Genomic DNA, 72,089 nt, shown 5'->3' with positions numbered 1-72,089 from the left:
CTTAATACAATATTATTATGGAGTTGTTATCTCACTGTTAATTTTGCCAATCCCTAAGCTGAACCATAGAACTTGGAGTTGAATGAACTACTAATAATTATACTCCTAGAATATAATATAAATTGATGTAAAGTGAAGCACATTTCACAAGTGATTGACCTATATTATAATAGGGCCAATTAAATCTGAAGGATTATAAAACATAGTAATAGAACCCTCCGGTTACTGGCATAACATATTAATACAGAGAAAATGACAAGCAAGACAGATTTAGGAGTTTGTACAACCTCTCATGATGGATACTTCTAACAAACTATAAGGCAGTCTCTTTACTTTTTCTGTCACGCAAAAATGTTTTAACAGATATTAGGGACTATGTTTCCATCATGCGAATAATACATATTTTGAATTGTGTGCACATGGAGTTATTGTGAGAAGCGTTTCAATGAGCATTTGCATGTTGCAGATCAAGGCGTCGCTTTGTAAAAAAAGATAAGTAATTCAACTTGATTCATAATTAGTGGCACAGTCTCATCTAGCATAATTATATAGCTGGGTGGCATTTTACTGAGCATCAGTCGCAACCGCCCTTTCCATCCTAAGCAAGAATGAGATTTTCAATAAAAAACTTGCAATTGACGAAACTTGTTTGATTTGCAGGCTTTCGCTGTTTTCATTTTGCGAATGACTCGCGCGTTGACGCAAGTTTGCGGATTAACCACATCAGAAAAACATAGTGACGAGGAGAATTATTCCCCTCGTCACTATGTTTTTTATTATAGTGTAAATCGGTTGTTAACATCTTGTTACAAGTATCTCGAAACTTCTCTGTAAGATGAACCCCTCATATATATATCTCTCAATTTTAAGTTCAAGTTTGAACTGCAATGCGGTTATCAACCATCCATGAAGGAGAGGAAAATAAAATTTAAAATCTTGATAGCTCGAGAAAACTAACGATTCTAAAATTACAATTCTCCAGAGCCATCAGCAATAATTTTACGAACTAATCTCACCAAGTCCAGACTCTTTATGAATGTTCATTGGAATTGCTGTTTACTGTGAAAGTTGACTCTTTTGATGGTACTTGTCAGATATTTTGGTAGTTTTTGTACATAGGCCTATATATTATCATTCATTCATATAATACAGCAAGTTCCCCTAATAATCTGACAGCTCTGTGCCTATTTCAGGTAAAGATATAACTCGCCATTGTTTGCATATGTTTGTTGATCTCCACTTCCCTTTTCTTTGTCTTTTTCGCGATTGTTGTAGAGGTCTTTTCAGGGTTTAGCTATAGTTGCTCTAGACGCTCTGTTGCTTTACCAGACTAAACTAGTACTGTGGATGGTAACTTGTCTGACTATGCTGGATGTTGTGGGTTCGAATCCCACATGAAGCAACCTTTTTTTGAACCTCCTACTTTGTCTTCAGACAGGGGCAAAGGCACGGTTCTTATTATAGTAAAGGTTTATTCAATCTGAGCAAACAGGACAAACAATAAAACATTAAGAAAACTCTACTAGATCTCGAATGAGCAAAGCAACACACCAGCTCTCATTCCCGTAGCACCACTTCCATCCAACATGTAGAACTCAGACAGCTTTATGTTACCCCACCCTTCTGACATGTAGAACTCAGACAGCTTTATGTTACCCCACCCCTCTGACATGTAGAACTCAAATAGTTTTATGTTATGTCACCCCTCTGCCCTGTAGGGCTCAGACAGTTTTAGGCTAGCCCACCCCTCTCCTGACTATTTGCTTTTTCACCTATTCTGGCGTTTTGGTATGACTTTTCTAGATGAATATTTCCTTCCTCATATTACCTGTCATGCTCTCAGTCCTTCTGACTCTAGCTACTCAAGCAAAGTTCATTGTTTTATTTTAGTTCTATTTACTCTGTACAAATGCTCAAGCACTGCCAACAATACCTTCCGAGCAATTTTGAAAACTGATTGGCTGATTGTGGTTTCTGTTACAGTGGCAGCCTTAATAAAATTATTTATGCCTGTAGCAGAGTTCTATAACTTACTTTCATTCTCTGCTGTATGACAATTTTGTAATCAATGGGCAATGTCAAAGACCTTTTGCACAGTACTGCTTCTGAGGCGCTATTATAACATGGCTTATAGAAGAAGTTTTTGTTCGCTTGAAATATTAAAATGCCAAACATTTTTGACATCAGTCAAAAATTATACGATGGACACACAGATTTTTTTAATATTCTTATCAGTATTATCATATTAGTGATATTACTATTAGTAGTACTCTGCCCCCCCCCCAATGAACCTTGATAATTCATCAAGTGTAATAGCTATCCGCCCAATCATTCTCCAATGTGGGAAGGTATAGTCAATCGATGCCGGTTTTAGAGTTTCAGTCTACCGAACTGAATGTCACATGCTTGAATCCAGTACATTGCTACTTTTTGTTCCAGCATTCAACCACGGGTTTGGGCGGACACGCGTTTTGCTATAGTAAAGTTTACAGAGTCGTTGCACATCTCTTGCTAAATGTTACACTGTTATTCATTGTTGTATGTCTTTTTGTTGTAACAAGTCTTCTCTCATCAACACACAGCGTCACCACTCAGTCACTGTGGTGATACATAGCCCTGAAAACATCCATCGCTAGTAATAGTAATTCATGTGTTCCACTTTCTATCTACTGAGGTCATGAACTTCCTGCTACATTTCTTTCGCCTGGAAGTTCCTGGTGCAGCCAGAGTTATACTTGTGGTCTCTATGCTTCTTGTCAAAAACAATTATTGAAGTTGTCTTACTTTTTATCACTCTAACACCATGAATATTGGAGTCTCACAGAATTATTTACATCAATTTTTCTTTACAAATTTGTGCCGATTTATGGCTGATTTATTTTCAGAACAGCTTGTTGTCGGCAGTTCTATAGCGTAGGTTGAATTTTAAATATATTATCATTTATGCCACAATTTAAATTTTTCTTCCGGAGGCTTTTATATATGCATCTCATCTTTTTATCAAAATCCCTTTTTTGTAATATTGAAACATTAAAAGGTGATTTTCTTTTAAACATTTTGAAGCACTACAAAAATATTCCATTAAAACATATGTTTATCGAGATAAGCAAACAAACAAACGAACGCTGTTACTGTGAGGCTTAGCAGATTCTAGCTCTGTCTGCATGCCTAACTATCATATGTGATTCAGCATGATTGTACTGTACTCAGGCTTGACATACCTACTCACTGCCCAACTAAATGTTAAATATTATAAAAATATTATAAATTTTAATCCCATTCGTCATAAACTCGGTCAAGCGTCAGTCACATAGGTCATAAGTCAGCACAAGCCGGTACTTGACTCAGCTATGCTGTTGTTATGCTTATCACAATTTACCGGTATTTCAAAATATTTTTTCACTATTGTTTTAATTTGGATTTGAGGAGTTGTGAATGCTCTAATGTTCGTAATGTCGCTAAAGGTGACTAGACTACGTCCATAATTTTGGACCTATGACATAAAATTCCTTACAGTTTTTCAACAAACAGACTGCGTTTATCAGCATCATGGGAATGTCCGTAGAAACACTTATCCAAATACACATCACGGCGCTCATGAAAACATAGTGTATGGCCGTAATCACAAAGCTTAAATAACCAACTCTACATAATTACTCATACATAGCAGATCTTTTGTGTCTCTGTTTATGATACTTTTGTGCCAGCTCCTCGCTCCAGTCTTAATGCAGCATTCATTACCAGCTGAAGGCCACCTCTTTGAAACCTTTTCATTGTTTGTAATGTTTGAATCATTTGTTTCCGCTATGATAACAAGAAGCTATGCTTTGTCTGTGTCTCACATACACACAAAGATCAACATGTTTCTTCGATAGATGAAAATTGGCTGCCAAATTGCAAAGCTATCTTCTCTCTTTTAGTAGATAGAAAATATACTTGGGACCAACTATAACCCAACTTAAAGAAGATAATAAAATGTTAACCTCTAAGCAAACTAGTAACTTGTTTTTGTTTTAGGGAATAGAAACGATGTCACTTTCCTTAGACGATTCATTGTCATGGTTCACGTAAGTCTATAAAAGTTAATCCTGGCTAATATTTATGTCTATCCATATGTACGTTAATAAAACGTGTCATGTGCGTATAGTATATATATATATAGTACTTTATTGGCAATAAAGTACTATTGCCAATAAGTACTATTGCCAATTGCCAATATTGGCAATTGTTTTTCAAATTAGGCCATACAACAATAGTAAAACAAAAAAAAAGGGAAAAAAGCAACAGTTAGCCATTAAAATTGAATAAATAGTCTGACAAATAGTGTTTAAAATGCCTTTCTCTGCTAAGAGAACGGCAGGTGGAGAATATTTGGTGGAAGATTGTTAAAGCAGCTGGCAATGACATTTTCAAAATGATTGTTAGTCATTGTATGCAATTTGTTCATATCACGTAAGTTGAAATGAGTTAAGAACCTGTAATTGTCATGTAAAAAACGAGGACACAAACCATGAAAAATCTTGAAACATTGAATTGAAGTAAAATAAATATTTAGCATTGGTGGAGTAAGAAGACGCAGAGATTTGGAAAGATCATTTGTTGGAATAATATATGTAGGCATATGATGTAAATTTGCAATGAGTCGAAATGCTCTTTTTTGCAACAAAAATAAATTCTTAGTGACATATCTTGGAGCTAGATTATAATAAATGTGGATACCATAAATAATATGGCAAAATATAAACTGATAATAAAATGCAATAGCAGATTTTGAGTTCATGTATGGCCTGCAAAACTGGAGTAGAGTCAATGACTTCGTAACATGTATATACTACATGTATGTTACTAGCAGCACACCTGGCATTGCCTGAGACCTCTTTCATTTACAGTCAGACAGTTGATGGGTGTCAAGACACAGGAACCAGTCTTAAAGCCAAATAGTTTTAGTAACATAGGAAAAGCACTGGGCATATGCATGTAAAACTTGGATCAAATCGACCTAAAATATTGAAATCGCATTGCGGTTATATGTAATAAAGTAGTATTTACTGATATAGATAGATAAGAAATGTTGTGTGATTCAGGACTGATTTCTCAAAAGATCGCATACAAAACTTTTGTTACTAAAATTGCAGAAAATTATAAAAAAACTTTACTCATTTAATTTTGGCATAAAAGCATTGCATGCTTCCCATCCATATAACCTTTGAAATATTGCATGCACAGACATCGACTCACACAGCACAGCAATGAACTCTTAATTTATCGCCGCTTACCTTGTCATAAACAGTCTATATGTTTGAAGTCAGGCAATGGTTTCAATTAAAATCTATTCCAGAAGGCTGTTGGAAAAGCTAATTTTTATATTTATACATCTATATATATATTTTTCAAAGTATGTCCGTGGACATGTTGGTATGAAGGTATGCATTCTGACTATAATAGATCTTAAAATCTTGGAATAAAAATTCCGTACCAAAAAAGATTCAATCACAGACTCTGCCATTAGCCAGTCGGACCCCCGACCCACTAGCCTACAGAAATTGAATTACTAGTGTTACAATAATTATAAGCCATTATTTGAGAGCAAATACCTAACGGCTTTGCGTACGATGCGGGTCATAGCATAACGTCACGAGAAGCTGTTCACTTACATTATTAAACTGGCTAATAGCGAGCAACTCTCACTACTTCTCATTGTTTATAAAACACTTTTCTCCTGATACATACAGTAGTTTGCAAGTTAGAATGGCAAATGTTGTTATAGGTTAAATACAAATCAATTTTCTCTCCAAAGATTCTTCTACTACGCGGGCAACGCCGGGTGGCACAGCGAGTATGTATATAAATGTATTTCTCAAAGTAAATGTGTTGGTACGCATTCCAGCTATAGATCTGAAAATCTTGGTATTAAAATCACAAGCCGTGACGGATTTGAACTTTCTATTATATTTCTCATAGTAGAACACTAGACAACTTTCTAGTATACTTATCATAGTATGTGTGTGTGTTAGTACGCATTTCGGCTATGGATCTTAAAATCTAGATATTTAAACCTGGAGTAAATCTTAAAATCACGCGCCGCGACGGACTTGAATACACGACAATTACAAGAAAACTCTATTGTCTGACGCTCTACCACTGAGCTAGAGCGTCTTAAAAATCGAAATCGTTTTAATATAACATATACACAATGCGCGTGCAATTTGTTAGCAATGCGTTAACAATTATGTGAGCCTTCAGTGTCGACGAGTTACGAGGCTTCTGGTCAGAATTATTTTGGGACCTAAGTGTATGCACCCGATGATTATTCGTTTTTATTCGTTAGAGCTCATTTATTCGGCCCCACGATAATTAATCTCGAACTTAAAATTTGGCGAATTATGAACTGATTATATACGATGATGTAAGATACACGTCGCTGAACTTGTCATGGCGAGTTATCTGTATCCGCTATACAGTTTATCCGGTATCCATTAAAATAAAAACATCTCGCAATGATACCTATAACAACTAATGTTACTAAAATACATACTAAAACTTCTTTTAAGTATGTGTTTAGTAAACTAACTTCATTCAAGTTAGATTCAGCATTTATGTTACACGTCTGTCTCGAAGGTAAAAACTCTCCACGCATTACATTGTAATGTTATCTTGTCTTGGGCACGCAGACCATAGCCACTAAATTCGCTAAATCATTGTAGGTACCTATAGTTACTAAGGTTAACATAGTATTTTGGCACTGTGTTAATGATGATGATTACTACCTATAGCCTACGATATTAGCCTACATGTAAGTTTTTGCATGCCAACACTGGAACGAACTGAAATCATATAATTCTTATATCAAATATTTTTGGATTGTAATCGTAGTAAAATAGACTACATATTTTGCCATTACTTGCTAATGATTTCACATTCACATTTAAACGTTTTTACATTTTTAACTTTCCTTATAATTTATTTCAACGAAACACTTCTTTCAGGTTATGAAATTTTAAATTTACAGTTGTTTGAAAACCTTTACAGTTGTTTTATTTATTTTTAATTTAGTTGTCCTGCTCAAAACTTTTCCTCATGATATGAAGTTTGAAAGTTACAGTTGTTGACAAAGTTTGAAAGCTTTTAGCTTCTTAATTTATTTCAACTACACAAAAGGCTTCTCCCATGATATGTAGTTTGAAAGTTAGAATGGTAAATGTTATATATATGTTAAATACAAATCAATTTTCTGTCCAAAGACTTTTTATTACCCGGGCAACGCCGGGTAGCACAGCTAGTATATATATATATATATATATATATATATATATATATATATATATATATATATATAAAGGATATTTATGAAGTATATGTATATATATAAAGTATATATATATAAAGTAGATGTATATATATATACTTTGTACATATACTTTATATTTATATATACTTTATATATATACTTTATAAACTATTTATATTTTATATACTATATATATACTTTATATACTATATATATACTTTATTGGCAATAATAAAGTACTAGCTTCATAACAATAATTATTTAGTTGAATAATGTATGCAAATACAATCTGTTTCAAACTCAAATGTGACTTTTTAAGCATTTTAATATCGGCTCATACAATAAACTATTAATTTATATGACAAATAATATATATTAATTTTTTTGAAAGTTTATTCTAAATAAACAACTAGGTCAAGAATAAATTGTGATATCTGTAGCAGCTCTCACCTTAGCCTCACTTCCTTAGACTTTTGCAGAAAATAAACAAGCTCAAAAGTAACTTGTGTGTTTTTTTCTAATAAATGGTAAAAATAAAATCATATACTAATACACTGCGTAATACAAAACGTTTAGTTAGTATTTTGTAAATAGTAAAAAACATCTCAGCGTACGACAATTAAATAGTTATGACAACGAGAAAGATTTTCAGTCAGCAATCTAGTCGAGCGATCGAACTTCTTCAGCTTATCTCAAAAGATTTGAAACTCCTAACCTTTGTTCAAATATTGAAGCACAGCTCATCAAATTTTTCACATTATTTGGAAGTTTTTGTAAAGTTCAGGATGATTGGACAATTCCTAGCATAGCATCACAGAACTAAATCATCAGCTGCGCACGCAACCCTAATGCTAGTAAGAGTAACTTAAGATAAGTTTAGAAGTTAAGGATTATTATTTAAGTTATTATGCAGTTTTGTTTCTTTTTTTAGATCGCTGGTGCGGCAGCTTATATCGAAGGTTGGTAGTAAAATATTATGGATAACAAAACATCTTTAAATTGAACTGGCATTTTATTATGCTATTGCACTTTATGAATTTGAAGCAGCATATGGAGATGGAATAATATTCCGCTGATAGGAGTTGTCTTTCTTGACTTTTCTAAAATGTTAATCATGAGATATAGATGGCACTTCACAGTAATATTTTATTACTTATGCAATTCTTTTTTCTGTTAATGCATAAGTCTGTGCCTCAAAGTTTGCTCTATATTAGCTCTCATATTGTTTGTGTATATTTTCCTATTTTGAACTAGATCCTGTTTGTGTTTGAATATACCCAAAAGCCAACGCTTATAATTGTAATTAATCCATACTCACATAGTACATCAGTGTATCAGCCACTTTTATGATTCCAACAAATTTTAATATGCAGTCAAATCTCTCCATCTTAAATTATATGCTTTATGACTTGCTTCATATGCTGTAACAGTTGTATGTTGGAACAGTTGTATGCTGTAACAGTTGTATATTGGAACAGTTGTATGTTGGAACAGCTGTATGCTTTAGCAGTTGTATGTTGGAGCAGTTGTATTTTGGAACAGCTGTATGCTGTAACAGTTGTATGTTGGAACAGTTGCATGCTGTAACAGTTGTATGCTGTAACAGTTGTATGCTGTAACAGTTGTATGTTGGAACAATTGTATGTTGGAACAGTTGTATGTCGGAGCGGTTGTATGTTGGAACAGTTGTATGTTGCAACTAGTGTTGTTACACAAGAATGCACCCTAATTTGTTTAGTTGGTTTCAAGGCTCAAAAAACAAGCTCTTTTTTAAATTACTAGTGGTAGGTACATTTAGCCTTAAAGCGAAGGAGCAGATGTGGCTCAATGGTTAGCATGCCGGCTTATGTCCAGAAGTACAGCAGTTTGAATCCTCAGAGGGCAGTTGTTTTTTACAACAAGTCACCCAACTATGATTGTCTCCGCACTCAAAGTGAAGATAAAGTCAGCACTAGCACCATATGCAGCTGGGTTCAATACGTGGAAGAAAAAAATGCAGATAAATGTGAAACATTAAATTATTGTTTCGCAAAACAGTTGAGTAGCTATTAGTAGTGCTTGTTTGTCTGAGCAGTCCTGGAACTAGGTTGCTTGACTTAGTATAAACACACATACAAATCTTTTGTGGCTTTTATATTCGTTGTTTTTATATTCACTGTTTATCAGTCTGTTTACATTCCTTTGAGGCTACAATGTAGACCTGTACGGTTTCGAGCAAAATGTTTGCTCAAACTTTTCAAGAAATTCTGAGGGAAACGTAATTAAAAGATTGACTGTAATATTACTTGGTTTTATTATTTTTAATATTTAAATATATCCTGTCTATTCATTGACAATGCTACAACAAGTATTATATATGTAGGATGGAACTGCGACATTCCAGGAGATGGTATGTTTCAATGTCGTACTGTTTCCTACTGCATACCTATAGACTGGGTATGCAATGGTATAGAAAATTGTCCAGATGCATCTGATGAAAGCATCTGCGGTGGTGGTTTTCGGTGTGAAATTGATGACAAAAGGATTCCAGAATCGTACAGATGCAATGGCTACTTCAACTGTGATGACTTCTCTGATGAACAAGGATGCGACTGTTCGGGGTTTGTCTGCTCCTCAGGATTATGTATCGCTGATGAGAAACGGTGCGATGGAATCAATGACTGCGGGGATTGGGGTGATGAATCGGTGAATGATTGCGAATGCCCTACAAATGAATTCACCTGCTTATCAGGATACACCACTCTGATAGATAAATGTAAACCACCCGAATGGGTTTGTGATGGAGTCTTGGACTGTCTTGATGGATCTGATGAGTACGATTCTCGTTGCGATGTGACTTGCGAATCCAATCAAGTTAGGTAGGACTGTATTATATCTCTCTTTAGAATATGGCTTTCTGATTGGGGTTAACCATAAAATATTATATTGAATGGATATAGACAGAGACAACTTACATCAAATGATAAAAATAAAACTTTTTTCTTCATTCGTTTGTATGATAAGTCGTTTTGGTAGATCACGACCTGGTTCGAAAAGTACAGACAAAGAATTTTTATGTTATTCCTAAAGTGTTACACACGTTGATAGTAAGCATCTAAAAATAACTAAGGCAGTAATCTCAATAACCAATCAGATTTAATCACTAGATAGCGATCTCTATTACTATATTATATTGGCTCTAACAACTGCCGGTCAGATAAACTTTAATGCCGACATGTCTTAGCCAGTGCTTCAGAATGCAACAACCAATCACACGCAATGTATGTGATTATCGTCGTATCTATCATATCATTATATCATATTATCATTATATTGGTTGAAAAGTGCTATAAAAGCAAAAACTTGCAATGTGTGCGCTTCTTAACAATTTGAAGTTTGGGCCTTAAATAATTCATTGAATCGTAAACTTGGCTGCGCAGTTGATTTTTTATTACCAATTTATGAAGGATATTGAAACTTTGGTCATTTTGCATGGTATACATTTTCGGTAGAGCTCTAAAGTTTGATTGTAATTAGACTCTTAGTATCTCAGCTATTGCCAAAATATTAAGAGCGTTTCTAAACGACCGAGAAATGAAAAATGTCTGTTGACAGAATAGTATTTTCTAAAGGCAGACTGATTTAAATTATTGGTAATGAGGGGGTACAAATACGCAAAACTAAAAGGTTTCATTTTGTCAGCAACAAGATCTTCACCCTAAAACTGCTTGATTTTCTATCCATAACGAATATAAGCACTATATCAGACTCTATCAGACTCTTTCAGACTCTATCAGACTCTATCAGACTCTATCAGACTCTATCAGACTCTATCAGACTCTATCAGACTCTATCAGACTCTATCAGACTCTATCAGACTCTATCAGACTCTATCAGACTCTATCAGACTCTATCAGCACCGCAGTCATCTCTTCAGTTAACTCTAAAACATCCCTTTGTAAAAACTATTTACTCTATTTGATTTCTGTTTAATCATTGAGCTCTACAAGTTTAGAGCTTCTAAATGATGCCTAGTTTAAAAGGAGTTGTGCTATCCTAAGTACTTTCACAGTCAATGGAAAGTTGCTAATACGGTTGAAGGTCAGGGACCTGTTTGTATAAACTTGGGCTTCAGAGTACTAAGAATGGTTGAATCATGTAAACTCTGTTCTTATCTTCCTCCTTTTTTCTAAAATGCGAAAGTCTTATATGAATTTTCAATTCTTGAACAACTATTTTTTCAGTTTTTGATCTATAATGGATCTAGTTTTGGATTTCCTACACCTGCTCTGCGTGTTATCCAGTGATCTATCAGTTATTACCAGTTAGACTTTACTGCTGGTATTTGAATTGTCAAATAGATTTGGTATTGTATCAGGACACGAGAACATGACTCATCAACACTAATTAAAAAATTTGTGTACAGCTACCATTTTCCAATTAGCATATTTATACATTTTGAACTATAACACTTGTGTATGTGCTTCTTTTTTGCTTCATTTGTGTAGTGTGATTATGATGCCAAAATGAAACAGAATTGAAGATTTAAATGTTTTGTATTTTAACATCAATTATTATGATAATTTTTTTTGATAATATGATAATAAATTTTGATAGTTTTCACCAGGAGATGTTTGCATTAGATAATAACTATGGCTTTCTAGATCACTCTATCCGACATTTTCGCTTTACGATACCAACACTGCAACGAATTAAAAGCATATATAGTTGCATACAAAATGATTTTTAATTGTATCAGTAGCAAAACAGACTTTACTTAGCCATCACATCAGCTAAGTATTTTATATTTAAAAACCTTTAGCTGTTTTGTTTTTTCTTCTAATTTATTTCAACTGCACAAAACATTTTTCTCATGATGAGAAGTTTAAAAATTTGAAAGTTAGAACATGGTAACTGTAGTTAGGCCTATACATGGATGTTAAGTAAAAATAAATTGTCTGTGAAAAAACCTGTTTATTACCGGGCAACACCTAGTAATTCATCTAGTATGTGTATATATATACATTATATATGTATATATAAATTTATATATATAAATATATACATACATGTATATATGATTGACATTTCTTGTTAATCATCAGGTTATTACTAGTAACCCTAGTAGCCTGATGATTGACAGGAAAGGTCATGACACTGCCAGTAGCTGCAAAGATAAGTAACTATTTTCCATAACTATTACTATTTGTTCCAACTTCTTGTAGAACTTTGTTATTTTAGTTTTACTGTACTGTATTAACTTATATTATAGTAAAACTTAGGTTGTGATTATATATATATATATATATATATATATATAAATATATACGACATACAGACATAAAACATACTTTGAGAAATATATACAGACGGTTCCCAATCTACGGACGAGTTACGTTTCGAACGATTGTTCGTAAGGTGAATTTGTTCTTAAGTTGCTTCAGTGCTATATTTTGTATTATAATTTATGTTTAAGGCATATATAAGTACATTGAAGGTTTATATAAGTATGTTTAAGGCTTGTATAAGTAACCTGTATTGGTTTGTACTAAAAAAAAATTTAATAAAATGGAGATAATACATTGGTGGAGGCCAGGCCATGACACTGCATTTCTTATTTATTGTAGGTCTTGTCCTTTTTATTATATTGTTGTTTTAATCGTTATGCTATCACTTATCGTTGTTGTCTTATTTTTTTGTATGTGTTGTTCGTTTATTATATCGTTGTTTCACTCGTTATGCTATTGTTATATCTGATATACCGTCATAACACTATCACTTATGGTCACTTATATTGTTGTCATACCAACGATCCTAACGGTCCTATTTATTCACCTTGTTAGCCGGTGTTCTTTCCATTTGCCGTTAGCCGAACAGTTGATATTGTTGATATATAAAGGAGTGCGCTCATTTAGTTGAGCAGAGCAGATAGCCGTACTCTCCTCGGCTAGTGAAATTTCCTTCGCTAATTAAAAGCTGAATGAAACTACACGCACTCTCTTCTCTTTATTTATTAGTCTAGATCGTGCCAAGTAAAGACCGGCAAATCCCTTCACAATACGTACAGCAAAAATAAAAAAGTTCTTTGCGCACTGGAGATACGTTCACGCACCTATGCACTGCAACGAACTGGGCAGAGAAAGGTGGATGCTGGGTGGTGCTTCTGAGTAGTGCCTACGCGCAGACCTGTTCGTATATACCGTTGTTCGTAACTCGAATGTTCGTAAGTAGGGAACCGTCTGTATACCGAAATAGATATATATATATATATATCTATTTATGTATATATATTTCTCAAAGTATGTTTTATGTCTGTATGTCGTATGTCTGTCTGCATTCCGGCTATAACTATTATTAGAATAACTGTAGCTGAACAACATTGCTGACGCACCGTCATGGAGTACAGTCATTAGAAGCCTATCAGTTTACTGGAATTTTTCATTGGCAATGTACCAGGCTAATAGCTTGAAAGTTACAGTTGTTTGACAAAGTTTTAAAACCTTTACAGCTGTTTTTATTTTTCTCTTATTTTATTTCAAATACACAAAAAACACTTTTCCCGTGATATGTAGTTTGAAAGTTAAAATGAGAATTGTTGTTAAATACAAATCAATTTTCTGTCCATAATTTTTATTACCCGGGCAACGCCGGATAGCACAGCTAGTATATATATACTAGTTATAGCACAGCTAGTATATATATACTAGTTATAGCACAGCTAGTATATATATACTAGTTATAGCACAGCTAGTATATATATACTAGTTATAGCACAGCTAGTATATTCTAAAGAAAACTTTTTGTTTTAGATGCGATAGAGGAGTGAGCAACTTTGACTTTTCTCCGTGTATAAACTTTGCTTATGTATGCGATGGGTACGCAGACTGTGTGGACCACAGTGATGAACAGAGCTGTCCTGGTGGGTATAAACTGGGTCATGGTGGTCCTGTCCTCATGGGTACAAACTGGGTCATGGTGGTTCTGTCCTCATGGGTATAAACGGGGTCATGGTGGTTCTGTCCTCGTGGGTATAAACTGGGTCATGGTGGTTCTGTCCTCGCGGGTATAAACGGGGCCATGGTGTTCTTAGCTATTGAGAGCTTTTGCTTGAGACAATCTTCCTTCTCATTGCTCTATGTTTTGAATAAAACAGCAGCATTTTAATTAAATTTTAAATATTAGCTATCAACACTGCATGGTAATAAATGTATGACCTTTATTTTCACTTGTCAAGGCCAATTAAAACAAATCAGCCCATAAGACAAAAATAAAGAATAATAAAGTAAAATTTTGAGTATTTAAAAAGAGCTCTTTTTGCATAACGCTGTTCTATAATAGGAATTGGCAAGATGTTGGTGTCTGGTATAAGAGGTGGTAGATTTTCTGGGGAGTAGGAATGCAATAGATGGTCAGGCAGATTGGAGATGCGATATGAATACTTTAGACAGCGAACATTTAATACACAATTAGCTTAACAGCGCTAAGAGCATTTAGACGGTGACCATAACTGTTCATATCAGGTAGCATAACCCTAAAACATGAATTTTGAAAGCCTACTAATATTTTTTTAATCTGTTTTGGATACAAAGGGACACCAGCTTGGAGCAGCGTATGACAGAGCGGACAATAGACAATTTTGGTAAATGAGTGATAGGTCTTTTGGTTACCATGATAATATCGATGTGAGACAAATAATAGAAATATCAAAGTTTGAAATGGTTTTTGTAACCGCCTAAAGTTATAATTTTTATACAGCCTTTCAGCAATTTATTACTTCTTTTTTAATTGAGGCAAAACCCTTCATATTATGTCTATAAATATACATTACATACAGCGATAGCATAGCCACATATCCCCGTTTGCCAAGCGATGCCATCATAAAAACAGCTGCGTTACTTTTCATTTGGTCATGATTCAGTGTCCAAAGCGAAAGACTCGTGCGATGTGTCATCTTAGTGCCATGGAAATGGCCTTCACGACCTTCATGGTGTCACACTTAATGCTTCATGCCGTAGTAACAGAGCTTTGATTAACTAGTGTTACTGCATAAAAATAATACTGTTGCAAGTAGCAGTTTTTTGTTCTGATCATCCGTGGTTTGTTTTGTCCTTGACCTATGAAAGCTATAACCTTGACATAAGGCCTCACACAAATTTCCATAGCGCCATATGGAAACATGATCTGCTTGTTGGTCCAAACTAGGTCTTCGACGCAACCAGGTGTTGCTACACTATCGCTATATCGAAACTTGGTAAATACTTCTAGTGTAATAGTTGTGTCATATCATTAAACTCGGTTGCATTTAGAGACCTTCTAGAGAAGGCATAATATAAAAACTTTTTGAAAAGTGCTAAATGTCTTTGTTGAGGTATTTTTACGCACCAAATATAGCTAACAGACTTTTTAACAGACTTTTGTATTATCTCTATTTATATTAGTATATTTTGCTCTTTTTAAATATTTAATGATTAGATAAGTAAATTGTGAACAGCTGAGATAGGTATTTATTAAAAAATAATGACGTTTTTGGTTGTTTTCTGGTCACTATCTCACTCAGTCAAAACCACCGTAACGCCATGGAAAACCCTGGGAAATCCTTTTCGTGAATGCTATATGATCTCTGAATGAGATGCGCAGTTTCGTATGAGTGAGATAGTGATCAGAAAACAACCAAAAATGTCATTATTTTTCAATAAATACCTATCCCAGCTATTTGCAATTGACTTATTTAACCATTAAATATTTAAAAGTAGCAAAATATACTAATATAAATAGAGATCATACAAAAGTCTGTTAAAAAGTCTGTAAGCCAATTTCGGTGTGAAAACATATCTGCTTTGTTGAGATTTATTTCAACCTACTGACATTGGCGAGCCCACTAAGAGCGTTTTGTGAGTCTGTTTTATTGCATTTGCACCTTCCGCTGTACTTGGCATCCTTCAACTATCATATAAAAATCTTTATCAGTGAGCCAAGCCATGGACTCAAAGTGCTCTGTGAAGTTTTATCTGTTAAACAGTACTCAATCCTTCCTTTCAAAACATTGGATAACTCCTGTTCAGAAACACAGCATCTCCACCTTCAAAGATATCATAAGCCTGACTGTCTATGATGTACTATGTGTTTAGTTTATTGCTGCCACTCAGGTGATGCGAAAACTTTCTTGCCTTTTAACCTTGGGGAGACAACTCTAAATTACATGAGAATGATTCAACTGCAGGATTTTAGAGCTGGGTAGAAGAATACATGTAGAAACCGATCAAGTGTAAAAATGGTTAAAATCTAACAACTTACTTGACTTTATAGTGCTCATCACTCGCAGCTGCCGTTGCCAACTTTCACAGGCATCAAACATTTGAGAAAAATGTGTGCAACAAAAATCAAATGACTTTTGCAGATGATGCAAACATGTAGATTAACCTCATCAGATAAATATAGTGATTGGCTCGTTCTAACAATGTTGCCAATAATCGTTCTTCCTGGATTGCATCTGAACTGATTTGCTGTTATCACAAGGTTCTATTTTCAGAGTGCATTGAACGATGCCTGAGCGCTACAGATACATGGAATGGTTACCTTTTACGGTACGTTTGTGTCGGTTCAAAATCGTGTGATTATATAGCCGACTGTTTGGATGGCAGCGATGAGTTGACAACACGATGCAGCTGCTCACAAGGCATACAATGTGGTTTAACTGAACGATGCATACCTTCTGCAGCCAGATGCAATGGGTTCAACGAATGTGGAGATTCGTACGATTGGACAGACGAGTGTTTCTGTGATTATGGAGAATATCAAGTACAGTATTGTAGTAACACCGGTAGATGTCTGGCACCCTGGCAGATCTGTGATGGAGTCAATGATTGTGGAGACATGAGTGATGAAACTTCCTGTCCATCTGTCGTGATGAACTGTGAATATTTTTCCGATCCAAAGTATCCATGTAACACCTTTAGTGGAAAAGAAGACAGATGCATTGACCTAGACATGGTGTGTGATGGCTATGCTGACTGTATTGACGGATCAGATGAAACTATTTGTGATGAGCCCTGTTCTGATGGAGAAATAAGGTAAGAAAAATGGTGGAATCATCACATTTACTGTCTTCAAAACTTTTCAATTTAAAGAATATCTTTTACCAGATTTTTGCTGATTACTTTCTAGGTGCGCAACTGGAACCAGTATGTTATCAGGCAATCCCATTTGCATTCCAGAGTATGCTTGGTGCGACGCCGTTGCTCAGTGCTTTGATCACAGTGATGAAACTTATCTCTTATGTGAAGGTTAGATCAGCCATTTCTACGTGGTGAAACTTTGAGGCCAGAGCACCTCTTATCTTATGCCATGAAACAGTTGCTACCTTGATCTTTGAGTCAAAGCCATGTGACTTTTTAAACTTTTACTTGAAATGTTAAAAGTAAAGGATGCTGACCATAGTTTAGGTTTCACCAAAAAACATATTGAAACTTTCTATCAAGACTTGACTAGATTTGAAGTCCTTATGTACATGTACATTGTTTTTTTTATTTTATGGCTTACAGGCAATTGTTTTAGCTTTTGAAAGGAACATTGCATATTCAAAATCTACCAAACCGTTTTACGAGTACATTTGTGGGCCTAGCAGAGCAATTCTCCTATTCATTTTCCTCAACCCGACTCCCTTACAACTAGCCTGTCTTGACAAACTGTTGTTTTTGCGGAGGTGTCCCCCGTCAAGCGGGCGAGCAACACAACAGCTTGTCACAAGACGTACTGCACCTGATGCATCAGCTGCACTTATAGGGAGTTGTTCTCTTCCGTCTATGCAGCTTGGTTGCGATGTTAAGTCGGTTGCTCCATTGGTAATCATAACGGATTTCGCGCAAAAATTTATGTAAAAAAACAAGATTACAACGTTTAACCAACGACCAGTCTTTGCGGTAAACTTTAGTAGAACTTGAGAACTTAGGCAACAACAGCGACTAAACATGTCGTTATTTGTGCGCTCTGTCAGTTTAATTTCTATTTTGGATTCCTTCTATTTTTGTATCAGTCAGTTTTATTTGTTCTTATGAATTTTATTTTCAATTTATTTTATTCTTAAGTTCTACTAAAGTTTACAACAGAATTGTAAGCAACCAACAGTTTTTGGTTAAACGTTGTAATCTTATTTTTTATACATACATTTTTGCGCGGAAGTCACTTATGATTACCAATGGAGCGACCGACATAACATCGCAACCAAGCCGCATAGACGGAAGAGAACAACTCCCTATTAGTGCAGCTGATGCATCAGGTGCAGTACGTCTTGTGACAAGTTGTTGTGTTGCTCGCCCGCTCGGCGGGGGACAGTTTTCGACTTTTTCCTCATATTATTTGATCTAAATGAGTTTCGTTGTCGGTAAGTGGTGCTATAATTGTTGTGGGTAAGTGGTGCTATAACTGTTGTGGGTAAGTGGTGCTATAACTGTTGTGGGTAAGTGGTGCTATAACTGTTGTGGGTAAGTGGTGCTATAACTGTTGTGGGTAAGTGGTGCTATAACTGTTGTGGGTAAGTGGTGCTATAACTGTTGTGGGTATGTGGTAATATAACTGTTGTGGGTAAGTGGTGCTATAACTGTTGTGGGTAAGTGGTAATATAACTGTTGTGGGTATGTGGTGCTATAACTGTTGTGGGTAAGTGGTGCTATAACTGTTGTGGGTAAGTGGTGCTATAAAGGTATAAACACACTAGGCGATATTTAGAGCGATATCGCGCTGCGTGGCGCTAATCTGCGCTAGAATTCACTCAGCCTGCTCATGCTGAGCGATAACGTTAGACTTTCTCTACACAACTTTATCGCTAGCGAGATGCATTTCGATTAGTTGGCTTTTACCAGAATGCAATTTTATGGCGGGTAATTATTTCTTATCGCTGTTCACCAATGTACAGCAGCAACAATTTGCTATTTTGTTACAATTGAAACATCTTCAGAACAAACACTGGATTATTCATAGATTTACTGATAGCACTCCCAGTCATGTACACCATAACAAACAAAATTACAAAAATCCGAGTTAAAAACCAACATTTGGAGTCAATCGTTGTGCAGGTTGACCATCTTGAGAACGGTAAATATTTAATATATTAAGTATAAAAAACCACTACAAAATAAAATATGTATAAAAATAGTAAAAAATATTACAGTTAAAAATACAATAATCGTTTTTTCTTATGTCTTCTTGTAGTGTAGGCAGTGTACAATCCGTGAAAGTGAGATAGGTTTAATAACTAATGTGTAAGTTGTTTACGTTGTCGCCTAGACGGCGCCTTGTTGACTAACCTAGATTTATTAACAACTCCGAAGAAACTAATGATACGGAATTTTATTGGCAGTTTGTGGGAGTGCCAATTATATCGTTTGCTAGTGAATCGCTCAAGTGTGTTTATGCACACGCCAGTGATATCTCTGCCCTCCTCATGACGCTTGCGATAAAACCGCCTAGTGTGTTTGGACCTTAATTGTTATTTTTGACGTATAAAAGAGATTAAAATTTGGATTCATTTAGGCCAGTTGTTTTGGCAAAAACTAAACTTTCTTTGTATTCAAAATTGACTCATACACTACTAAACAATCTCTCGCACCCCTTGAAATTCAAACACTTCAAATCAGGAAACCCTGATCTAGCGTAAACTAGCTAAAGTATGGTGGAGGCTAATAAAATGCCAGCAATTGCTCAAATAAATGTGCTTTGAATAACTTCCATTAAAATATTAACAGTTATTTTTACCCACCAGTTATTTTTAGTGGGCGTAAATCACTAAAGTAGAAATCAGCGATGTTAAATAACTGAACTAATTTATTTCAGGAACCTGCATTCAAGAAGCCGATATTGAGACTCGCCGATGTCAATCAGCAGTCTTCAGTGACAGATACATCTGCATTGATTCCTCTAACTATTGTGATAACTTTGTTGACTGCGCTGGTCGGGAGGATGAAGCATCGTGCTGCTCTTCTAATGAATATGCGTGTCAGTACGAATTGAAATGTATCTGGAGTAGCTGGATTTGTGATGACTATGATGATTGTTATGGTGGAGATGATGAATCGGACTGCGCTCCCTGTTATTCCTTTTATGACTTCGAATGCAACAATGGCCGCTGTATTTCTCAATCTCTCTATTGTGATGGCAATAATGACTGCATAGACAACAGCGATGAACCATGGCTATGTACACCATTTAGCAACTGTTCATCAAGTGAATACAGGTATGTGAAAATGTTTTCATGCTCTCGTTTATCTCCATATAAATTGACCTCGACTTGCAAATATCTCTCAAAAAAGGCTTTTTGGAAAAATACTAAAAGTTTTAGCAAGTAGTGGTTTTGAGTGCAGTATTTAGAGCAAAAAAGTTCTCTAAAGGTCACAGTTTTAAAAGTACAGTAGGCGCTCCTAAAACGTAAATAATCCGTTCCAGGAACATTTATGTTAAAGGAAATTTACGTTATAAGAACATTAAAATACATGTAAATTGCATAATTCATTCCAAGATCTCTCCAAACTCACCTAATTGATCATACACAAAGGAAAAACTTGACTGGACTCTTCTAATTTGTTGGCTGTAACGTAACTGCAGTATTATTGGCTTACATCAACCACTTTTATCCTTTTTCGGATCAATCTAACTGGGCATTTATGGACCATGATTAAAGTTACAGTTTTAAAAGTAGAAGCAAAAAAGCTGATTTAGCTTAATAATTGAAAAATGACAATAATATAGAATATAAAAATTGTGCCAATTTAAGCTATACTTAGTGTAAGTAACTGCAAAGATTGCAATTACTTACTTCACCACTGAACCTACACTTTCATTCAAGTGTCTATAAGATGAGATGATAATAAAAATCTCAGGTGTAACTTGAGATTAAACAACATAAAAAAGCTTTTAAGGCCAAGAAAAAACATGTTGTAACATATAGATGCTTATTTGTAGATGTTCCTCAGGAGATTGTATACCTCTCTCAAATGTGTGCGATGAACTCTGGGATTGTTCAGATGGATCTGACGAAAATGATTGTAGTAGCATTTCTACATGTAAGAGTAATCATTTTATCTAATGCATCGTTACTATGACAAATTGTAAAAAAACAAATGTAATGCTTTCGTTATCTTTGTTAGAAGAATTTGTTTTACTCCACATGTGCTGAAGTAGAAAGACGAGCAGTTAGCCTGGTTTAAGACCATTCATGTTATCTGTGTGTACCGGCAAATTATTGTTAATAGATGACAGGTTGGTGGTTTTCAAAAAGCTACCATTCCAATGATATATAACACCGTATAGGAATTTTTAGATGAACATTGATCCCTCGTTTATCGTGGTGGTTGCGTTCTAAAACTAACTTGCATTAAGTTAGAAGTAGTCAAATTATTTTTTATACTATTTCGCAAAGCAATACTGTACTATAAAATGGAATCAAAAACCAAAACCTGTTTGAAGACCCAAATTTTGTTTAAAAAACAATAACTTTAATATTGGTAAATATAATATTGCTGATTTCGTTGTTATATTATTTTCTTCCTTTATGGAACAACCGAAATTTCATTTATTCTCCAATGGCACCTTACAGCCGCATAGCTTTTACCTTCCTTTAGCATGTCCCAAGTGTAACTTTTTTTGCAATAGTTAGCATGTTCCTCCGCTTCTTTGGCAAATCTGGGGGTTCGTTTGTCGGTGCAGAATGTTTCTTTAACACTGATGGTTTGCCATGGAGAAAATTTGCAAACGTAAATTTGGCAGAATGTACAGAAGCTAAAATTGTTGACAAAGGAAAAAACAATACAGTAGAGCATCATTATTTAACTTCTAGACAACAGTAGGGCCCCTCAGCCAATCATGATTCAGAGCACAATGCACTGTAAAAAAAAATCTGTGAAGCCGCGAAAGATGAAGTGTGATATAGCGAGGATCACTGTACATGTGTGGCAGTGGTTCTTAACTTGGGTTTGATTACTCGATTAACTCTAGATTTTCAATAAATCAGTCTCAGTGATGCAGTGGAAGTCTCTCAAAGGTAGCAGCAGAAATCACACTGAGTTGCAAGGTCATATCTTTACAAAGAGGTACGTAATTTGTTGGGAGTTCATGCATTGTATTGGTTTTGCTCTTGGAGCACAGTGATGCTAATGTACAGTTAATTTTGTGCACCAAGGAAGCATATACCTACATCTTGAATGGGAAAAATACATATATAATATTTAATTTTTTAATAAAGAAGTGCTCAGTGAACAAACTTGTGATACTAGCGAGTTTATTATCTCAAAAATAACAAGGTCAAAAACCACCACTGATGTGTAGTAAGTAGTCTTGTGACATTACTGAGATTTATAAGTTTTCAACTAAAATAGTTGAAAACTGACATAACTTTTGGATCAAATGAACAATGTTCAGTTGTCTAAAGTAAGTTTTTTTAATCAAAGCTTCTATATTTTTTGCACATTAGTATTTTAAATATTTTACTAAAATATTTCAATTCCTAAATTATTTTGCATTGAAAATAAATGGACTATTGCTGCTACAGTACTTCACATGCCAAAAGTAGTTTGTTGAGATATAACTGCTTGAAATGTGTTCAACATTGTTTTAGCTGTGACGTACCCTCGATCCTCAAGTTTCAATGTTTGGGCTGTGGTAGGATCAGTGACTACAGTTGTAGTCATCTGTGCTGTCTCCGGTACTTTCGGTGCATACAGATACATGAGTAAGTTTCATCAAGTTGAACCATCACAATTACTCACAGTTTAACCTGTCTGCATGTGTAATACTATGACAAGGGCTTTAAGACTTATGCCAAGGCAAACTATAAGAATTTTTTGTATTAATGAACAAAAGATTCTTAGTTAATTAATGCTTAAAGCACACAGCAATGTAAATATTTGAAGTGATTGCAACAGAGACATGACCTATAATAATAGAACCTACATGTATTTTGTTATTGTGTGTGTCTGTTAGTCTACGTAAACGATATGCATTTTATATTGTTTAGCTGATTTCATTCAAGCTTTACATGCAAATGTTTTGTGCTTTCCTCCAATTGCCAAAAATATTTGGTTTCAAAACTGTGTGTGGCTATGAGAATCCGCTTCTTATACATTCACTTGCAGACTGTCTGACTAAAAGCGGAAAAATTGCCAAGTAAACACTGCTGGGTGTCGCAGGTCAAATTTTCAGGTATCTCTGGATTTCTTGGTAGTCATTTTTATTCACTAATAAAAAATTCGACATCAGCAGCTTTGTGGCAATGTGATTTTTTAAAGTTCAGCTACCTAGCGACCTTTAAAATAAATATGGAACCCGGAGTAAGGTACTCATTGAAAAAATATTTAGGCTGCTTCACAGAGTTGCAGTCAGCCAGTTTAGAGTAAGTACGGAACAAAGCCAAAACATTAGCATGGGTACATTAATCTTGGTGTAGCGTTATACAGGTAGTTAATAAAAAAAACACAAGTTTTTGTAGTGATGTCAGTGAAACAGTAAATTATGAATATAGCAAGTGAAAATGATGTTGGACAACTCCGTGTATTTAAAATATTACGCATTTATAGGTTACTATGTGAGCTATTACTTAAGCAGTCTAGTGCACCAATAAAGATAGTCTGGTGTTATAACTATTCCCTACAATTATTGAAAAGTTTGGGCCGGAGGATGATTGCTGCAGGCGGTAGAGTGTTGGGATACCAGGTTGAAAGTTGATATTTCAAATCCATTACGGTGTAACCTTTTTTCTAACTTCCAACTGCGTGTTCAAACAAGTTAAAAGTAAGTGAGGCATACTTGCATCAAAGTTTATTTAAGAAACATATACTTGTTTTGATAGATAAAATAGGTCAAAATACAGAAATTTATAGAAAGACTATTTTCGCTGTGAGGCAATGCTTTAAGTTCTATACTCTATTCCACTCAATAAAAAATAATAATCTCTTTTTTATTTTGTGACCAAGGTAAGAAGGATAAGAAGAAGCATATTTAAGAACTAAATTTAAATTAGTTTTAACAAACTTAGCGCTGTGACTGTACACAGCTAATAGTACCAGAAACATTCAGTATACAAAATGAATAATAAAAATGAAATCCTTTTGTGAAAGCTAATCTACACACACAAAGTAGTAAGTTGATGATCACAAAATTGCAAAACAATTGTTGTGCTGAACTTATTATAATTCCTGACAAATTGTAAACATATTTAGCTTTTTTCAAACAGTTGAAAAAATTTTGTGAAGTCTGTGATAGCACTATGCCTCTTATTCGCCTATTTAAATTCTTTGATATATAAAATTGACCAAAATACAGAAATATCCGGAAAGGTTATAGTCACTTTGAAGCAATGCTTTATATTTTATATTCTATTCAATTCAAATTAAAAAATATATATGATCCCTCTTATTGTTTATTTTGCAACAGAAGTGTGAGAAGTAAAATATTTGCTGTTTTTGAACAATTTGAGTGACAATCATAGTGTTATCTGTTATTAGGACTCTGAGTTTTATGTGTGACCTTAACTTATAGAACAACAATCATAATAAACCATTGTGATAAGTTTACAAAGAAGACATAAAATCAAGCCAGCCTAACGAGCTTCATCTTGAAATCAAGATGATATACGGTGATTGGAAGCAATATACAATAAAAGGGTGCTACACTCTGGGTTCCCAGACATGGAAAAGTTACATTGCTGTTTATAGCTGTATTTTGCTTAGCAACATATTATTATTGGTATGAAAGATTGCTCACATTTGATGCAATGTACTCATAGCAGACCAAGTTACAGAGTTGATAATTCTGATTAGTCTCCGCAAATCTTTTCTATAATAAGAGCAGTGGTCAATCATCTGTTCGAAGCCACCACGCTAAAAACATTATGATTAAAGTGCATCGCACAAGAGATTAACCCACATGTTTAGCTCTGCAAACAAGCACGCTCCCAACTGTGCAGTAACATTAAATAATTGTGCCCATATTGGTTGTACATGGTGACCTCCCACTCTGCACAGGACTGCCAGGCTATTAGTATTTATAGTTGTTTAAAGTGTGCGCACTCTGCACTAAGTTTGATGGTCTTCTGCATTGAATTGTTCATCTGTGATAAACTTTGATCTAAAAAGCCACTAATTATAAACTCCAAAAAGAAAATTGTGCTAGCAATTTTTGTCTTATTATGGCGACCCCATTTATCGTATTTGTAAAACAATTTTTTTGAAGAGATCAACATCGCATTGCTAGTACCAGAATGAGACTAACTACTGGCAATCAGTCGCAAGTCTTTTGAGGTCTGGTTACATTGACTGTAGCTCCCAGCCAAAGTTTCTGACGTAAGAACCTTTGGTTTTTCTGAAGCAGACATGAGACAACTGTCATCTTAGTATATTTTTTTGCTGTTCTATTAGAATTACTCTATTTTAAAACTTTTAGTTCGCTCAAGAGGTCGGGGAGGTGGGGGAGCTCGAAATTTAGCTCACGTACCTCCTAGGACTGGTACACAGATACATCCCGCACCTGTCAGGCAACCGTACAACTCTCCAAAACCATCTACTTTTCCACAGACACACACTCAGCCATCATCAAGTGGCTATCCACATCCCTCCACACATTTTCAGCCAAATCCTAATTCTCAACCGATGGGTTATAATCAACAACCTACCCAACCTCTCCCGCAAATAAACACCAACCAAAACCCACTCCCGACACCAGCTGATAATCCACCTTCTAGCGATGCTATGATACATCTCCCCGCACTATCAGTTTCTCCAGCATCAGGTCCTGCGCCATCAGGTCCTTCATCCGCTCCTCCACCGTAAGTAATGAGTTTATTTGTTTGTATATGGTTCTTTTGTCTGATGATCAGATAACTTTGAGGTCTGCAACTTTTTACCCTGATCTAAATGTGTGAGACACAATTAGTCATGAAATTCATACTTCCCATTTGTTGATCAATTAAGAAAAGGCACACTAGTGCGCATTTGGTTCAGAAAGCCGAAGTTACTTGCTTCTATCATCTATGGTTTGTATTTTATGGAATGACTAAATGAATGCCTGGCGCTGCTTGGCTAATAAAAAAGCAAACAATAGCAGGTTATGTACAGTCAAACATGGATAACTCGCCCACGGATAGCTCGAACACATAGTTAACTCGAACTGTTTCTTTGGTCCGTTCCCACGTAATGATAAATTGCTATAGATAACTCGTCCTCAACTCTCTTAACTCGAACAGTTTTTTGCCCAACGGCTACCGAGACGGTTGTTATCGCTTTAGAAAAGCATTTTATTCCAAGTCATTGAGGTAAACTTCAACTTTTCGTAAATCATAGGCGTCGTTATTACCACCGTTGGCAGAATATTTTTGTCAACGACTTTTCTAAAGGTTTGGTGAATTTTGATTTTTACTAAACATTCGCTTAGCGATCGCTTTTCGGAAGCATGGAAAAGTGAGGTGACCTTCGCATAAACTTCAAGAAAAATCGGCAATATTGACCTCCGTTAAAACGCTCAAAAGAAAAAGATGTCTTTTCTTCTGAGCTTTTCAACAACGATCAAGTTTTGCCAATTTTAATCTAAAAAACGTCCTGGCAATAACATCATCTCAAACAACAAAACAATCTCAAGTGATAGAAAAATCTCCTATACTTTTTGATAAAAAAGTTTTAAACTTTACAATAGAAGCATTTAATTTGAAACAAGCCATTTATGCTTTTGATTTATATTATAGTTTGTATATGTGCATGTATCTACTAATAAATAAATAAATACATAGACTTGTGACAGTGCTCTGATAACTTGAATGCTCTGATAACTTGAACACTTTCGCTCGGTCCCGTGAAGTTCGAGTTATCCATGTTTGACTGTAGTTGCCATTGGCCAGCTTTCTTTACCCAATGAATTTGAGTAGCTTAAAATCGAGCAACTTTGAGACGAAAATTTTGCTATGATAAGGGCCGTGCCCGTCTGTCTAAATCCAGCATTGGGGAAAAAAGATTGCATCTCACAAAGATCGAACCCAGAAAACATTGAATCAAAAAATTGATAATAAATTCAAGTGATATAATAATATGTGTATCTCACTATTTGCTGCTCTGTTAGTATTCCTCCATATCCAGTTACAGCAGTTAGAATCTAGTTATGAAAAACCCACACTGTACTGGAGTTGATCTAATTACCTCAAGCTCGCAAGTCGGTTAGCTTAACATTCGACTAGGTGACTTGGTATATAGATTAATAATAGTCAAGATATTCATTACATCAGTTAAAATACTTGCTCTTGAAGCGCTTGACGCTAGTACGGTTGAAAGTTACGCGTAACGGAACTATTATTAAGCCGCCTGCAAACACGGTAATTGTTTTAGTAAAGGTAAGCTTACCTTTACTACCGTACCAGGTAAGTTACTCAAATTCATTGCGTAATTATTTTATTACCCGTGCAACACCGGACATTCATCTAGTATATAAATATGTATTGTTGCGGAAGTCAGCGCTGACTAGCCATTTGCAAGTGGGTTCTGCGTACAAGTTGTCTTACACCGAATGAGTAATAGCTCTCATGCACAACTGTAATTGTTGCAAGCATGGTCACTGGTGAATGAGTATGGCTCTTTATTACACAAGCTCTATAAGCATGAAAAGACAGAACAGTTTAATACAATTCACTACAAAGAAGCCTAATGCTGAAATGAGTTTACAAATAATAAATACTCAAACAGTTACACTTGTGAATGTAAGAATGTCAAGAGAGAGATATATATATATATATATATACATGTATATATATATATATAGATAGATATATATAGATAGATATATATAGATATATATAGATAATAGATATATATAGATATATATATATATATATATATATATATATATATATATATATATATATATATATATATAAGGAGAACAAGAGGGCTACTATAATAGATATAGCAGTACCCAATGACTACAATATAGCCAGCAAAGAAAAAGAAAAAGTAGAGAAATATCTCCCTCTTGGAGAAGAGATTGAAAAATGCTGGGATGTAAGAACAACTGTAATCCCAATGGTCATTGGGGCACTGGGCGCAATAACACCGGCGCATAAAATGTGGCTTGCCCAAATACCAACAGCAATCAACTCAGGTGAGTTGCAAAAAAGTGCACTATTGAGAACAGCTAAGATCTTGAGGCAAATGCTCAAACTCCCAGGTCTCTGGTAGGAGACCCGAGTTAGAGCAGAAATTACCACCCATACGAGTTAACCAGGGTGAGAAAACAATTATATATATATATATACATATATGAATATAGATATATATCTCTCTTGATATTCTTACATTTACAAGTGTAACTGTTTGAGTATTTATTATTTGTAAACTCATTCCAGCATTATGCTTAAAAGCATTTCAGCATTTCAGCATAAACTAATACATTAGTTTATTACTTGAAGTAATTTTAAATAAACTTCAATCATCAGCAGCTCTGTCTTTAGCTAAACAGGTTAGCTAGCTCAGCTCTTAGGCTAATCTAATTGCTTATCAAAATATGACAAACTGATATTTATAAATAAAAAGGATTTTCAGAGCTGTCAGAATGATTGTGTCATAATTGTAAACTTTTTTGAAAACTGTGTTGTATTGGTCTTAGCGAGGCATTTTTATATACCTGATGTTACATGCATGAAGTCAATATGACTATGAAGTTATCACAGGCTTGTTGTAGTTGTGTTGCAGCTCTGTTGTAGGCATACTTTTGGTTTGTTGTTAGCATAGTGCATAACACTTCATGAAAGATTATAAAGCAAAAAGTTTTATAAGGATTTGCTCACCATTATTGATAAAACTTGATTTTTAAGACAAATATTACTGAAGATCTTGTAAACTTTTTAATAAACTGGTTGTTTTTGTTTTTTATAAAATGGTGAGCTCTGCTAGTGGAAACTCATTATTTTTGCATTAAATTGGCTCTTTTAGAACTTGTCTATTAACATTCAAATTAGTCAGTTGAGTTGTATCTTTCAATCAATTGCTAAAAATGCACTGTACGATGGGTGAAAACTCTGTGAGCATAATAGCTTTTATTCAGTAACAATCTCTGCTCTACAACAGGAATTATGATGCCAGCTCTATGCCTCCTCCCCCTGATTATACTTCTCTGTACCAGTATGGAGGAGTTGAACCTCAGCCTATTTTTCCTAAACTCGCTGAACAGGTACTTGTATTCCATGTAAACATTTTCCAAGTGCTCCATAGCTCAGCTCCATTAGAGTCCAATCAATTTTAAATACCGGCAGAATGTTGCTTCATTAAGCAGAAGAAAATCATCTGACTATTTTATTAGAATTTAACTTAGCAAAATTGCCCCATTAATAAGGTTTTTGGTGGTAAACTAGCAGCTCTGGTTCTGACAGAATATATTATGGCTAGAGAAACATTTTAAACATTTTAACTTACATGCTAGTGACAAGTTTTATGGTTCATCTGTTAATGCCTACAGTTTTGACAGTTTTGGCAGTTATGACAGCGCTTGTACACGCTCCTTCAAACTACAGTGGTGTGCATAAACTTGGAATCACCAGTTAAATCTTCAAATATGTATGTTTATATGCTGTTGTCTAAGAAATTATTTGGAGTTAAGTGCCTCAACCCCATCAATATATATATCATTTGAAAGGGAAAATTCTGAAGAACAAGATGATGCCAAATATTCAAAAATATTCTCAGATTTTTATCGCTGGGGTGGATCTACCGAAAGGCAGACTTATTGCGGGCTGTGAATGTTGTTAGTGAAAATTGATAAAATAGGACACAAACAAACTCTTATAAAAATTGGTGGCCCTGAAAAGGGCCGTTGGGTTATTGTTGGTCTTCAGAAGGACTGGTAAGGTGTCTTGAGCTGAGCATTAGTATTTTATTGGCCAGCCCTTGTTCTTGATCACCATCTGACACCGTCGAGGCATGCTGTTTACCAACTTTCTGAGCTCTTCAGGAGTGATGATGTGATGCCAAGGATTAATATAAATCACTCAGAAATGATTGTGTTAAATCAATCAATGCATTGTTTGAAAGCACATCTTCTGCTGATCAGATTGATATATAATATCTGGCATGGCATCATAATTGGCGGGAAATTAGCAAGCAAATGGAAGATCCATTCGATATAGAGTGAACAAAACAATGTGATTCCAAGTTTATGCACACCACTGTATATATCACTATATATATTGCTATATCGCCACATCACTATATATATCATAATATATATATATAGTGGTGTAGCGATATATAAGATATATATATAGGCTAGAAATTCTCCTGTCATACAGCCCACGACCAAAGTGATAACGGAAAAAAGAAAGGGTACCGCTGGTTGTGGAAAAAGAAGTTGTCGGCATGAATTGATATAGTGGAAATGAGAGTTGTTTGAGATGATATAAAATAAATTTGAGGGAGCACGACTCCAAAAAGGTGTAATCAACAATTTACTTTAGGGGTAAAGTTGGGTTGAAACAGGGTATATGAGTAAATTGTTATTTGTTGATATTACAGTTGTATTTGGTAGTGTAATATAAATAGATATATAAAGGTGAAAAAGTTCTATTTTAGAAGGGTAAGTTTAGAAACATGTTAGGAATGCTGTGAATGGAAAGCATATGGGGAATGTAAAGTTGTATATAAAGTAATAGAAATGGAATAAGGGTATATGATATAGAATAATTTTGTTAATAGATTTATATGTAGGCCCTATATACACTCTATGTAAAGTATTTCGTATACGAACTAATAAAAAAGGAAATATATAATAATAGAAATAAAGAAAAGGAGAAATATAAAGTGTTTAGAAAAAGTTCATTTAGAAAATAATAGAAATAGTTTTGTTAGATAAGTGCAGTGTTCTGTTAAAGGTCGCGCAGTCTAGTCTCCTCTCTTTTACATTGTAGGATTTGGTCATTGATAGCTAATCGAGTGATGCGCTCCCTACGATATTCCAGCGGTAATTTCGGCCATAGACTGGTGAAATGTGCACGCTTTTCTACTATCTGCGGCTTTGTGGTTCAGCTATCGGTCGCATGGCTTTATGGGCGTTTTGTTGGCCGGTCTTAATTTTGATTAAAAAGGCTTGTCAGGTTTTAATGGCAGTTCTAGGCCAAATTAATCTTTCTAGTTATATATCATCCGATCAGATGGGTAAGTTTTAGGATATTGTCGACAATTTTCAAAGACTTGGTAACATATTTAAATAGGTGTATAGGTGTTTTGTATCATTATTATGCTTAAACGACTCGAAAGAAAAATGATTAAATTTTTTGACGGGATTTCGATACAAGGGTTTGGGTATGGCTGTTGGTGGATACTTTTCGGGAGTTGTGTGCACATATGCATTTATCATAAAGCTCCCAAATACGAGCGAAGCAAGTGTTTGGTCGTGGGATAAGATATATATATCTTATCTATATATATATATATATATATATATATATCTTATTTATAGATATATATCTAAAATCTATATCTATCTTATCTCTAATATTTTAGCCTATCCGTTTGCTGCTGCCATTTTTCAGTAGTACTGCTGAACCCTGCTCTGGGCTCAAGCTCAAGGTCAATGACACAGCATTTATGTAAAATATGCAAATCATAAAATTGATAACATGCAAAACATATTTTGAGAACACTTCTAGCAACAATGAAGATGATTTATGTTGCATTTATTTGTAGCCTGCTGGAAGCGTACCTCTACAAACTAATGGGTAAGTACTAAGAATGTTGAAGTTATTTCAAGAAAGTTTTAATACAGTACTTACCAAGTAGTTTGATAACACTCTCCAAACTACTTACTAAGTAAGTACATGCAGCTGTAGAAAGTTAATCAATTCTAAAAGTTAATAGTCTGCTCTATGCATGTTTGGATATGACTTGTTTACATTGTCAGCATGAATTTTATGCTCATTGCAGTAGAAATTAGATCGTTGAGATTGTGAAGTTATCTACACCTGTTTCATAGTTGCTTTTTATCCGTATCGGATTTGCTAAAATAATAATTTGATCAAGTGCTCAAGTTGGAAAACTGTTGAATATTTTCATTTCCTTCAGTTTGGAATTATTTGTGGAGTTATTGATTCATGTCAACAAGGGAGTAGATCAAAGCAGACTATGAACAAACAGACAAGTTGAATGGTTTGGAAAGATCAATTAAACTGGTTTAAAAGCTGACTACACCCTTCACCAACATCTGATTCAACTAAAACCTTAGCATCATTATTTTCACTTTATTATCATAAAGAACCAAAAGTTTAGCTTTTACCCTTTCAAATAAACCCAGAGATGATACGCATACAAATACTGGTCAAACACTGATTAGTCAAATACTGGTCAATCATATCTAAAAATCTTCACTAAAATCTAACCTAGTACAGATCTTTTAAGCCTGGTTTCCATATGGCAGCGCAAAGCGCGCAACAAGGCGCACGACGTCGTGCGTACGCCAGCTGTGATATGGAAACGTCAACGCACGACGATCGCGCGACGTGCGTACGCTGATCGCAAGGATTCAACAGAATGGATCCTTGCGATGGGTGCGCGCGCTGATGTATCCCACAATACACCGCTAGACCTTTTCAACCTATCCCACAATTCTAGCGCAGGGTTGTTTTCCGAAGAAATCGGTCTCCCGTACGAAAGAGTAAGCCTGGTTTTCATATGACAGCACAATTTTGCAACGGTGGGTTGATTTCCGAAGAAATATGTCTCTTCTACGAAAAATTAAGGAAATTATCCACCCTGTCCAATGCAAGCATGGCGCCTACGCGCGATATGGAAACACCGCATCGTGGCCCAAGAAATGCATTGCGCACAATCACTGGGCCGCGCACGATCATTGCGCTCTCATATGGAAACCAGGCTTTAGACAGCTGATTGTTGGTTTTTAATTACAAAAACATAAATAAAATTTACATACATTTGTTTGTCAGTATTTAAAACAAAATTATACCAGTTTGTTTTTTATTTTTCAACACTAGTAAATAGAACTAATAACACCATATTTCTGGATAAAATAATAATTAATATTTAATTTTAGCAGTAATTAATAGAAATAATTGTGATTGCCTTAAATAGGAAATATGACACATCATTTTTATCTGGACTAAAACAAGAAAATTGTAGATCGCACAGGTATGAATATAAGTGATTATACACTAGCATACCTCAATAGATATTCATATCTGAGTGGTAAATTTCGGTTATAATATTTGCTAGCTGGTTGAGATACTATGTCAATAGTAAACTTTCTATAAGCATCTGAGGAATCATTTGGGTCTAAAAGAAGATTGCCTATCCATATATGTAATTTTTTTACTGCTGCCAATACTAATGCTGACACCAAGATTAGCCATTTCTATTTAAAACAGGACTTCAGCATTGCAAAATGAAGTCTGGCAAAAAATCACATTCTATGTGAAGCTAACAATTACAGTCAAACATGGATAACTCGAAGTTCAAGGGACCGAGCAAAAGTGTTCGAATTATCAGAGCGTTCAAGTTATCAGAGCACTGTCACAAGTCCATATATTTACTTATTTATTAGTAGATACATGTACATATACAAACTATAATATAAATCAAAAGCACAAATGGCTTGTTTCAAATTAAATGCTTCTAATGTAAAGTTTAAAACGTTTTCATGAAAAAGTATAAAGATTTTTCTATCACTTGAGATTGGTTTGTTGTTTGAGGTGATGTTATTGCCAGGACGTTTTTCAGATTGACATTGGCAAAACTTGATCGTTGTTGAAATGCTCAAAAGAAAAGACATTTTTTTCTTTTGGGGTTTTACCCACGATCAATTTTGCCGTTTTTTCTTGAAGTTTAGGCAGATTACCTTACTTTACCTGGGATTCGTTAAGAGCAACACTCCGAGGCAGTTCAATTAGAAATTTTACGAGGTTTTACGATACATTCTATATCACTCACGCTTTTTTAATAGATACTTATTGAACGTACACACGTATTCTGTGTTTAGGTCAAACGATAAATAGTTTTTTGTAGCTCAGACAACGTATACGTTTAATTACAACATTTTTTAAGACGTTTTAAACATTCAACATTCCGACGTTGATTCAACACGGAATCAACGTCGGAAAACTATTCATCACGGACTAGCCGGGTCACGCACTCAAGGATTTTCGCCACGCACATACAAAACAACATGCGATTTTTGTTTTGCATATGCGTGGCAAAAATCCTTGCGCGCGTGACCCGGCTAGCCCGTGCTATTCATCGTATCGCAGTATAAATAAAATTTCACCAAACTTTTAGAAAAGTCGTTGCCAAAAATATTTTGCCGATGGTGGTAATAACGACGCTTATGAATTACGAAAAGATGAAGTTTACCTCTATGGCTTTGAATAAAGTGATTTTCTAAAGCGATAACAACCGTTTCGGTACCGTTGGGCAAAAAAACAGTTCGAATTAACAGTGTTGAGTTCGAGTTATCTATAGCAATTTATCATTACGTGGGAACGGACCAAAGGAAATGTTCGAATTAACCATGTGTTCGAGCTATCCGTGGACGAGTTATCCATGTTTGACTGTATATCGTAATTCAACTATGAGTTAGCTTCTCTTGTTTGTGTAAGCCGCGTTGATTTGATGTATTGATATGCCAATCAGCAATGTCCAATCAATTGCTTTCACTTGACTTTAATTCTGTCTGCAGGCCGAGCAGCAACACCAACAGCAACTCCATGCCACCTGTTGCACCATAGAGTCAACATTTTGGTCTCATTAGGCCAATTTTACTTCAGCTATGCCAACTTACAACATTTGTGGTGTTTTTTACTGAAGTATTCTTTATAATTTCATGGTTACCATATAGTTGTTATGAAAGAACATCAAATTTCAAACAACTTTTTATGTATTTCTAAAAGTGAGCCAAAGCTATTTATCATTATTGGTCTATTTTGCATGGTTTTTACAGAAAACAATATTTTCCAAAATGTCAACGAATTATTCCTTCTTAGGAAAGTGGTTGGTAATGCTGTGTAACCAGTATTCTGTTGACCTATGCTAGAACTAGAAAAAAACTTTTCTTATGTCTTGTGTGATGTTTTAGTGTTTTGTCATTGCAACAGTTTTTAGAATTCTCGTTCTATGCATTCATAAATAAATCCAAATATATAAAAATACAAAAGTCCTCTGAACCAGAGGGATGTTAAACCTACTCATTGCTAAAACATCAGGCAACAAAATGTATAAACACAATAGCATATTTTTGCGCAAGTAGTCGATGGAAGTGGTTAGAAAATGCTCATTTTATTGATAGCCTATACTCAGGGGTAACCTATACTCAGGGTTTGGGGTTTGAGGTTTAGCCCTTGAACGGGCAAAGCGAATGTCGCCTGTATTCTGGTTTCTTTTTTCGAAGAAGTAATATTAAACCTATGGGATTCAATAAATCTGTTATCTTACCTCCAACTTGTCAAAGATCTCGTAATAACTATGCATTGAGAAACCGAGAAATATCTCTTCCAGTTGATATCTGTTGCTTGCAATTGACCTGCCATGATATTATAGCCTGTGTCTTTCTTTGCAATTTATCGGCACTTTCAATTTTTAGTTTATCCTAAATTTAAAGACATACTTTATATTTATATTTACCAATGTTGAATAAAACTCATTGCACTTATTGATATGTTTACTACAGTTTGCAGCCAAAACTAGCTTTTTTGTGCAATAGAAAAGGAGGTACGAGCATTGATCAATTGTATGATCAGATTACTGCAACGATGCTATCAAATATGCTATAAATTTGCAAATTTATAAGTTGTATAATGATAATCTCCCAAATGCTACAAATATATATTCATTAACAAGTGACATAAACGAACCATACTTATATTACATGCAGAAACAAAACCTTTTTTAAAACAAAAATGTTTCTGTGTATTAAGACGGATAGCTGCGTTCTGATTGTTGTTTTCGATGGAACGAACATCTTGTAGTTGTCCAGTACCTTGCACAATGTCTTTTTACCTGAACTCTTCTTCTGCACTGCTGAACTAGTCGATATTAGCGTCCAAACAATTTTTTGGCAGAGCAAAACTTTTACGCGCTGCATTTATCAAAACTACAAGGCGTAAAAGGTTTGCTCACTAAATGAAACCTTTGGCTCAAAACTTTTAAACCACATTTAAATATGTACGTACATCGAAATATTAAGACCGTGTTAAACAAGGAACTACTAGGTATTAGCTTGAGCCAGTTAGTAATTATTCACATGGTACTGCTTTCAAAGTTCATTTAGCATCATAAATTTAAACCATTTTCTATACATGTACTTTGAAGTATCAATACCGTGTTAAACAAGAAACTACTATTAGCCTGAGACAATTATTGATTATTTCTATGGAGTCGCTTTCAGAGTTTTAACGAAAAAAAGCGAAAAGCTTTAGAGTTGGACAACGAGTGAGTTCATTGTTAATAATGTAAAAGATTCATTATTAATACGATTCTGTGGACACATTTCTACTGATCCCTCGATATTATGGGTTCATAAAGATCAAAGATTGTCAAAGGGGCAGCCAAATGAAGGTGACGTTCAAATAGAGGTGGCATTCAAATAGAAGTTTTATTGTAAATATTGTCGATGAGCTTACCTCAGAGCTAGCCCTAGTAGTCTTTAATATATTGTGCACAACATGTAGACATCTAAAACTCATTAAGACAACTCATTAAACAAGAAACTACTACTAACCTGAGACAGTTATTGATTATTTCTATGGCGTTGCTTTCAAAGTTTTAATGAAAAAAAGCGAAAAACTTTAGAGTTGGACAACGAGTGAGTTCATTGTTAATAATGTAAAAGATTCATTATTAATACGATTTTGTGGAAACTTTTCTACTGACTACTTGATATTATATGTAGGTTCATAAAGATCAAAAATAGTCAAAGTGACGGTCAAATAGAGGTGGCGCTCAAATAGAGGTGGCGTTCAATTAGAGGACTTACAGTACTTTTTCCTTTATTCCAATAATCCTCCATAACCTTTCTTACCAGAAAAACTTTAAAGGCAGTATTCTCCTTCCTTTCTGATCTCACTTGTCTATGAACCTTTTTGCAAAGGCATCAGGGTCTGAATGGCAAAACTCCTTGAGGAGTTTTGCGATTCAGAGATGGAGTTCGTTGTACTGAGTTTGAACTGCGATGGAGTTTGTTTCAGAGCTCTTCTAGGAGTTTCAAAGCATCCGAAAAATAGATCAAGTTGGACCCCATAGAAAAGCCTCTATTATACTCTTATTGGGATGAAAGCCTGCTTTACTTCACCGGAGTGAGAGTTCACCTAAACTAGCACCTAGTTCACACTGCTAACCAGCAGCAGACAACTCTATGGCCTCGGGCTTCCTAAACCAGTTAGCTACTCACCAGCATTAGGATCATGGTATCTTTGAGATCATTGGCATTTCTACTTGTTCACTTAAAGCTAGCGGATGTGCCTTTACTCTTGTGACTGTTGCCACATGTAGTAGCTTTAGTGACCGTAGCCGCCTTACCAATGTCCCTACTGGCATCACTTGTCGTATTGTGCTCATTACCTCTTTGCAAGGTATCATACACATGCTTGTTTTCTTTACCCTGTCAGGACTAAATCAGGACTAGTGCCTCTTGTGTTATCTTCAAAATGACTAGAAGCAATGGTTGCTGTTTCTGGAGATTTAGTACCACTAGTTTGGCAGTAGCACCTTCTATATCAGATTTCATAGCCATAAGACTGCTTGTTAAACCTTTCTAATTTAACTCGGTTTGTTTCATTAGCCGCCTACAAAAAGGAACTTTTCTTAAAACCATTAATAGCAATTATATCTAGAGAAAAATCTCTCCTGACCTAATTTCTACTAAAATTGAAATTTGTACTGAGCTTTTCAATTCATAGCAAATAATCACATTCTTGCTCACCATCTGTTTGTAAAACCATAACAAACTTTATAATTTTAACACATACCTTTTTCTTGACACCGTAAATTCTAACCAAATACGCCATAGCTTTCTCATAAGCAAAACCAACATCCTGTATGTCACACCCAACAGAAATTAATGCACCTTCGCTATCATTACCTATTGCATGTAGTAATGGACAAAGTTTCATACGAACACTAAACTGATCCTTGCTTTTTAATCCATACTAATTCAGAAACCTTTTAAAAATTGGCACACAATTTTTTCAACGAACCATTTTCACAGTTGAACTGCAATGAAAAAAAATTGTTGAGATTAAATGACAAGTAGGTGCACAAAAACACCCGCCAACTTTCTACAAAGCATTAGTAGCCCTAAGAAGGTGTTAGTGACATCACAGCACAAAGCACATGCAAAATACTTAACATGAGGTATCAGTGCTCGCAAAATTTACTGAAGCATCACTACACAACACAATATCCTTCACTAACCAAGATAGCAATTCACCAATCGTGATAGTCACAGATAGTGTCTCATAAATTACAATAGCATGAGTGAAGCATAGCACCTATACAGTGACTACCCTGCCAACTGTGCCATGTTATTTGTTCCCATCTATCTTTATGTATACTGTATTTCTATCATATAATGTAGCATTATATGATGAGGATTCCAGTATCTGCACCAGTGAATTGTAAGTGGTGATACTCGACAACCTCTAAAAAACTGAATGTCTGTATAAATCTCACGAAGAATTTGTCAATAATGCGTCAGAAAGGCATACACATTATTACTGATGCCGCTACAAGTTGGTGACCGTATATAGTACTTATTAGACACATTACCTAAGTATTTCAGCAACTGTGGAAGCACATGACTGGCATCGAGATGCATCCACTATCCTCACTTTCAAAAATCTGAGAGTATTTTTGTTGTTCACTTGGCTGATACTGCATTTTTAAACTAAAATTGATGCTATAAAGATTTTGAGATTTTACATTGCAAAAAACTAGATCAGTAGCCTGTCAAGTCATCCTGCTTGCTTTCTCTAAGAAAGAATCCTCAAAGTGGCACCCATTACGTAACTAAAAAAACTATATCTCCCAATATTGTTGCGATTAAAAATGTGTAAGTTTCCTAAGTTTCATTCATTTTTAGAAAAATGAAGATGAGTATAAAACTGCACTCATTGCTAGTATTATTATTATTATTTTCATTTTTACTATATTATCCTTCAAATAGTGTTATAGACATCATTGTTGTTGTTGCTGTTAGCAATGTCTCATTATTATATTTTACTGTTTTCATTATTGTTATTGTCAGTATTATTGTTGTTGTCCTATAATTGCTGTTATTGACAATATTGTATATTGTTGTAAGCGTTGTTGTTATTATTATTTTTAAGCTATTGTATTCAGCTGTTTTTGGTTTTAGTATCTTTATGGTTGTTATTGCAAAAAAAAATATTACAAATAATATTGCACTTCCTGTAAAGTATCATCATGTAATATTAGTTTTTAAGTGAGCAAGCATACATTTTATCTTTCAAGTATTTAAACATACTTTAATTATCTAACAATATAGTACTTTTAAATAAATAGCTTTCAATATTGAAAAGTACAGTAACTATGCCAGCATTTGTAGAGCTATGAGAACCTCAGACTATGCTTCCAAACTAAATAGTACATTTAAAATTTACATTGTTTTTAACATCATGCCATAGACCTGAGGTCATAGGAAGTAAGTAAATACGTAAGTGTGCAGTTTGTTTCCGTAAGAGAATTAAAGTGATTGTATATATGCTCTTAAAAAAACTGATGCTGACTGAAAAATACATAAATAAAATAAAAATGTAAAATGATAAAAATCATATTACTTCATAAAATTGAGATTAAGATACGATATACATTTACATATAAAACAGTGTTTGCTTAGGGTCACTTTAAATTTTATCACAGACAGACGTTCTGAGGGTAGCTTTGTCAAAACTAAGATTGGTGTGGCTTCTGATGTTATTTGGTGGGTAGGCGGCAGTCATATAGCTATGGGACAGACTGCAACTCTGAAACCTCACTAAGTTTCATAGCTGATTTTATGATCTTCTGCACTAGTTCCGTAGTCATTGGTGAGATGGGAGAAGACAACTACCTGATGGTAAGTCAGAACATTTTTGATAAAAGATTTATAGTATGTTGTGATGAGACTAGCGTTGATACCCAGATTTCCCAGTTTACTTATAATATGTAGTATTTTGCGAGCTTTGGCTACACACTTTTCAGAGTTGGCTTCAAAGTCTAGTTTCTGGTTCAGAATTTTGCTGAAATAAGTCAATCCTGACACCTGCTCAATAGTCGAGTTGTTTATGACTAGATTGTAGACAGCAGGGTTATCACGATATTTACTGAAGATTAACTCTTTAGTTTTTTAGAGTTTAGCAGAAGGTCATTGGCAGCACACCAGTTACTAAGATTATCTGCTTCACCATGAAGGTTTGATGTTTGCATTCCTGTAAGGAACTCCAGGACCATCGTGTGGTCAACATATTTGATGTCATCGTGCTGAAAATCAAGGGACTGATGACCCACCCCTGAGGTGTTCCTGTTGATGATTTGATTATGGCTGATCTATTTGCAGAAGTCATAACAGTTTGTGTTCAGTTAGTTAAAAAGCTGTACAGCAAGTTGATTATGTTTGGATGAATGCTAGCGCTAGATTAATAGTTGAAACCCGTGCGAAAGACATTGTTTTTACTAGAATACAAATCAACAACATCATGATTAATAAGAACCAGTCAGTCATCCAATTGGGGGTAAGCAATTTGGTTTTAGCCAATAGAGTGAGCCATTCTTCTATTGATTGATTAATTCATTAATTCATTGGCAGGTACTGCAGGTACTAAAAATCTTCGTAGTCATTCATTAAATATTTACTGAACCAGCAATGAAAGTGTAACAGCTACAGTGAATACTCAGGAAAAAGTGTTGTGTCCAATGCAGGTTCAGTACCAACAATTTATCACCCCACCTACACTATTCTATTTCATATTGGGCATGACCACTTGTGCTATTGTCTTTTATCACATAGCCTATGTTCCAAAGGACCTTAGTTACCTGCCACTTTTGCTACCAGCATTGCAAACCTTTATAACTTATCCTAAATTTTTAGCAGTAGTTAGTTCATTGTATTATTTGAGATAATAGTGTGATTTGAAATTTTAAATCATGTTAAATATTTATTTTGTTAATTTTTTTTCATGATTTTTATTTTTATAACTTCATGAAACTTGTAAAAAGGAATTTAAGCTAAATTCAGCATTAATATTAATGAAGATATAATGTCCCATTGGGATTCATTGTTGCTGTCAAATGGGCGGTTTCTTTACCTATTATCACTTCTTAGGTTAGATTGTTGATGATGCACTATGGTAACTCGCTTGTGATTGTGTTCTACCATTTATAAATGACTCTTCAACCAATATGATTGGACTAGCTGTTTGGTTATGGGTGGCGGTAACTTCCTCTGATGAAACATTAGCCTGATGGTTTGGATGCTCTTGCATATTCATAGGTAGCCTTGATTGCGATGATGGAACAGTTGTCGGTTCTTGAGGCCTTACTGAGGGCTGAGGAGTGATAGACGCTTCAACATTGTTCTCAGTGTTGAACCCAACTGGTGCAGAAAGCTCCACAGATGTGTCAGCCGCAGTTTCAGTGCCGAGGCCAACAGGAGTGGGAATGCGGGAAAATTCACCAGCATTATTTTTAGTATTGAGGTCAACAGAAGCAGGAGAATTGGCAGATGCTTCCGGATTTTTTTCAGCCCTGAATTCAACAGAGGCAGGAGGTTTAGTAGATGCTTCCAGAATTTTTTCAGTGTCAAGGCCAACCAAAGTAAGAGGCTTGGTGGGTCTATCTGCATTATTTTTGGTACCGAGACCAGTCAAAGTATTAGGATTAGTAGCTTGGTAAACTTTACTTACACCAACCAAACCAGCTGAAACACGCTGTTTGGTAGATCTTCTAGTAGTCTCTCGAGTGCCGAAACCATCTTTTGGGAGTTTTTGAGTAGATTCATGACGATGCTCGCGAACTGAAAATTCAAAAAACTATCTTATTGATCAAATATTTTAAGAATATGCACACCTTTCCATACTGCAAATGGTGAAACTATCAATTAATTTTCTCAAAATGTAAAAAGCTTCTAAAAGTGGGGGAGAATTCAATAACTGTTGTAGTGCATTTTTACATAAATAAACTAAAGTTTTCCGGTGCCATCCTGAGACAGACCCATTACAGCTGGTGTGTAATAAAATGTCAAGCAATAATTCAGTGTGTCTTCTGTTTATTAAAGGGGTCCACCGCTATGGATATGCATACAAATGTAGTCAGTTTACAATTTAGAATGGGATATACTGTAACTGGATAAATTATAACATTGTTAAATATGATAGCAACACATTCATGTGCGACCAGCTGACAACTAAATCAAGCTAGCTGGTTAATGAGAGCCAGCCAGTTGAATAAAAACTTGATGGCCTCTTTTGAAAAGGAGGCCAGCAGGTCTATAGATTTTAAACTAGTATTTATAAAAGGCCAGCTTTTATAAAAGGTGGTATAAAAAGGCTGAGATACCTAACTCAATGGGCATTGACAAGCGAGAGTACGACAGTGACGAAAATTTGCACATACACTATATTGAATATATACTCTTGATTACAATGTGATGTATTTCGGTTGATAAATTACACATTTATGGTAAACTCAAAGTGACTGGTTCTTTTGGTGTGGAGAGATACAGGGTGGAGCAACATATTTTGTGAAAGTTTATTTTTGCTACATGTCTATCAAACTATACTTGACCCTGCAGTCGCATCTCAATATATGCGACAAAATTACACAAATATTAAATGATGTGTAATAAAAATAATCGGTAGCATAATGATTTACTGTCAAAAATGTTTTGTAGAGCTCATTGTTATTTGAGAGATAACTCAGTGTGACTGAATTAAGTGTTTTAGTATTTATAATGCAATGCTCTCATCTTGGTCTCTCTGATTGATGAGAGATCACTGAAAGTTTTTGAGGTATAACTTTGAACAGAGTGCTATGATGGTTCATGGATTGACCTAGTTAAGCCAAAGGACTATAGTTTAAGGAGAGATCACTCATGTATGAACTCACTTTTTTGTATGCACCAACCAAACAAATTCTTCATGTGCTATTGTAGTAAAAAAACATGGTGATTAAAAGTACGTACAATTTTGTTGTATGTAAAGAAAATTTTTAACGCAAAGCGGCGAATGAAAGCTGTTCTGTATATCATTTCTTAGTTTAACTCACCATAGTGCGCAACGAGGACAGAGATTACAACGGCTCCTACTACACCTCCTGCCACTGCTGCAAATAATTGCCAATCTTTTTTCCGATCAGATTCAGAGGCCGAATCTGAAAGTTTTAGATTATTCAAATCATCAGCTGTTCAGAGTAAAGTTTATCATGGCAAGATTAGATTCACAATTATAAAAATAGCTCACAATATGGTGTTACTAAAACTACCCCGATAATAAAAAATAATTACTTTGTTACTAAGACTATTCATTATTTTAAAAAATAGAATTTTCTATTATGGGACACAAATGACAAAGAGATTGGGAGTGGTTGAACTTTTATAAACTTTTTCATAAACTGTAAAACAATCTTTGAAATCTACTTTATGAAAAATGTTTCGATATTTTTATTAATAAAGTCTTTGTCTAAAAAATTATTTGTCCACTTCAAACAAACAAATTAATAAAAAACAATACTTTTTTAATTTTTGTTGACGAGTTGCATATAATTTTGTTAAAAACTCATTGCACTATACTTCTTTAAGCACTGTCAAGTTCTACAAGTTTACTACCTATGCAGATACATGTATTTGTGCAATGTAAATATGATGCACTCTTATAATATATATTTTAGACAAAACTAACTATAAATATACTAAAGAATGTTCACTGTTTCAAACTTCCTTAGCAAACATCTTTATAATACCTAAAATCTAAATACGAACCTAATGTAAGCTCTGCTGCTGTCGGACGGCAGCAGAGAGACTACTGATGCTGACAGTAAGCTCTGCTACTGTTGAACGGCAGCAGAGAGACTATTGATGCTGACTTGCAATAGGTCTATGCAGGCAGCTTTCTGAGCCGGCAGCTTGACCTCAACTGTGTATTTAAGTTAAGAAGCCTTCACTAGTCACCATGACACATGAAAGTTGTGTAAGCAACTCTCTCCCATAAGATAAAAGATGCCTGAGAGAGCAAAAGCTGTTAAGAAAATTCACCAATCATTCATTGCTAGAGGCAGTTATGAGCTATGTAAAAAGGTTTGAGTGTAGAATTACTCTAGTTGCAAATTGAGCTCAGAAACTGTTGAGTGCACACTCTTGGTACAAGAAGCTTTTGCCCATCTGTCAGTGAAAAACCAATATAATGTGATGCAGTACAAATATGCTGTACAATATACACAACTTCAAAATGTGTGAAGTAAAATTCATATATATTTAGAATTTAGGAAAAAAGTTTTTAGAGTTTGGAAAAAATATTGCTTTCAACATTATTTGAACTTGTGACTTTCAGCTCGGTAGACCAACACTTCACCACCTGTAGCGATCGACTAGTTTGCCATCTTTTGAAAAAATTTTGCATATAGCTATTACACCTGATTATCTCTCACAACACACTGAACTTTGAACTGCCAGGGTACTACATTAAAATAATTAGCAATAATATAGTTTGCAAAGTAGTTGTAAACTCTGTATAGAAAAATGTGATTGTTAGGGTATCTCAGAATCTCTTTTCAGGTTTTTTACAGATGACACAATTGTAACAAATCCGACAAAGCGTATAGCGTTTAACTTACTAACACATGTTAGCTGATTGGTCAAACTAGAGACTCGATTGACCACGTGAACAGACGATCTAAATGTAACAACATAACCAGACAATTACAAGGTATCTTAATTTGTAGTTTGATTCAGTTTTAAAAACAATGTTTGTAAGATTGTAGTTTTGGAAGTTCTTAGAACTGAGTTAAAAAACTTTATAATTACATGATTGTAGGAGGGCAGCACAGTCTTGTTCATCTGAACCATCAGGACATTGCTCTACTCCATCACAATGAAGGATGTAATCTATACAGACTCCTGAAGAGCACCTTCAATAATTAAAAAACTTTGGATAAAATAGAAAACACACATATATATGTAACATAAAATAATTAATCATTCAACACGCCATCATTCTACTCAAAAGTAGCGTTCATAATAAAGATCATATATTTACTTTCAGAAAATGAAGTGCATTAATCCTTTTTAAATTTTTCAGGTAAAATCAGCGTAAAAAATCAATTGTGCGTTACAAATTTTAGATGGACATAAAAAGCAGATATCATGAAAGACAAGGTGCTCATATTGACAAACAGTTAGATAGTCCCAGTGTTTAGTCCAGCATCTTTTAGAACACTTCTGCTGAATGCATCTGACTGCTACAAACTAGCACAACACTGGTTTCCTATGTACATGTAGGATGATTGCTGGTATTACCTACTGCTTATATATACTATCTTATGCAAATTAACATCACACTATATTACGCTAATTTATTTACCTATACTATGTTATATTTGTCATAGTAGAATTTAATACGCTACATTAGAGTATATTTTAATATACCGTATAGCATTATATATGATAATAATATATTTTCAAGTTATTTCATATTGTATTATATTATAGAAGTTTATATTATGGCGTTCATAAATTAATTATTGTACAATATTCAAAATGTTGCAACTACATGTAAATCTAGACTAACTAACAGAATGGGTGCACAACTAGGGCAGCATTCATAACTATGGCAGCATGCATAACTAGGGCAGCATGCATAACTAGGGCAGCATGCATAACTAGGGCAGCATGCATAATTAGGGCAGCATGCATAACTAGGGCAGCATGCATAACTATGGCAGCATGCATAACTATGGCAGCATGCATAACTAGGGCAGCATGCATAACTAGGGCAGCATGCATAACTAGGGCAGTATGCATAACTAGGGCAGCATGCATAACTAGGGCAGCATGCATAACTAGGGCAGCATGCATAACTAGGGCAGCATGCATAATTAGGGCAGCATGCATAACTAGGGCAGCATGCATAACTAGGGCAGCATGCATAACTAGGGCAGCATGCATAACTAGGGCAGCATGCATAACTAGGGCAGCATGCATAACTAGGGCAGCATGCATAACTATGGCAGCATGCATAACTATGACAGCATGCATAACTAGGGCAGCATGCATAACTATGGCAGCATGCATAACTAGGGCAGCATGCATAACTATGGCAGCATGCATAACTAGGGCAGCATGTATAACTAGGGCAGCATGCATAACTAGGGCAGCATGCATAACTATGGCAGCATGCATAACTAGGGCAGCATGCATAACTATGGCAGCATGCATAACTAGGGCAGCATGCATAACTATGGCAGCATGCATAACTAGGGCAGCATGCATAACTAGGGCAGCATGCATAACTAGGGCAGCATGCATAACTATGGCAGCATGCATAACTAGGGCAGCATGCATAACTAGGGCAGCATACATAACTATGGCAGCATGCATAACTAGGGCAGCATGCATAACTAGGGCAGCATGCATAACTAGGGCAGCATGCATAACTAGGGCAGCATGCATAACTAGGGCAGCATGCATAACTAGGGCAGCATGCATAACTAGGACAGCATGCATAACTAGGGCAGCATGCATAACTAGGGCAGCATGCATAACTAGGGCAGCATGCATAACTAGGGCAGCATGCATAACTAGGGCAGCATGCATAACTAGGGCAGCATGCATAACTAGGGCAGCATGCATAACTATGGCAGCATGCATAACTATGACAGCATGCATAACTAGGGCAGCATGCATAACTATGGCAGCATGCATAACTAGGGCAGCATGCATAACTAGGGCAGCATAAAATGAAATTAATCTTATCATTTTATATATTAAAATTACTGCTGTATGATCTATTTTATTAATGAAGCATAAATTTCAATTGTCATTCTAATTGTTTGGCATTTCAGCAATTAAAAAGAGCTTTTTTCCATCAGCTTTGAAACGAAATGTTTTATGTATAAAGATCACTGCTATAAAAGTGAAAAATTTGGCTTGCTTCTGACTCAGAGACTGATTACTGATAAGATATTTCTCCAAAAGCCCCTGAAATTTTAAGTGAATAAATAAATCAGCGACTTGGTTTAATCTTGCTGGCAAGTTCATACTCCTTGTACTTTGTTGTGGGACAATATAGTATATAGTATAGTATATAATATAGTCTATAATATAGTATATAATATAGTATGTAATATAATATATAATATAATATATAATATAATATATAATATAATATATAATATAATACATAATACAATATATTACATTATATATAATAAAATATAACATATAATACAATATATAATATAATGCAATATATCACATAATATTTAATACAATATATATTACAATATATAATATATAACATAATATATAATACAATATATAATATATAATTTAATATATTATATTATACAATACAATATAATATAATTACAATAATATAATGATGTATTATGTATAGTATATATAATTATATTATTACATTATGATAAAATAAAGTGTAATATGGTGGAATGTAATGAAAAATAATACAATGAAAGTCAAGGTAGACATTGAATTACAATTGTATTTGGCTCAGACAGATTTGTTGTAAATTCCATATGGTGGTAAGCCAGTTGTGTATCAAATAACTCTCCATATTTTAAGCAGCAAATTATAAGAGCTATTTTTAATTCATGCCTTGTGGATATTTTCTCTGCTCATGGTGTAGATCTTTATATTTGAACAATATTTTTTGCTAGAATTGTTACACTGGCTAAAAACAATATTCTATGCACTGTACCAGTTTTTGTAGTTAAATTTCTAAAATTGAGTTGAATATTGTATATTAAAGGTGAAATATGTGTGAAAACTGAAAAATAGGTATAAAAATGGAAAAAGTTCCTTTCAAACATACCAGTGTGCAATTTAATAAGTTCTTTCAACACTGCATCACTCACAAACACTTGCTGACTTTAGCGTGTCTATAGGAAGTGAGGCAACTCTTTCATCTGTTTACTTAATCTCCAGCAGAATAAAAACTCATAAGGTCAAGATATGTCTATGACACAGCCAACCAGTGTTACAAAATATTGAGCATTATCACTCAGAGGGGTCATGAGTTAATTTCTGTACATTTAACTTCAAATTAAAATGTGGCCAACATTTTCTAAACTAGTAAACTAACAAACAAATGTATTCCTTTAGATACAAGTTACAAATCTACTCACTGAGAGCTACAATAGTTAGATGCGACTAGAGAACTATATTTACCTGTATTCACTATCAGAGCAGCTGGATAGACACTCCTCAGGCTCATCGCTGCCGTCTACGCAATCAGCTTTTCCATCACATCTCAGAGCTTGAGAAATGCACTCACCACTCTTACATTCAAAATTAGTTTCTAGATCGCAGACAGAGCAGTCGATGTTTTCATTCCCCTCATCGCTACCATCTTTACAGTCGTTGTTCCCATTACATAACAGGAAACGAGGAATACATTCCAAATTATCACATTTAAAGTTTATCTCTAGGTCACATAGAAAGCAATCCAATTCGTCATCTCCCTCAGGGCAGTCAGTGCTAGCATCACACACCATGCTGTCCGCAATGCAGTCAAAAGAGTTCAAGCAAGCGTATTCATTATTAGCGCAACATGAATTCTCATCTTCAAACTCGGCGCAGTCGATGTGGCCATCGCAGTGGTTAGTTGAATTTACGCAAATGTACTTGCCACTGTCGTCCAGTGATCTGCATCGACGTTGTTTAATATCTTCATCTTGATTACACACACCTTAAAGACATGAAGTTAGTTTTTGGGGTGTTCGTGAGAAAAATCAAGGTACTTTAAGAAAGCCAGCCCTTTAATTTAGTTTTAATAATTATAATAATTTTAAATTTTTAAATTTTTGTATTTACATTCATTGATTAACCAATAATGATGCAGTATACAACCGAAACTATGCTGAAAAGCTTTTTTTCCAGTTGACCAATCAGAAGAAAGAATGCAGTTGACCAATCAGAAAAAAGACTTATGAGCCAATAGAGATTGGCAACTCACCAAATAGTTGATCCATCCTTGTTAAGTTATATGATGTCCTTACAGATCCTAACATATGCAGAACTTAAAAAATGCTCAAAGGTTTTGAGTTGAAATGCATAAAGGTTTTGCAAGAAATGACCAGAATGTTGGAATTAATTTAATGGATAAAGATGTTTCAAACCTAATTTTTTTGCAATGAGAGGTTGTCTAGCAAAGTTTTAGGTAAAATTTACTATTACCTTGACACATAAGATAGTTTTCATCACTGTGATCAAGGCACTGGGCAGTACCATCACACCACATTTCTTCAGGAATACAGCTAGGTCTGCCTGATATCGTACTGACTCCAGAAGCACACCTGAAATATGGTACATAGTATCCAGAACCGTCATAAAAAGCTAAAAAATTGATGATAAAACAACTGTAAAAATTTAGCACTAGTTTGCAAAGTAATAGTGACCTGATTTCTCCGGCAGCACAAGGTTGATTACAAATGGTTTCATCTGACGCATCGCTGCAATCATCATATCCATCACAGACTGATGCAATGTTAATGCACCTGTGACCCTTTTTGTTAAAAGTGTGGCAAGAATATTTGAGGCCTGGCAAATATTCACAGTTCATCACGACAGATGGACAGAAAGTTTCATCACTCATGTCTCCACAATCATCGACTCCATCACAGATCTGCCAAGGCGCCAGACATCTACCGGTGTTATTACAATACTGTACTTGATAGTCTCCATAATCACAGAAACACTCGTCTGTCCAATCTTGCAAATTTCCACATTCAGGGTACCCATCACATGCGGCAGCAGAAGGTAAGCAGCGGTCAGTTAAAGAGCATTCTATACCTCCTGAACAACCGCAGCGAGTCACAGATTCATCACTGCCATTTAAGCAATCCACTTTGTAGTCGCAGAGTTTTTCATCCACGCAGATGTATTCAAAATGAGAACCTTCCTCAGTTTGCTTACTGCTGATGCATCGCTCAGAACATTCTGAAAAAACAAATTGAAAAAAAAATTAATCCATTTTTTTAGATGAACTCATCATTTGAAAAAAATGAAAACAAAACATTTGTTTTTGCATTTGGCACAATTATTTAAAAATCCCTAAAGTTGGTTAACTGGTGATGCTGTTAGAGTGTTAGTTTGCCAAGCTGCATGTCACAATTTTGAGTCTCATTGGAAGCAATATTTCATTCTAACCTTTAACCCTTATTTTAAACAGACAGACAAACAGACAGCTTTTTTTAAGATAGTAAAGTTTTTTTCCTTTTATTTTAGACAATAATAATTATTATATTTACTCAAAATTCTTTATTTGTATCAACAATTACTCCACATTGTTTAAAAGAATTTATTATACTGATAATGGCTAGTACAATATTTACGAATTTTGTAAACTCGAAGTATTTTCAGCGCTTAAGATACGGAGTTATTCAGCTTTGCTAATAGTGTGCTTTAAAAGTATTATTTATGTTTTTACTGGGAGATATTATACTTTGACAGATTTGAACAGACAGCTTCTTGTTTCGCTAGGAATCGGCTGCTCTTACAACTTTACGGTTCCTGCAAATACTGCTGCAATCACCACTGCTCTTGCAGGAAACTACAACTCCTGTAAGAGTTGACAACATTTAAGCTTCTGAAAAGACCTAAAAAAGTTGCATGTTTCTGTAGTCATTTATTTTCCTACTGCTCTAGTTGATCACCTCTATTGATATGGGGCAAAGAGCACAACGCCACAATTAGTCAGAACTTCCTAGCAATATATAACGTGCCACGGTTTATACTGATGCCAATTGTAGAGTGATGGATGCTCTGTTTTCAGTATAATCATCTGTTAGCATTACTTACAGGCAAAGGAACAAGCTACACAACAAAATAAAACAGTGGATGATATAATTTCTAATTGCTGAAAATAAAATGAACTTTGTGAGTTGAATGCTGTTCTGACTTTTCTATGTACAGCAGAACGCATTTGTTTCAGTTAGGTACTTTCAGCTTGGCGTATCATCATACAAAGCTGCTGTAGATCGGAGAATTTTTAATGAATTAATATAAATGGAGTTAATGGGGTCGCTACTACACACTTCAAAAGTGTTCACTAAAAAGTTAGTACCTAAAATAGAGAAGACACATCACGTGTTAATAGCACACTACCCTCTAACAGCAACAACAAAACAGTACAGCAAACAACTTGTATTAATATCAATAGGAGACAATGTTGGTTGATTTTTCAACAGGTATTAAACAAAAACTCTAGAAAATTGAAAATATGCACAGCCGCATTTTACAATCAGTTGCAATTGTTAATTCTGTAGAATCTTCGTTCTATAAGAAGATGTCCCCATGTTCTTGTACTATCTTAGCTCTAATTACTGACCTTGTCTGGTGTGGCTCATGTTCTGTTTCGTCGGCAGTCATTCAATTGTCAATTGTTGTATAGCCAGGTTGTACTACAGTATACTCTGCTACTCAGCTACCACCACATTATTAACTAATACAACAGAAATCCGTTAAAAGAAGCGTGTACCATACCGTGAAACCTCTATTTGCCACTGCAGTTTTTGACGAGCTAATCAGAATTTTAAAAGGATAGATTTAACCCTTTTACGGGCAAAGCAATGCCACTCTCAACTATATTTTGCACTTTTCTTTGGGCAGATCGACATTAGTAAGATTGGCCTCTGCATTTTTGCTGAGCTATTTTTATATAATATATAAATATAATATATAGTATACTATATATATACTATATATACTATAATATACCACTATATATACTATATATATTATATATATAATATACTTTGACATATTATGTCAAAGTATCTTCAGACAGAGTTAAACAAAAAACTACTTTAAATAAAACTACATTCCAGATACAGTTGTTAAATATTTCGATGGTGCCGCTTTTAGCGTCTTAAAGAGAATTCTGTAAAGCTTTGGAGTTAGGAACATATTTCAACACGCTATACCAATGACTGCTATTACATTTTACGGTATTCCTAAAGAGTATTCTCATCATTCATCAAAATGCTTTAAAGCCCTCAGGTAAGATTGTAAACCACATAATGGACAAATCTGAAAACAGTGAATAGGGTTTAGACCTTAATAACTTCGAATCAGAGTGTAGTTTTTATGATTCTGACAATCGATCTTCTAAGGTACTCAGTCACTAAAACCATGGCAATCACTACTGCAAACACAAAAGGATTAATTGTTATTGATATAACTGAGTCATTATTAGCAAATATTTTGTGAAAACTTTTCTCCTGATCACATTCTATTATGAGTTCGAGAGGAGCAAACAATGTCAAAGTTGCAGTCAATTAGAGATGGCGTTCAATCAAAGGGTGACGCTATATTTCTCAACCCTTCTCATAGTGACGTTTTATTAGAGGTGACATTCAATTCAAGGTGGCGCTTAAATTGAGGATTTACGGTATAATATTATTACAAAATTATGTTGGTGAGACTCACCTTGACAGGCAGCTTCATCACTATGGTCAGCACAATGGGAGTAGTCATCGCAGAAATAGGCAGCATCGATGCAAGGAGAGAAGTCAAAGTTGCTCACTCCAATGGTACATCTACAGAACCAAATGCATTACAATGATTGGAACTTATAAAAAGGGATCTATACACCTGCTAGTTCATGAAGTTTCAATCAAATCAGGTTTTAATAAATGTTCTTTGAAAGTGATCAGAGATCTTACGGGTAAACTGAAGTTCTCAAAAGAAAAGATATACTGAGTGACAATTTTTACAAAATGCAAATATTTTATAATTTTTTGTAATAGCTTGATCATCACTAGAGCCCAATTTTTACTATAATAAGTGTTGTGCTAGTAAGATGTTGGAAAAAAATATTGCATCAAGCAGAACTTTACCTCACAGCATCCAGCTTGATGGAATAGCATCTTTATACCAATGCCAAACATCCCATTTAATTGCATTTCAGAATAATCATGCATATAGTTATCAAGCATGACAATCTCTCATGGCTTACTAAACTACTAGGGTATGAACTATCTACAATGGCATTTCTCTTTTCATCTTTCTTTTCTCAATTATCTACAATACTGGCAAGTGATTTTTGGACTACTTTCACGATAATTGTTGTCATAAGTGAGAACCATCAAATTGACTAGATATCTGTAGATTGATAGAATTTTTTAAAGCTGCCAACATGATCATTTTTATTTTGCTGTCTCTTAGTTTCAAAGTTGATGACTTTTTAATCATTCACAAGCTTTAAAGTATGCACATTGTAAAACCACAATCCTACCTTTGTTGGCCAGCGCTACATACAACAGAGCAACGAGATTCAAATTCATCGGAACCATCAGGACAATGGGTAACTCCATCACACACAAGTTCAGCAGCTATACATTTTTTAGCAAAGTTGTTGTACCCTGACTCGCAGGTAAATTTTATTGTAGGGCAATCACAATTACTCGGTTCATCACTCCAGTCTCCACAGTCATTGATTCCATCACACTTTTTAATATGTCTGATACACATTCCTGAGGCGCAGGTAAATTCTGGACAGGTGCATCCTTTCTCATCAGATAAGTCGTCACAGTTGGTGTATCCATTGCATTTGTAGGAGTCAGGAATCCATTGATCAGCGCTTGCACATCCTCCGACCCCAGTGTTGTGACAAACGACTTCATCTGATCCATCTGGACAATTTTCTATTGCGTTGCATAACCAATCATAGGGAACGCAGTTAATGCCATTACCACATCTAAATAGATCGCTTCCTTGGAAATTACAACTCCACCCTAAAGCAGTCAGTAAGTCCACAAGTGACAATGAAAACAAATACTGCAATAGATTTGGATTGTGTTGACATTGAGTGAGCTGTTACTAGTGGCTGATGAAATACGCCAAATTATATAAAATTAAAAACAAATGTTTTACAAATTCAAACTACGAAGTGATCTATTTGCCAGAGCAATAGACAAGAACTAACCGGATATCAGATAACAGAATAATGTTCAAAAAGTGTGATGTAACCATGGTTCAGTTAAGTGATGATTAGAGCACACGCTCTGGGTTAAACGCGCATGAAGCCACTAGTATATAAGATGTATGTGTTAAATTAGCGTGTGCAGTACATGTATATGCTAACTGATACAAGCATCTACACTGGCGTGCAAAAGAAGCTCAACCCTTTTGTTAGAAAACTCAAGTTCTCACTTACAACATTGTTACTCATTGCGAATTTAGTCAATAGCCATAAATTATATATTGAACTAGCCGAATACCCGATGTTGCACGGGTATTGAAAAACAGCTCATAAACAGTGGTAGATAATGTAGTTGCCATTGGCTAATTTGAACAAACTAGTATCTGTATTGCTAAACTTACTAATAAGAACCGTTAGAGCAAACCTTAGTGACGTTGCGCGTAACGCTGAGTCGCTATGCGTATTTTAACCCAGATAATAACTCATATCACACAACGAATAAAATGCATTCCATTTAGCTTAATAGGTGAGCTAGTATCTGTAGTGAACAGGAGGTTCCGAGATCAAATCTTCTGTGACACAGACTTTTCATCGCTAGATTTTAGTCGCTATAGCTAGACAAACACCGAACAGACAGACAACAACAAACTGAGATTTATCTAGATTAATCCTTATTGCGCCGTGATTTAGATACCACAAGTAATAGTAGTTTAGAATAAGCTAAAGCTATACATAACACTAGTAAATTGGCATTCCTATACGCGGTGAGAAATCATCATGTCTAGTAACTACATACATATGCACAATAATTTCAAGGTCTATTAAAGTCATCAAATGGTGCTGCGATGGTGCACTTGCGTTTGAAACCAAACATACGTATTCTATTTCAGTGCATGCAATATTTTTTCCTAATGTTTTCAGCATGGCTTCAGACAGACAGACAGACAGACACAACTCTTATTTTAGTGAAAATATTTATTGTTTTTCTGACTAAAGAACTTCTGCATCTAGGAGTGAAATTAAGGACTCTAGCAATATCTTCTTTAGTCTGCAAGTATTATTGTTATGAACTAAATTAGTTTCTTTTTTGAGTTTTTATATTAACCTTTTACGTTCAGTTTTTCAAGTTCTACACTAATAAAAAAAAGAGTCGCTGGGCATTAATTAAACCATATTGTAAAAAGCTAATCTAAATCAGCTTTTCCACTTTTCCTCAACATTTCACTGAATTTTCTCTCAACTTATCCTATACTGGCTACTTACCAGGTGAGTATGCTGCTACGCTCAGTACCTGAAAGAACAACCAAACACAAGTTAGCTCGCCATAATAATATTCTTTTCAATAAACAGTATAACTGATTCCTACTATGAATCTGTGACTAGACACTCGCCATATTTTATTTTTCTATTTTTTGAAGTTTAGTAGTAACTTGTTTCCTATTTATAGTTTTAATAGCATAAATTCAATTAGAAGTTGTCTTATTTCATCACGCAACTTCCTTTAAGTTTACAAAATTTCAAACTTTTTTAGTTTTGTGAATTAGAGTTTGCATTTAGCTCTTGCAGGACAATTATAATTTCTGAGCTCAGTAGATACATGTAAGTCTATAGTAGAGTTGACTAGGTGTAACCGTATTCACTCTTTACTATGTTACGATTAAAACTAGCTTATCTTAGCTACACTCTGCTATGAGTGGATTCTTCTGATGGAGCTGTTATGGTTCTTGTCTCACCAGTTAATAGTTCTTGGTGAGTACAAATCAAGTAATCTTGTCAGAGGTTTGTCAAAGTAACAAGTTCTGGAGCTGCTAACTTCAGAAAACATGCCATATCAGCTATCATATGTTTCATTTCATCAACTTGCTGTTGCTATAACTTTTAAATCGCTATCCTACTCCTCCTCAATACTATTATATTACCAACTTTCTTTTAAAACAATTTTGTTTAACTTACTTAATAGTTCCTGATTTCTGTTTTTTTAATTTTTGTTTTTGCAATGAAAAACATCATTTTGTTTAAAGTTTAGTTTAAAGTGTGTGTGTATATGTTTAAAGTGTGTGTGTATATGTTTAAAGTGTGTGTGTATATGTTTAAAGTGTGTGTGTATATTTTTAAAGTGTGTGTGTATATGTTTAAAGTGTGTGTGTATATGTTTAAAGTGTGTGTGTATATGTTTGAAGTGTGTGTGCATATGTTTAAAGTGTGTGTGTATATGTTTGAAGTGTGTGTGTATATGTTTAAAGTGTGTGTGTGTATATGTTTAAAGTGTGTGTGTATATGTTTAAAGTGTGTGTGTATATGTTTAAAGTGTGTGTATATGTTTAAAGTGTGTGTGTATATGTTTAAAGTGTGTGTGTATATGTTTAAAGTGTGTGTGTATATGTTTCAGTTAGAGAAATAAAAATGTTTGTATATATGCTGATAATTACATTTGTTGATTATTACTAATGTTAATAAAAAGTTATACATACTTAAGGAAACACACAGTAGACCATTAATTTACTTACTGTGGTATATATAATTGTCTTATAATGTCTTTTCAGCGCACGATGATCGGAGTTGTCATCACAAGAGAAATTGATCAATTAACTTTGCAGCGCTTTTATGTTCTTTTTATGTGGAATTGAACTGAGTATTTTTATTACTAGAAATTCTACTGTCATACAGCTCATGACCAGAGTGATATTGGAAAAAAGAAAGGGTACTGATATATAGGATACAATAGGACAACTGCAATAGTAGCTGTAATGTACTGGGTGTGGGTGTTATTATATACAACAAACAGCACTAATGAAAGGAAAAGATTATATGTCTATATCTCTCCCCCTGCAATAGGAGAAATGCAATATTGGCCAATATTAGAAGTAAAATGCACTGATATTATTAAAATAACCAATATTATTAATATAATAATAATAATATAAAACCAATGCACTATTTTGTTTACATTTCAAAACGTCATAGCTAACAATATCAAGCGATATTTATATAGATTTTTAGAAAATCTATTTAAAAAAGTGTTTGGTCATGACAAACAGCAATAATGAAAGGAAAAGATTATATGTTTATATCTCTCCCCCTGCAATAGGAGAAATGCAAAATTAGAAGTAAAATGCACTGATATTATTAGAATAACCAGTATTGTTAATATAGTAATACAGTAATAATAGAAAACCAATGCATAATTTTGTTTACATTTAAAAACATCATAGCTAACAATATCAAGAAGTACCAAAAATAATATCCAAACTTAGTAATAGTAATACAGTAATAATAGAAAACCAATGCACAATTTTGTTTACATTTCAAAGCGTAATAGCTAACAATATCAAGAAGTATCAAGAAGAATATCCAAACTTATAATTAAATACCGTAATAATCTCATAAGAATCGTTAGAAAAAAATATCATCGTCATTTCCTTTACTTACACTGCGTTGGACATCAGTTAGAATACCAAAGTACTCAAATGTGTCTAAAATGTCAGTTACTTTAAAATCGGCAAAAATGAAACGATTTCTATACTCCTACGTTAATTACAGAAACTTTCGGCAATTCGACAATGCTATAGACTGGTGAAATGTGCACGTTATTTTTTCGTGAAATGCGCACGACTTAATCGTTCTATTCTCTGTCACTCGGCGTTTCAATTTTCAGTCTTAACTTTGATAAGAGTGAGGCTTAGCAAGTTTTAATAACGATTTTCATTCAAATAAATCTGTCTATTTGTGTATAATCCGATCAGATGGGTAAGTTTTAAGATAATGTCAAAGGTTTACAAAGACTTGGTAACATATTTAAATTGGTTTGAATGTGTTTTGTATTGTCATTATACTTTAACGAATCTACAAAACGATGGTTAAATTTGTTGATGAAATTTTGAGACAAGGGTTCGTCTCATTGTTGATGAATAATTTTCGGGAGTTGTGTGCACATGTGCATTTATCATAAATCTCCCAACCAATCGCTTCGCTCGTGTTTGGTCGTGGGACTATATTTTGTTTATTGTCTAACATATACAACTATAATTTTCAACAAATTAGTGTAACTTTGTTAACTAAGTCAATATTAATACCATTATTGCTACCAACTCAGAAAAGAGGCTTTACCTATTCAAATCTCCTCACTAATATCATCAATTTCCAAATCAATTTCAAACTGTTTGAAAACCTGTCACAAAACTGATAACTGTTTGTATCCAATTATTAAGTGTTAAATTTAAATTAAATAAGTACCACTGAAATTTGCTCAATCACTGCAATACTTACAAGAAATCATTTCAAATGAGAAAAACTCAAATTTTTGCTGCTCTGCAACCTGCAGTAACCTATACGGTTGTTTATTGTTTGTTTTATAATGTTTCATATAGTTTTCAATTAATATTAAAAACAATGGGGCGCAAAGTAAAAAATAATTGCAGAGCCATTTACATTTTCATTTTAACCATCGAATTCTGAGACATTAAAGGGTTTTGCGTAGCAAGTTGTGCAGTTAAATTATGTAAGTAGCTAAGCCATTGGCCAAACGCCAAACGCCTGAAATCATACAAATTCCTTTTTACTCTTACAATGATTTTGTTAACCATTTAATCATTTTCCAAGTTTCCATACTACAATGGTGAAGGAGCACTTGGGTGGGCCAGTGCCAAAGCGCTGCGTTAGACCAACAAGCACCTCATGTTCCCATATGGCACGGCACTATAGTAGACCGATGGTTGTGTGATGTCTTTTTTCAAGGGATATGTCCGTATATGAAGCAGCAGGAAAGCAAGGCCAATGCACACACATAAGTATGGCACCGTGAGTTGCTAAGATACAAATATGGCAGAAAGATGGCGAATAGCATTGGTGTTTTGATTCCAAATAGCGAGACTGAATCATAACAGAATAGGAGTCGAACAGCTCCTTCAACGATGGCCTTGCTGTGCCATATGGGAGCACGTCTCAGCGCTATCACTATATCGATTCTTTATAAATGACTGTGATATGTTTTTTATTCCAGTTTGTGAACTATGACATAATGTTAGAAAAAAATAGCGAATGCTAGGAACTTTACTCAAAATACTAATATACAGCATTTTCATGACGGCTAACAAATTAAGAGCAAACGCAAAGATGTTTACTTATGACAATTCTGTCACATGTTCCACTAAAGTATATTTTAAGAGCAACAGTTTATATAAACTTACACAAAAGATGACTGCAGTGTGAAGAGAGATGAGAGCTTCCTTTTTCATTTCACCTCTCGCTAAAACAGAGACACCAAACAATGTTCCTTTATTTGCAAGCTTCTATAATATATTTTACTTTTTTGTCCAAGTTTTAGAAGACAATAAACAAACGCTCACAATTTTAGCAACATTTCAATTATTAAATAATTCATTAAACAAAATCGACACAACTATTTGTGGCAATGTAACTCTGTAAATTAAACGATGTTGTTACGAAAAGCAATTAGGCCACATTATAGAGTTTTAGGGAAAAACTAGAATTAGGGTCAACAAAAAAATGATACTATTTTCTCAATAATAAAACTTTTTTCTTGAATCATTGCAGAAATAAATAAAGAAGCTAAATATATCTTTATTTCAAAGGGAAAAGCAAAATATCAATGTACGTACATGCAAAGAAACACAAAGGTGTTATCTAGGATGCTCAATACCAGCCACAAATTATGGACTGTGTTTTAATATTAAATTTTTAGTCAAATATTTTTTAAATATGCAGCAGCAAGGTAATCAGAACTAATTGAAACTCAATTACCAAAAATTGCAAAAACTACTATTTGTTAAAACTTGGGGAAAAGCTCTACAAATTTGATTTGTATTTGCTCATCTATCATAGTAACTGTCTATATGTACCTGAATCTTATTGTCAACCAAATATAAACCCCATTTAGATGCTTTCATTATCAGATGTAGCAATACTTTAAAAATATTTGTAACGAAATTTTTGTTTTTATTTTTAGCTTGCAGAAAGAAAAGGGTATAAGCAAATGTCACACAGCAGACCTACTGGTAGACTAAAGCACATTCACCTTACAGGTTTTTCATTATTCTATGTTACTAAAAAACATGAAAAATGGTAAATAAAATAACAAAGCTAAACAAATATCTAAACTTTTTGATCCTCTTTTCTCTATAAAAATGTGAAATGTGTTGTGTCGCAGCCTATGACACAGATATATTCACTGAGAGTTTGACACATTAAAGATAAGTAATCATATAACTGTGTAATGACATTATACTAACAGATATAGCTAAATGTTTGTTATGTAAAATTGATACAGCAAAATCTTACAAATCAATCATGTTTAAGAAACATTTTTCACACAAAATATCCATTTTAAAAACAGTTACTAATGCAGTTGTTATGGTATTGCTTAAAAACATCTGAAGCAAATCGAAATTTCTAGTGATAAAAATTTTCCTTAAACGAAAAATATCTAAAATAAACAGAATGGAAAACTGTGTGTAAATAAACGGAATGGTGCTGTGTCAACGACCTTGACACAGCACCAGTATGAAGAGTGCAACTATTAACTTGGTGCTCATAAACACAATAAAGGGTCAAGGAGCTAAAACTCAGTCTAAGTATTGTTTGTAGATCTGATGAGATCAGCAAAATTTTAGTTTGTTCAATAACTATCAATTCATTGGCCATCAGTAAATGCCCATTATTCATTGGCCATCAGTAAATGCCCATTATTCATTGGCCATCAGTAAATGCCCATTATTTAGTTCATAATAAGAACAAACTTACTATGAAATTTTAAAGTTTTATAGTCGAGAGTTATTAGTAGTCAAAGACTAGATTCCCTTTTGTATTTCATGAAACCAGCTCTGAATACATGGTTCATATGCATTTGTTCACAGGTCTATAAAAATATAAATAAATACTAAATTATAATTCTTATTAGTATACCATTTGATCAGCAGAAAAAGGCAAGAAGTGATAACTAAATAGTTTATTAAATTTTCTATTAGAGTTTTTGCATAGTTCGCAAAATAGCATTTATTACTTGTTTTTTGATACATTTGTTACATAAAAAATATTAACTGCTTTTTTGTAACAGTAGTGATGCCGTCATTTGAGGTCAGCTGTGCCTGTCCATATTTACATAAAATACAGGTTTTGTTCCTTTCAGATATTGTACTTTGTTACCGGGACTGCTATAGGACTATAAATAAAATGATGATGTCTGTCAACTGTTGGCAGCAAATGCTAATTAAATAACTATTTTTCTGCTTAGGCAGTCTTTTTAGTTACCTGTTGAGCTGTAACTTGTTGTTTTGTGATGGTAAAGTTTGGAATTTACACTTGGTTGCCATAGGAATGTAAAAGTAATGCTACATATTTATAGAATTTTACGTGAGAATTTTAACTGGCTGCAAGATGCAAAATAATTAAAATATATAAAAATTTAACTACATTTTATTTATATCAAAATTAAATGTTGATAGCCAAGAGTATTACTATTAAGTGTTCTCTCACCAGACTCAGAAGGACAGTTCTGTCATACTCTGTTGTCTATATATACGATCAACCAAGTTCAAACCCGTGCAGACGCTGGGCTCCTATAATTGGTTTGAGGAGACGCAAAATAACCCGGTGTCTTCTATAGCAGACTGCGGGCTGCTATAGGCTCCTATAGCGCTTGAGGCCTGACCTCCCAATGTCATTCAGGCCTCTGTAGCCCGAGTTCGTACAAGATGACCAGGCGCATAATATATACATACTCATGCAAGATATATGTGGATGCATGACCCAGACACTTAGTCACCTGTTCTACGGTATCTTGTTATAACAATACAAACCTGCAATGTTTCGTAACCTTTAATCTTCTCAATGTACATGTAATTTAGAGTTGTCTAACCAATGCTAGAAAGCAGAAAAATTACCTCATCATTTAGTGACGGCAATGGACTGAACAAATCATACATGCTAAACATTCAGGTTTATGACACCTTTGAAGATGGAACCGATGTGGTTCTGAACAGGAGTTATCAACTGTATTGAATGAAACCATTGATTACTGTTCAGCAGATAAACCTCTCTCAAACAGTTTTAGTCTATGCAATAGCATGGGCCATTGCTAAAGATTTTCACAGATTACGATAGTTCGAGATGTCGAATACGGCTAAATATGCAACTTCAGTGCAACAGAGCAGAGTCAAGCAGTATGCTTAGTGGGTTTGCTAATTTTTGCCGCCTGGAGAAAGACAATATTCAAAACAAAGAACATTTAACATTTTTCAAATAATTATTTTTATTATGCCTTCACTAGAAGCTCTCTAAATGCAATCGAGTTTCATATTTCCTCAATTGAAGATTATCCCCATAACTTAATACTGGTTCTAACCATATGACAGCAAACCAGCACTAGTTCCACAACACATCGGTGATTATTTGCGATGACAACGTTTTATCACAGACCTATCCACGTTGACATAGGCAAATAGTTTCTGCTGACACGGCAAATTACTAGTCCTCACAGCAACATTTATGAAAAAGCTATAGGTTAATCAATCTTTGCCCGCCAATCACTATCGCCAAAGTGGCGATTGGCACGGACAGACATGGGTACGTAAAAATCAAGAGTGTCAAAGTGATGAGCAAGAAGAAGGTGACGATCAGTTAGAGAGCGACACTGTATTTTCAACACTTAGTGGCATTCCAAGAAAATGGGGGTCCAAATAAAGGTGGCATTCAAAAATATGTTTTACCATATATGTATATTTGTATATGTGTGCATGTGTGTGTAAGCGTGTATGCATGTGCATGTGTGCACGCGCTTATGTGTGAATGTATGTGCACGTATATACATATACATGTATACATGTGCGTATATATATTATTTTATAGATAATAATTTCATTTAAAGTTTGATATTTTAGTCAAAACAGTCTGTGGGCCATGTTTGCCACTATTCGCAGCACCTATAATTACTCTTTATACATTCTGGTACCTGTCATCCCTTCTAGGAACTAGCTTGTGTTATTGCCAAGATCAATCCTTGAAGCAAGGAAAAACTGGAAAGCTTTAGAGTTAAATACATGTATTGACATCAGTACCTGATAAAAATGGCTGCTATTACACTGTTACTACACCATAACTGCTGACCTTCAGGAGACATATAAACATGGCAGCGATTCAATTGATTTATATTATTGAATCAGTACTTGAAATAAAGACTTGAGTTAAACTTAGCTACGCTCCTCATTTCAAATCTATGCGTATCTCACAGGAACAGCGGTTTGTTGATACTCAGAATTTGTCTGTAAGAATTATTTGTTCTCAATTCTGAAAATTGCTATAATGTGCTTTTTTAATTATTAGTGCATTTTTATTCATAGTAACTTTCTGTTTACAGTGTCATAGAGTGAAACCCCTAAATGATGGGACACTTTTAAACTTCTGTCAAACCTTCCAATTTTTTAGAGCTGAAGGCTAACAGCATGTTGTTGCAATCACATATAGGGTTTAAAATGCACAAAGGGTGGATAACTCCATGCGGAGGAAAACCAATTACATTAAAACGCATCGCTTATAATGAAGGATACTGAACAGGAAATTAAAAGCTGCTAGTTAAAATCAAATCTGTTATGTTGGTACTGAATCAGGATCAATAGGAACAATACAACAAGAATGTAGAAGGGAGAGTATTCATTGTATGTATAGAGTTTACTACAGAACTTCATCATCAGAAGTTATAAATATTAAAAGAGTATGAACCCCTAGAGGGTAGACGACTACTAACAATAAACAAACTATTCAAAGATGCACTTACATGAAACGCTTGTAGAGTTTATCCAAAATTATTGATATTTTTCTATTTTTTACAATTGTTTTTGGTGTTTAAGGTGATCTAATCGCCAGGATGATTTAAGATTAAAATCGATATAACTTGATCGCGATGAAAATGCTCACATCAATTGAAAGTGTGATTATGACATTTATAATTGCTAAGAGACCAAATTGATAAAAATGCGGAGTGCTTCAACTCCAGAACAATAGCCAATAGTAAAAAGCTCAACGATAATGACTAATGATGTCATTATGCATGTATTCTCTTCTGATAACAATAATTTGAATATACACATTATATATATATAATGTGTATATTCAATTGTATTCATTATATATATGCACATTATATATATAATGTGTATATATATAATGTGTATATATATATATATATTTTATCTGCTTTTATTCTGTTTCCAATTTTCTTTTCCTTCTATTTAAATGAGCACTGATTAACTGTTGACATTGTGTATACGCGGCTGAAGACTAACCTTATTAAATTTTCTTTCAACAGCTGACACTTCTTATTTCCGATGTATATAAGAAAAGTTTAAAAACAGTACATTTGAGGTACATAATCAGCATTCACTAAATGGCAATGCATAAATAAAACTATTTTAAATCCTATATGAAAACGTTGAAGACCATGAAATGTACAAGACGATTAAAACTGAAAGTGATGGTGATGAGTGAGAAGCATTTAAACAACAGTAAATGCCGATCACTACACACATGTATTTGTAGCAGAAATTTGTAACATTCGTAAATCCAAAGGGGAACAACTCTCAGCAAAAGTCAGCGCCTGGGCATCTCTATCTTTGTGATGGTCACATTTGTCATTTATTCTTCCCTTCTCATATGTGGAGACGATTTGAAGACTATAACTAGATATTTCTATCAGAGATCGTTATCTTTTTACAGTTACATTTTTTACGACTGAAATAAATGACCGAGAGCGATAGTAACTAGTTATGTTATTTGCCGCATAGTTTTTCTAGCCATTCTAACCGCGATCAGGTTTTGTCAATTTTAATTTTAAAACATCCTGGCTGTCAGATCAACTTTAACTTTAAAAAAATCTCAAATAATAACAAATACCAATACTTTTCCGATAAAATTTCCCAAAATTTTATGCAAGTTCATCTTTAAGCATGCAGATAGGTGCTATTTTAGCCACAAAAGAACCTGTTGCTGCATGTCATCCATAATCCTTCTTTTCATAAACTCCCCACATGATCCACACAAAACTGCCACACCAGCTATTCAAAATCTAGGATTCAATTGAATAAAGGGGTGATAGGCGTCAAATACCTGCATATGTATGTGCAGGTGCCCTTACATAGGCCAAACATCATTCTCATCAATGTTAGGTATTATATAGAGACAATTCAAACAGTTCAGCAGACAGTGTTTAGCAGACTGTGAAAAGAACAGTGGCGTCAAGCTCAGGGGTTACTGAAGCATATAATGCCATAGATGGCTTGTCACCAGAGCCATTTTTATTTGCCAGGGAAGTCATCTGGCAGTGAGATCAGTATGCGTTATGACCACATAAACCATCAACACACTTCAGTCAAATTTGGGCTGACAAGCGCAGTCAAATGTAGATTTATTTTTCTTCTAGTTGTGCTGTTATCTTGATGAATGACTTTTCAAAGCGATACTTTTGTTTAATAGAATTTTAAGAGCTTCATAAACTGCTGAAAGCTTCCAACCTTTAGGAAAATCATTTCCTGTTTACTACCTCAGATCTTTTAGCTTGAGGCCTTCATCAAAAGTTATCAAAAAGATGGGAGTTATCTAGGTGTCCTACAATACACATGGTTATTATTGCTTGCTCAACATGATTGAGAGCCACAAAAACCAGCTTCTTTGTTTAGCTTATCAACTTGGGATCAGAAACTAGCAGCTAGAAACAATATCTACACTATTCATCGTTGTTTTTTACGTCATCAAGCAGTTTGCACATCCGCTTGTTCACGAAAAAGCCGCCACATTTGTAAAAACCGATCGCCATTCTCTTATTTAATAGTAGCTTTTGTGTTGTTTTAATACTATAATAAAAAAATTGCAAACAAAAGCATCGTTTTCAAAAACTCATTGCAAAAGCTTCGTGTTTTTAATGATAAAAGTTGTCTACAGAGATGGCCGACATTGATAAAAAGACGTCACGAGAAAAGGAAGCATACGCGCTAGGATTGTTGTGATATGTTGAGACACTGCTCATTTTGGCTTTTGTGTTACAGGTTTCACAATCCAACGTTAACTCTGCCAGAATATTATATTTAACCTCTCACACATATGACAAACATCAGTTTCTACTCCATATGTTTCAGTTTATGAACATTTCTTTACTACAATTCACTATCCCTACTCTCTTGCATTACTACAATTCACTGTCCCTACTCTCTTGCATTGCTACAATTCACTATCCCTACTCTCTTGCATTACTACAATTCACTATCCCTACTCTCTTGCATTGCTACAATTCACTGTCCCTACTCTCTTGCGTTGCTACAATTCACTATCCCTACTCTCTTGCGTTGCTACAATTCACTATCCCTACTCTCTTGCATTGCTACAATTCACTATCCCTACTCTCTTGCATTACTACAATTCACTATCCCTACTCTCTTGCATTACTACAATTCACTGTCCCTACTCTCTTGCATTGCTACAATTCACTATCCCTACTCTCTTGCATTGCTACAATTCACTATCCCTACTCTCTTGCATTACTACAATTCACTATCCCTACTCTCTTGCGTTGCTACAATTCACTATTCCTACTCTCTTGCGTTGCTACAATTCACTATCCCTACTCTCTTGCGTTGCTACAATTCACTATCCCTACTCTCTTGCGTTGCTACAATTCACTATCCCTACTCTCTTGCGTTGCTACAATTCACTATCCCTACTCTCTTGCATTACTACAATTCACTATCCCTACTCTCTTGCATTGCTACAATTCACTATCCCTACTCTCTTGCGTTGCTACAATCCACTATCCCTACTCTCTTGCGTTGCTACAATTCACTATCCCTACTCTCTTGCGTTGCTACAATTCACTATCCCTACTCTTTTGCGTTGCTACAATTCACTATCCCTACTCTCTTGCATTACTACAATTCACTATCCCTACTCTCTTGCGTTGCTACAATTCACTATCCCTACCCTCTTGCGTTGCTACAATTCACTATCCCTACTCTCTTGCGTTGCTACAATTCACTATCCCTACTCTCTTGCATTGCTACAATTCACTGTCCCTACTCTCTTGCGTTGCTACAATTCACTATCCCTACTCTCTTGCGTTGCTACAATTCACTATCCCTATTCTCTTGCTTTGCTACAATTCACTATCCCTACTCTCTTGCATTACTACAATTCACTATCCCTACTCTCTTGCGTTGCTACAATTCACTATCCCTACTCTCTTGCGTTGCTACAATTCACTATCCCTACTCTCTTGCTTTGCTACAATTCACTATCCCTACTCTCTTGCATTACTACAATTCACTATCCCTACTCTCTTGCATTGCTACAATTCACTATCCCTACTCTCTTGCATTGCTACAATTCACTGTCCCTACTCTCTTGCGTTGCTACAATTCACTATCCCTACTCTCTTGCATTGCTACAATTCACTATCCCTACTCTCTTGCGTTGCTACAATTCACTATCCCTACTCTCTTGCGTTGCTACAATTCACTATCCCTACTCTCTTGCGTTGCTATTAGATAACCAATTTTTGAAAGTTTTCTTCAACGTATTCAATTCTTACTTTTTATTTTTGCACTTTTTTGTATGTAATACAAAAATTCTTTTGTTGCCGATTACTAATGCAAATAAAAAGTTATACACACATACATACATACACACATACATACACACATACATACACACATACATACACACATACATACACACATACATACACACATACATACACACATACATACACACATACATACACACATACATACACACATACATACATACACACATACATACACACATACATACACACATACATACACACATACATACACACATACATACACACATACATACACACATACATACACACAAGTTTTTATTTCGTGAGCTCAACCTTGGAAAATAAAAACATTCACAGAAATTTGTTGCCTAATTTAAGATCGCTAATTATTCAAAACTCTCCCTTTATCTAATGGCATTTGCATTGTTCAAACCAGAACTATCATTGAACTGTTCTCAATCTAGAAAAGCCCTGGTAACATCAGCGCATTAAACTTTCATCTTTGGAATGCTTGCACCGGCCCTGCATTCATGAGGCAAATCTAATTGCAAATTATTCTAGTGAAATTTCTGTGTTTCATGTAGCTATAGTTTCTGGCCAACCAATCACCGACAAGCTACTCCGCTTTATGCGTATAATCCTGGTCCAACACCGAATTTTTTATGATTAGTTGTTAATAGCAACTGCCTGCCAAAAGCTGCTATAGCCCCATTGTCTCTGCCTCAATTTATTTAAGATAACTCTTCTTCTATGCACTCAAAGTAGATGACAAATAACTTGATTTGTTGATGGTTCCCTTAAATGACAGGTTTATTAAACATGCATTAAACTCATGGGCTTACTATCTGTTGAGCGCATTTTGTACTGCTGTTTAATAATGCAGGGTTGTCTTGTTTTATATATTTACAACAACACAATTTGTGTTTGTTTCACACACAAACCTTTAGTGAAGATACGTCTTGCACATTGTAGATTACAGTAAAACTGTGTAATAACTTCTTATAGAGTAAGTTATTATGGTAACAACAGCAATCTTAACTGCAATCTGGATATTGTTTAAAGCGAGTCATATCTTTGAATGTTGCTACATGGATATGTTTTTATAAGACTCTTTTTTATAAATCAAATACCATAAACAAACATATGTTTTAGAGGTAAAATATGAATTTTTGACAGTTGCATTTAAGGAAGACAATTACAATAAAACACAATAATCGTCTAATTTAGATTATTTAAACTTGAAGATATAATAATAATAATAATAATAATAAAATAATTGTCAAAACAACATGAGGTTCACAGCAAACATCTAGTTGTTTGTTTTATCTAAAGAATTTTTGAACAATCATTGACGTATTTGGTTTTTTACAAAATTGTCATTGAGAGAATGGACACAGGAATGACAAGAATTTGACAGGAACTCCCAACATGCTGAATGGTTTGCAAAGTTACCTTGGCAAAAAACTATTCAGTCCCATAAAGTTTTCCATACTTTTTCGCCAATATTAACAGTTCCCTTCCTAATGAGAACTTGCCATAAGTAGTTAGGTCTCCGCTGAGCACTTGCCATAAGTTGTCAGGTCTCCGGTGGGCATTTGCTATAAGTTGTCAGGTCTCCAGCCTTGGTAACCTAGCTTTATGATGGCTCATGTTAACTCATACAGCTAGATAACCAAAGATAGTTCATGACAGTCTGAACTTGGTCTAAGATTGAACTTTGTCGTCCCAACTCTTTCTCGTCTCCATTATGACAGCTTTGAGAATAATACTTCAAGCAATCCTGAAATTTCCTGATCAAATACGGTGTCAGTCGGATGAGTATGACTCCTCTGGGAAGCAAAAAGCCGAGGAGCAACCAAATAATGTAAATTTAGTGACAGCTCAGCGACGTTGTTCTTTGAATGTCGAGGAGAAATGACTGACTGACCTTATTGAAAGCATACTAAACGGCTTCTCTTGGCGACGAGTTCGTGTTTCAGCATTGGATGGCTTTGCGTAGCTGCAAGAATAATGAATGTGGGATCTACGCACTCGAATGAATCTTTTGATGCTCTGATCCCATAGGAATGGCCTAACGACGCTGATGATCTCGCAGACAAGCTTTCAAAGCTGATTTATATCTACATTGGCTTGAATTTCAATAGGCGACTATCTATCTTTTCATTCGTGTTGAGAATTTTTTTTGTAATTTTGTAACTTATCAACATGTCAAATGAGCAATGAAGACTTCATTTACATGAATATCAAGTGACGCATTTAAGTTGCCGCATACTGTCTATCAGGTCAGATAATTTGGAATAAGTGCGTGACCAAATCGTCAGATCAGTTTTCAAACAGGCTCAAGTAGCTTCGCTGAACAATGAAGAGTCCCTCAACTGATTTTTAAGTGTGATAAATTGTTTCTGTAAACTGCCCATCAAGGGCCATTTAGGCTAAAAAGTTCTTTGAAAATACTTTCAATTGAAACCGTTTGCCAACTTTACGTTTAAACTGCTGCACCACGAATAATGTAGCAATAATTTCCAAACTATTCAAAAGTTAAGGAAGCAGGAAGTTTATTTCGTCTAGTTTATTTATTTAGTCTAAATTTTTCGTATGGCTAAAATATTACTCTGTATCAATGAAAATGGTTTTGTGTTGTATTGTTAACACTGGGAACCCTGTTTAGCTATAACTTCGTCTATGACATAAGCAGTTCAAAAGGCCAATGATAGCTTCGATTGCTCAGCTGTTTCTACCGCATCGACGAACTAAATTAGATGAGTTGGTAGGTAGCAGTTAGCTTTTGCAATATTATAATTACCCCTTCTGATAAGAATAGCTGGGCATCCTACTTGATTAAAATGTGGCACTTGAAACATGCATATATTAGATGAACCAATGATTATAACAGAATAGCTAATAAGGCCTTTTGCTCTCCAGATGTGTATGGTAATGGTTTGCTAGGAATATCCGCTCTACATGCTCACAGTATGATATCTCTATGAAAATTTCTGCCAGACTATCGGCTTTATTTTTGTTTAAAACTGTTATGTATCGCTTTTTTGAAAAAAAAATTGTCTTTGGCAAACTTCAGACTCATTCGGTGTTGAACAATCATGTAACCATCTGAGCTAGTGTAAAGTATACAAATCTGTAGTCTTAACAGCCCTAATATATAATGTATCCAACGCAAGTGAAAAGACTGAACGCAGTCATGATAAGACAACTATGTAGCAAAATGAATTTTACTTGGAAAAATAATGGTCAAGAGTAACAAACTCTAAAATGGTCTGGTCATTCATTCACGGCGGACTCCCTCATACAAGAAGGCCTAATATGTCTTGGAGATGCACACAGGATGAATCATGAGAGATTGTCAAGACAACTCTACACCGAAAAGAGGAATCAGATCAGACCCAGGCTGCGATACAAATATGTAGCCAAATGCACTACAAATTTAAGGACACCACACACGAACATAACAGAAAATGGAAAGCGGAGCTGCGTGGAAGTCAGCGTTAAAGCCTAAACCATAAGACAGTCATCGTCAAAATGGCTGCCTGCGAGAGAGAAAGAGACAGAGTATATTTGAATATCTCTATAATAACAACCATACCATTGCTTCTGGTTGTTTAAAAGCCAGCAAAAATTACAAGCAAAGTAAATCGCAATGGTTTTATTTTGCAAAGGTCAATAAACAATACCGGCATGCCAAAAATGAGCAGAACTTGTGTTCCCTGTTTTTCAGTTTTGTGTAAGTGTTTAGGAATTAGTCAGTATGCATGGCATCTAATCTCAAGTTACACCATTAACCTCGTCATTAACCATCTAATCATGTGCAATGAACTGATTGTAAACAGCTGAGAGATCAAATAGTGACTCATTTTATATTTCCTACTTTTGTTTTTTAATAAATTCAAACGGGTCTCACTTCTCTAAACCAGACTAATTTAGAGATTTACAAAGATATATTTTATCTAATCGCATGTAGGCTAGCGAAGATCATCAAGCACATCGTTAATTAAATCTATATTATATTGTTACATATATTCCTAAACTACTTCTAATATTATGATAGTATCAATTAGCTTTAAATT

General features: G+C 34.7%; 2 protein-coding genes across 2 annotated transcripts; both read right to left on the bottom strand.

The window, feature by feature from the left end:
• Nucleotides 1-48,669: 48,669 nt before the first annotated feature.
• On the bottom strand, nucleotides 48,670-50,791 carry LOC137390626 (vitellogenin receptor-like). Its single transcript, XM_068076952.1, has 4 exons — nucleotides 50,785-50,791; nucleotides 49,903-50,443; nucleotides 49,682-49,800; nucleotides 48,670-49,193 (listed from the first exon to the last, which is right to left on the bottom strand). The coding sequence occupies exons 1-4, from the start codon at nucleotides 50,789-50,791 to the stop codon at nucleotides 48,670-48,672; spliced, it is 1,191 nt and encodes a 396-aa protein (XP_067933053.1).
• A 191-nt stretch (nucleotides 50,792-50,982) lies between these two features.
• Nucleotides 50,983-59,662, bottom strand: LOC137390625 (low-density lipoprotein receptor-like). Its single transcript, XM_068076951.1, has 5 exons — nucleotides 59,567-59,662; nucleotides 55,692-55,719; nucleotides 53,742-54,240; nucleotides 52,934-53,043; nucleotides 50,983-51,065 (listed from the first exon to the last, which is right to left on the bottom strand). The coding sequence occupies exons 1-5, from the start codon at nucleotides 59,660-59,662 to the stop codon at nucleotides 50,983-50,985; spliced, it is 816 nt and encodes a 271-aa protein (XP_067933052.1).
• Nucleotides 59,663-72,089: the final 12,427 nt, after the last annotated feature.

Source organism: Watersipora subatra, chromosome 3 (genome assembly GCF_963576615.1).
Source record: "Watersipora subatra chromosome 3, tzWatSuba1.1, whole genome shotgun sequence".
Lineage (NCBI taxonomy): Eukaryota > Metazoa > Bryozoa > Gymnolaemata > Cheilostomatida > Watersiporidae > Watersipora > Watersipora subatra.
This window is presented reverse-complemented; position numbering and strand designations above follow the sequence as displayed.

What these genes read in the sequence shown, in the direction of transcription:
- LOC137390626 (XM_068076952.1), bottom strand. An exon ending in TGTGCTGCCGGAGAAATCAG is followed by an intron (nt 49,801 to 49,902) that starts GTCACTATTACT and finishes ACCATATTTCAG; the next exon opens with GTGTGCTTCTGGAGTCAGTA. An exon ending in AAACTATCTTATGTGTCAAG is followed by an intron (nt 49,194 to 49,681) that starts GTAATAGTAAAT and finishes CATGTCTTTAAG; the next exon opens with GTGTGTGTAATCAAGATGAA.
- LOC137390625 (XM_068076951.1), bottom strand. Translation starts at nt 59,662, where the DNA reads ATGAAAAAGGAAGCTCTCATCTCTCTTCACACTGCAGTCATCTTTTGT. An exon ending in AATATACTTTAGTGGAACAT is followed by an intron (nt 55,720 to 59,566) that starts GTGACAGAATTG and finishes TTGTTCTTTCAG; the next exon opens with GTACTGAGCGTAGCAGCATA. An exon ending in CGTAGCAGCATACTCACCTG is followed by an intron (nt 54,241 to 55,691) that starts GTAAGTAGCCAG and finishes TGACTGCTTTAG; the next exon opens with GGTGGAGTTGTAATTTCCAA.